Source organism: Mytilus edulis, chromosome 10, assembly GCF_963676685.1.
Source record: "Mytilus edulis chromosome 10, xbMytEdul2.2, whole genome shotgun sequence".
NCBI classification, from domain to species: domain Eukaryota; kingdom Metazoa; phylum Mollusca; class Bivalvia; order Mytilida; family Mytilidae; genus Mytilus; species Mytilus edulis.
In genome coordinates this window covers 40,470,243-40,542,331 of record NC_092353.1, presented here as the reverse complement: position 1 = coordinate 40,542,331, position 72,089 = coordinate 40,470,243, and the positions used below count along the sequence as shown (strand labels likewise).

At 33.6% G+C, this 72,089-nt stretch overlaps 5 protein-coding genes and 1 long non-coding RNA gene across 6 annotated transcripts in view; 5 read left to right on the top strand and 1 right to left on the bottom strand.

Moving 5' to 3' along the window:
• Positions 1 to 12,663: 12,663 nt before the first annotated feature.
• On the top strand, positions 12,664 to 14,224 carry LOC139492429 (uncharacterized). The gene is made up of 3 exons (XM_071280625.1): positions 12,664 to 12,685; positions 13,080 to 13,174; positions 13,829 to 14,224. Exons 1-3 carry the CDS (start codon positions 12,677 to 12,679, stop codon positions 14,148 to 14,150), a joined length of 426 nt encoding a protein of 141 aa, XP_071136726.1. The 5' UTR covers positions 12,664 to 12,676; the 3' UTR covers positions 14,151 to 14,224.
• Positions 14,225 to 28,636: 14,412 nt separating this feature from the next.
• On the top strand, positions 28,637 to 39,053 carry LOC139491166 (uncharacterized). Its single transcript, XM_071278585.1, has 4 exons — positions 28,637 to 28,734; positions 31,293 to 31,318; positions 37,887 to 37,978; positions 38,265 to 39,053. The coding sequence occupies exons 2-4, from the start codon at positions 31,310 to 31,312 to the stop codon at positions 38,602 to 38,604; spliced, it is 441 nt and encodes a 146-aa protein (XP_071134686.1). The 5' UTR covers positions 28,637 to 28,734; positions 31,293 to 31,309; the 3' UTR covers positions 38,605 to 39,053.
• Positions 39,054 to 53,200: 14,147 nt separating this feature from the next.
• On the top strand, positions 53,201 to 53,778 carry LOC139492769 (uncharacterized). Its single transcript, XM_071280919.1, has 2 exons — positions 53,201 to 53,518; positions 53,635 to 53,778. Exons 1-2 carry the CDS (start codon positions 53,201 to 53,203, stop codon positions 53,776 to 53,778), a joined length of 462 nt encoding a protein of 153 aa, XP_071137020.1.
• A 32-nt stretch (positions 53,779 to 53,810) lies between these two features.
• LOC139491165 (uncharacterized) lies at positions 53,811 to 57,677 on the top strand. Its single transcript, XM_071278584.1, has one exon. The coding sequence runs from the start codon at positions 54,081 to 54,083 to the stop codon at positions 55,803 to 55,805; it is 1,725 nt and encodes a 574-aa protein (XP_071134685.1). The 5' UTR covers positions 53,811 to 54,080; the 3' UTR covers positions 55,806 to 57,677.
• A 1,344-nt stretch (positions 57,678 to 59,021) lies between these two features.
• On the top strand, positions 59,022 to 62,204 carry LOC139491164 (uncharacterized). Its single transcript, XR_011656472.1, has 3 exons — positions 59,022 to 59,142; positions 60,535 to 60,650; positions 61,659 to 62,204. It is a non-coding gene; the product is annotated as an uncharacterized lncRNA (long non-coding RNA).
• A 9,483-nt stretch (positions 62,205 to 71,687) lies between these two features.
• Positions 71,688 to 72,089, bottom strand: part of LOC139491178 (gamma-soluble NSF attachment protein-like) — a 6,831-nt gene continuing 6,429 nt past the window's right edge. The window contains exon 2 of the mRNA XM_071278635.1: positions 71,688 to 72,089. This exon is cut by the window's right edge and continues 2,247 nt beyond it. The gene's annotated coding sequence lies outside the window, so the exon portion shown is untranslated.

Genomic DNA, 72,089 nt, shown 5'->3' with positions numbered 1-72,089 from the left:
CTACGAGTATCACAAGGCTTTCGCAAATAAGGTAGCTGCTATCAAACTGACCCACGGTAAAGTTGTAGATTGGTCCATCAGAGACGAAAAACTCTATTCATCCATCACAAGTGGACAAAGGAATGTGAAACATGCGGTAGTCTTGGGCATCTCACAGCTGTTTGTCAAACGTTACCAAGCTTTGGTCAATTGAATAATCGATCCAAACCAACTTATAATCAAACTCATTTTTAGAAATCACAAGTTGGGAGTAACGATCGTGTTGATTCCAATACAGATATACGAGGACGCCCTGTTCTTTTCTTTCGTGGTCGGGAAGTGTGTAACAATTTCTTATCAGGAAAATGTTTCAAGGGGACACAATGTTCATTCGCCCATGTCAATACTAGATCATCTACTGGTGCTACTACGAATAGTAGGCCGTCACAAGAACAAGCGCAGGCAAAAAATTGACTAGTGTCTACGCCTATTGATATCGATCAACTTGAATTTGAACTTACACATTATCCAGATAAAAATTTTGTTTTTAATTTAATTAATGGACTTCGATACGGTTTTGACACAGGCATAAACGTACTACCAAGTAAATCTTTGGAATGTAAGAATTTATTGTCTACCAAGAAATTTCCCGATGATGTAACGAAACTGGTAGATGACGAACTTCGTAAAGGATACCTTATTGGACCATTTACAAAACCTCCGTTTGATACTTATAGAATTAGTCCGATAGGTATTGTTGAAGGAAAATATTCAAAAAAGAAACGATTAATTCTAGACCTTTCGGCTCCTCACAACAATGATTAGCATCACAGCATCAATGATTTGATAAATAAGGAAGACTATTCATTAACCTATGTAAGAATTGACGACGCTATAAAAATAATTAAGTCATTAGGAATTAAAAGTCAATTATGTAAGTGTGACGTAACCGATGCATTCAAATTAATACCTGTACATAATTCTTTATGGCGATTTTATGGATTAAAATGGAATGACATGTACTATTTTTATACTCGTTTAGCATTTGGTTGCCGTTCAAGTCCCAAGATATTCGATACATTATCAGTGGCAATATGTTGGATCTTACAAAATAATTACGGTTTGCGGCACGTGTTACATTTCTTAGACGATTTTCTCCTGATTAACAATCCTTACGTAGATGCTACAAGGAATATGAACACAATGTTATATGTATTTAATAGTTTAAAGTTTCCTCTCAGCGCTCATAAAACAGTTGGTCCATCTACTTCATTAGAATATCTCGGCATCATTCTCGATTCAATGCATATGATTGCTAAATTACCTGATGAGAAGCTTGTTCGAATTAAGGATATTTTATACAGCTATCTTAATAGACGTTCATGTACTAAACGTGAAATGTTAAGTTTATTGGGTCATCTCAATTATGCATGTAAAGTAATTATACCAGGGAGATCGTTTGTGTCGTATTTATTGACATTAGCACACTCCGTTAGAGAACTTTATCATCACGTTACAATTACAAAGGGATGTAGAGATGACATGGCAATGTGGTTTAAATTCCTAAGTCAGTGGAATGGTATATCATTTTTTTTATCAGCGATAACGTTATTAATGCGTCCGATTTTCATTTATTTACGGATGCTTCATCAACAATCGGATACGGAGGTTATTTTAGGAAAAGGTGGTTTCAAGGCATTTGGCCCGACGATTTTATTCGGCCTGATGAGGAGTCTTTCTCAATGGCTTACTTAGAATTGTTTCCGATTGTTATATCTGCTATTTTATGGGGCATGAATGGTCTACTAAACGCATTCTTTTTCATTGTGATAATATGTCTAGTGTGTACATTATTAATAAGGGTCGTTCAAAGTGTAACGTAATTATGAATCGTGTTCGCCGTTTAACTTGGTGTGCGGCTAAATTTAATTTTGTTGTACATGCTGTACATGTACCAGGGAAAGAAAATAACATAGCAGATACTCTTTCTCGTTACCAGATGAAGCGGTTTCGACAATTGGCTCCGGACGCTTCGCCAAATCCATGCACCTGCCATCCTCATTCCGAAATTCTGTGGAGTTAGATCAAGCAGTCGACAGCTTATGGAATAAAAGTATCAATGTGAATACCCGCAATGTTTATTCAACAGGATATAAATGTTTTATTCAATTTTGTGGCAATCATATTACTGGATTCAACTCAAGGAGTTTCAATATGTCTAAAGTTTCGGAAGATTTATTGATCTATTTCGTGGCCCATTGTCAATCAGTGTTAAAACCGAAATATTCAACAATCAAATTATATCTCGCTGGAGTTCGTTTTCATGGAGTTAATTTTGATAATGTGAACCCACTTTGTGATAAATTTGGTCATACATACCAACTCTTGCAAAATGTGTTAAATGGAGTTAAAAAATCTGAGAGTAAGCCATTACGACAAAAGTTGCCAATAACGTTTAAATTTTACAGGAAATAGTAACTTGTTTGCAATGTGGATTTTTCAATCATGATTATATGGATTTAACATTTCAAACAGCGTGTGTTCTGGCATTTTATGGTTTCCTAAGATGCAATGAGTTTACATGTAGAACTGTGTTTGATCCAGATTCAAATTTATGCGTTTCTGACATAAATTTCATTTTAGAATCCGAAGTAACTGTTAATTTAAAAGCTACAAAGACAGATATATTCCGACAAGGTATTATTATTTCCTTGTTCAAGATAGAGGGTGTCGTTTGTCCGTATAAATTGCTATCCCAGCTGATGAGTGTAAGATTAAACCTAAACGCAAAGCAGAATGATTCGTTTTTCGTTGAAGAAACCGGAAAACCACTTTCCCGGAACTATTTTATAAGCAAGCTGAAAACAATACTCATAGCATTAGGATATAGTGACAAGGATTATAGCGGACATTCTTTTCGATCAGGTGCGGCCACAAGTGCTAGTTCTCAAGGTATTGAGGATAGCATGATACAAACACTGGGACGTTGGAAATCAGATTGTTTTAAACGTTACATTAGAACTTCTAAATTGGATATTAAATCCGCGCTGGAAAAGATTAAATAACAAGATACAATGCAGAAAACGTTTTTTACAATCGGTTATAACTTTGTAACTTGTCCTCCATCCTAGCCTTGTGTCTTTTCTTCTCACGTTGATCTCAATATTGTGGTTAAGGATTTTATATCGACATTAATTTTTCTCTAGATCAACTTTAATTTTAACAAGACACAAGGCTTCATCAGGCACAACATCTTCAATTTTTTGGGGTTACTCAATATGGAACTTGGGCAGGCAACATAACGTTACATATTTCGTTTTGGGCTATGATATTTTATTTTGGCCAAATATAATATCGTTTCCTCAAAACATTTCTGAGTAGTTAGGGTGCCTACGTGCCTTAACGAGGAATAGTCTCATCTTGATTGCTCAACAGCTCTATTTCACGTCGGTCTATGCCCACAAAGATTTACTCTTATGCGGTACCACGTGGAAAATCAAGTAAGGCTATACCGCTCGGGAACGGCTTGCTAAAGTACTCTGAGACAAGTAGACTAGTAGTCGTACACACACGTGTATGCAAATACCCCTATGGTGACGCATTTCTGTCAAAGATATGTGGCTAGCTCAGGCACAGTATTTTAGCGGCAAATTATCCTTAATTATCTGAGAACACACTATCATTTTATGTACATACTGTGTGTTTTGTGTCAACTGCAGGTAGCATGTAATTTGTTTTGTTCTTGATTTACAATATGACAAAACTGAGTGAATTACATGATACTAGAGAAAAAATATCCTCAAGCATTCACACAGTGTGCCGCGCACACTGCTCGGATAGTTAAGTATAATGTTGGCGTCAGTTAGTTTACATTCATCGCTTTTTATTCACTGACGCCAAGGAAGTTTTCTGTAACATAACGTGTTGCCCTTAAGCCCAAATATTTATATAATACAAATAATTATTTTATTATGTTTTATATTTTTTCAGTACTCGAACAAATCAGACTGGGTATCTTGAAATACTTCCTGCTGGACGTTTACAGGCTTTATATCAACAATAACTACTTTCGTAATTATGGTATATTGTCTGTGATCGTTCTTATAGACGGTCATTAAAAGCTATCAATTATCTGCGGTCAAGGTTAATTTATATTTATTTGTACATCTCTAATCATTTTTCACGCCTGTTATTCTCTTATCAAAGGTCTATTAAGGTCAACGCATTGAGGTTTTATTAGTTAATTGGCTTTGGTCTGCTGTGTCGGTATTAACTTTGGATCATACGCTTGATGTGTATTTATTATGTTTGAAACATGTTGTATAAACATATACCAAGATGACAATGCCCCGGTTCCATAGGGCCAAAATTGTGAAAGATTACATTGAACAAAATCAACTTCATGGTATGGAATGGCCAGCACAAAGTCCAGACCTTAATATTATTGAAAATATGTGGCGTAAAATTAAAACTGCAAAAACATGCACATAACACCACTACAAAGGCTCAAATGGAGTCAGCAATTCGGGACATATGGACAAATATATCCTTAGAATTCATAAGAAAACTTTATAACTCTATTCCAAGACGTTTGAGGCTAGTAATAAGGGCAAAAGCAAACATCACAAAGTATTAGGTGAGTTCAGATCATTTTATTAATATAATTACAAAGGTTGAACTGTGACAGATACTTGACAACAGTATGTGGCGGCCAAATTGGAATTATCTTCACTTTTGGCACAAGTCTGTATGAGTTTAAATGTCAATTTAGTATTATTAGTACATAAATAGTTGTGACAAAAGTAAGATACTTTTTAATGGCAGGTACAATCCCTCAAAGAAAATAAGTATTATTATTTTTTTTTACTAAATTCAATTAATCAATAGTGTGTTCATTAGTTTAATTTAAACTATTGATTATGACTTCCTAATAAAATGAAAAATTATATCGCTCATCTTTATGGGGAGTCATTTATAGTTTGAAGTTTGTCAAAAATCACAACAGTGTAGTTTTGTAGTATTTATATAATTAGGGACGACATCAAAAGTTCAATGTAGGATAAAAAAAAACTTAATTCATACAGTTTTTTCACTGACCCCCCTACCCCCCTCTAAACTTAATTTGGGGAAAAATAATAGACGAATAATATATATAAAATTGATGTCAATTATTTATTTTTATCCTTCATTGATTTTATTATGTCGTCCCTTAACGGCCACTGAATTGTCACCTTAGCCGATATATTTGTATGTCAACTGTGAAAAAAAGTATTTCCAAAAACACCTTTTAAATGCTAAAGGTTTTGTTATTATAAACACAATAATGTGTTTGTAATATGTTTATGCAAATAACCCATGTGACAAGCAATAATTTGAGTATAAAAACGCTCAACAATTGAAACTTTAGAATACTCGACAATACAGAGAAATTCGAATGTAAGTTTTTTATTTCACCACCTCAGTATGCACGCATATACTAATATTTTGTTTTTGTTTTGAGCGTTCCCGATTAAGCTAAATCAGGAAAAGTGCTTAAAACGTATATACCATAGGATTCCTTTACAAAACAATGCAATTGCATGGAACATTTATTAATTTGACGAATGGTTTGTGTCTTATATCAAGCACATCAACTATTGCATTTATTTAATTCTATATTTATTGATTTATACAGGAGTTGATTTGTTTACCAGTTCGTTATATCAGTATATCGAAGGAAATCGCAATAGTTAGCTAAACATGTTTTGTCTCTTCAAATGCTTGTTAAGATTTGGCATTTTTTTTTTTTTTTTTTTTTTTTTATTATCCCCGTAGCATTTTCAAGTTCACATTGGCATGTGATTTATTTTTCAGTTGACTTTATTTATGTTTGTGTAAGAAGAAAAAAATGTACGATACATTATGTGATAATCAGTAAAATTTAAATCTCTACCTTTGGTTTAATCATCGTGAATAAGAATTAAACGCATCGTAAATGCCTTCTAAACTATTTGTGGTTGAAAGTTTTGAACATGTAGAAAAGACATAAAGCGTGTTGAAACATTATTTATTTGTTTAAAATGTATGTCAATGTAATAACAGGAAGTACATGTAATAACGTTCTATAACCTTCTTATTCAGCCAAAAATAATAAAATATATCAACAACATTATCATAGGCTATAAATAAGCTCATAAGAGATATCAAGCTTAAAATAGTGTGTCAGACGCGCGTTATATATGTCAACAAAAAACTAATTAGCTTCCCTCGAATAAAGAAATTGAAGAATACAAAATAATTAACGAAGTTAAAGAGCATTGAGATACCAAAATTCCTTAAGGCTTTACCACTTACAGCTTAGTAAAATGAACATATCAACGATAATGTTTGTCAACAAAGAAGTGCTGACTACAGGGAAGGCGATACCCACATGATGGAAACCCCGATCCAGCGATTTTAGATAAAATCATTATATATAACAGGCGTAGAATGGCTAACACCAGATATCAGTTTAATATACAAAATACCCATCAGCGACACTCAATTCACAAAATCAAAACGGACAAATTACCGTTACAAGACGGGCGCACACAATAACATTATAATAAAAATGACAAAACCAGCTTCAGACAATTCCAACAAAGAAAGAACATGAAGAAATCCAAGCATTCAACATGTTCAATCATAAAAATAACGCACACATAATCATCAACCAGATAATTTTATAAAAAGTAGATGTCATCGTATTTATTAGTCCTCAATATAATTATTTATTCAACACAATATTTATAAGAGAGGGACGAAAGATACCAAAGGGACAGTCAAACTCATAAATCTAAAACAAACTGACAACGCCATGGCTAAAAATGAAAAAGACAAACAGAAAAACAATAGTACACACGACACAACATAGAAAACTAAAGAATAAACAACACGAACCCCATAAAGAATAAAGTATAAGATTTTTTGTTTGCATGTTCGTACACTTGATTTGTTCGGTTTATTTTTAAATTGCGTTAACTCAACACTTCTTAAAATTTTATAAACCGTACAGCTGGCTTTAATTTCTCTTTAGTTCTTGAACAATTTAAGAGTTATCCATCGATAATCAAATAAAGATATAGCAGTATTACTCATATTGATTGTTCAACCGTTTTTGACCGTTTTTGTAGACGACATTCGCGTCTAGTGTACTGAATGATAAGCTTGATATATAAAAAATTATCAAACTGCATTGCAATAATCCTCTAACACGGATAGAAAACATATTTCCTTCATTGAACAAATGGTTGATTTCGTCTGCAGTTAAGCCGAACAATGTTGGATCTGCAAATTTGCGGTAGCATATTTATCTAATTTCTCTGAAATTCAAATTCAAATTCAATTCAATCATATTTTAGATATCGAACAAAAGTGTCATTGTCCTTTTCAATACTTTATTAAATTGTATAAATAGCAATTAGTGTCATACATTTGTAAGTAAGTCGGGTTTATTAGAAATTATACCTTTTTGAAATTCATGAAATTCTTAAATATTTTTGTATAGATGGCCTCGTCAATAAAAGTAAACATAAAATAAAATATATGACATTGTTCTTGTTTGCGATTTATCAAATTGTATAATAGCAATTAGTGTCATGAGAAAGTCAAGTTTATTAGAAATTGTACATTTGGATAAAGCATGAAATCCTCAAATATTTTGAAAAGAAATATTTTGAAAAGAAGGTTTTCAATTGAAATGACTACAAAAAGAAAATTATATATAATAAACAAAGATAACAACTTTGTAACAGGAATTATCAACAATATCAAATAGTGCATAGACCGTATTTAATTCAAGTGAGTCATGCATATTTTCACGTTACGAATTTTAAAACTAATTACACCTTATGTAAGAATCCGGGGTTTTGATTGGTTAATAGCCAGTGTATTTTTCACCAATTTGCTGTTATCAAATGAATATCGTTCATTTTTAACGCCGCCGGGGTATTTGCTAAAAGGATATGCCTTTTTTACCCTCTCTGCCGTGGTATTTGCCAAAAAATACTCTATCCGACTGGACGCTTGTAACGTCACGATCATCAATGCGTTTTAGTACATTAGCATTCGGTGTAATTAAACAGATATATCATGTTATTGAGGGGTATTTGCGAAAAATACCAGTCTTGAGAATGAATTTCCCTCGCCTTACGGCTCGTGAAATTTAACATTCTCTCGACTGGTATTTTTCGCAAATACCCCTCCTTAACATGATATATCTGTTCAAAATCTTATTGGGTGTTCCTGTCAATGATGTGTGTAAATGAATTATGTGTGTAACAGAATTAGTATGTGATCGTAAAATCTTCATAACTTTTAAAACATTGTTGTGAAGTCATTCTATTGTTGAAGCCATTCTTTATTTCACTGATTGGACTAGCATTTACCTATAAGAAACCATTATGCTACCTTCAACTGACCAATATTTTTAAGAATAGCCTTCCTCTTTCTTAAAAATATTGGACAGCTTGAGTTAGAATAACTGATTCTTACAGGTAAATGATGGTCCAATCACAGAGGAAAAAAAATGTGAAAACATAAATACAACCATGCAAAGAACAAATGGATTGTTCATGTTGTTACAAACAAAATATTTCATTAAAGTCACCTTCCAATACAATAATTTTTGTCATTTATCAAGACGGTTACTTTGAGAGAAAAAAAAACACTTTCAAATTGATTTTAACACTACCAATACTTATATCACAGGCATTTTACTCGCGTTTCGGTTTGTCTCCTTTAGCACTTATTCATTTGATCAATGAAGTTCGTTGTAAGTCTTACTTTTTTGCTTTTATGTATTTCTTTATTCAAAGATGTATCCTAGACTGGTGTTGGTCTTATTCCTACTAATATCATTTTCAGCTACAATTAAATTGAAAAAAGAATAAAGTAGTGCTTCTAAGGTTTGATAGATCATGTCGTAATACAAAGACCATACACTATCTAAACCTCACCCTGTGTTCAAAGTGCAAATTTAGAACTTTGTTATGAACTAAGAGACTTCAATAGTTTTTTCAGGTTTCGGCGTTGTTGGTTTTTTTAAGTGTGATAGTATTGCTTGAATACAAGTATAATGCAACACCTCGCTTAACATGCTTAAGAACAACGATAAATATGGGAATCAGAATAAAAGAAGGCGTTACCCCAGGTTATCTGTAAAAGCAATCAATCGTGTGTCCGATTCGCACTTTGTTCAAAGTGGTCGTTTTATGTTATAAAAGAAAATAAGAGTATTTTTGCAAAAGGAAATCGAGAGACAAAATTATTCCATGTTACCATTAAAAAAGCCACAAAGGAAATCAATACACTACTAATCAAAAACATAGCGCCACGACCTTGCAAAAATAAAACAGCAAAGTAATTTAAAATGAGTGCACGTTGTTATTTTTATATTTGTTCATATTAATGATAAAGTTGAAATAAATATCGACTGCGGTGCACTCGATATGGATCTCAACGTGAACCTGTCTTTATATGTTTTTTGTTTTTTTCTCAATCACCTAGTAACAAATAAAAACCATAGAAGCACCAAAAACAAATAGAAGAGGACTACATTTTGAAATTAATATATATAAAAATTGCCATTATAAGCTGTTATAACTATATCCTATTTGTAATCCACTCCGATTACACATTTGATTTTAATCCAAATCCTGAAACAACATGATAACTAATAGCGACATCGCTTTCTTCTTTTTTTGCATTAAGACTATACTTTAATCGTCTGTATTCACTTTGAAACACAAAAAGCATGTATTCGGTTATTTATGGAAAATATTTAGAGTAGTCCTTGCGCACGCAAAAATCATGATACACATATGCTATGTCTAAATCTACATGAAGCAATACATAGATATAGGAAGATGTGGTATGAGTGCCAATGTTCTTTACCTTCAGCTGTACTTTCTTTTTGACATCAGACACGCGAAGCAATGCATGTGTTTTTAATTTGATAGATGCTTGTTTGATTTTTGCCATGTGATTAGGGACTTTCCGATTGATTTTTCTCGGAGTTCAGTAATTTTGTGATTTTACTTTTGTCTATTGTTTCAGTCGAGCTACTATTCAAAGAGTCCAACATGCAGGATAAATTTGAATGAAAATAAATTTTGTTCACAAAACAATTTTAACACCTGATGAAAATAAATCTTTATAAACGTTTGTATTTGATTGCATTTTGATCGCCTTTTTTAAAGTGTTAAACCATGTTTTAAGTACGATATAAGCCTCTAACAGTCCACTCTGTGGCCTCAGAATTGTCCAATATTTTATAGAATGGACTGTTATCGTTACCCTTCCGGAGCACCTGAGATCACCCCTACTTTTTTGTGGGGTTCGTGTTGTTTATTCTTTAGTTTTCTATGTTGTGTCATGTGTACTATTGTTTTTCTGTTTGTCTTTTTCATTTTTAGCCATGGCGTTGTCAGTTTGTTTTAGATTTATGAGTTTGACTGTCCCTTTGGTATCTTTCGTCCCTCTTTTATCGGCTTATACTAATTTTTGTTTATCTTTTCACACATGTTATCGATGGGGATATTTAACCAATGAATCAATTGACAATGTTAATATAATTACATACTTATGTACCTTCTAGAAATTAAGTATCTTGATTTGTAGAGAGGGACAACTTTATTAGGGAAATTTTCGGTAAAGCAGAATCGAAAACACTGATAGTTGAGGTATTTCCTGCATCAAGACTGAACTTGTCTTTTACATAATGTTTACATTATACAATCATTTGTAATTGACTACTTACTCCTAACGATTGAGAACCGTACGAGACAATGTAAGTGTCTACACAAAACATAACAACGAATTGTAATTCTGATTTATTCAAAAGTGTTATATTTCTTACATTAAGCAATGATAGATAGTAATACTATTTGACTTTTGAAAGTTGTATATACCTTTTGTTTCCTTAACATTTCGTTATCAATACATGACAATGCAGTTTCATGAATGTTTTTTGTTGGTTCCTTATTAATCATATCTATATAATCTCGTACCTTCCAATGTGTTTATCACTTAGGAGCGTACGATTTTCCCTAAAGTTTTATATAAGATTATCTGAAGGTATCAAGCCAACAATACACTTCACAGCAATCTAAAAAGGTTTCACTCGAATTCTGATTCGTATCTGTTTGTATAAATATCTTAACAATTTTGATAAACATTGTATTGAACCTTTCTGATAAAAGAGGTAAAAAAGTACGTAATTTCAAAATAATTCATTTGAATGGTGTAAATGAATAAAGGTTTGATATAACTGTCTTGACTGTAGCGCTATTGAAAAGGGTTTAATTTAATATCTTATTATATAATAACTTCAAATTCATCAGTTTAATAAACCATAAAGATTGAGAACATAGATACATGAACCTTGAATCACTGGTTAAAACCTATTACACTTTATCATCAATATTATCTGAAATTTGTAGCTTGCGGTTCGATGTGAACAATGACTCCGTGCAGAAGACCATACTTTGACCTTCATACCACAATCTATTATGCATATTTATATGTATTGCAGGATGCAGTCTCAATAAGTTATATATGAACGAAATAAAGTTACTAGTTAAAAACATGTCTAAATTCGTAATGGAATTGTTTTAAAAATCCTAAACGATATATAAGTTTTAAAAGTCATAGCATTTAACATGTCTACATAAATGATATATAAACCAACATTTGTTTGTTCTGATAAATTGTCTCATGTCTGATTATCTTTCATCATATATATTTCCACTACAGCTATACACAATTGATAACTGCAAGAAAGTTCAATACTGTAACAGTTAAAAAAAAATTAATGAGTTAAATACATCAATTGCCATGTATAAAGTAAAGAAAAATATTTTAACAAAGTAAACTATCTATCAAATATGATTAGCAAAAAGCTTCATTTTAGACATGACATACTGACCAGAAACAAAATGTCAGACTATGTTAATTTCAATGTCGTGCGAATGTGATAATAAAGTAATCAGGATTACAATGAATTTTGAAAATTAATTGATTAGATTAAATTACTTGTAATCAGATTTGATTTCTTTATTAGCATATCATAACTTATATTAACCACATGTTTTTGTTTCTATATATTTTCTTCAATACTATCATAGTTTGTAGTTATGTGCTACAGTGCCTGTACTAACATTATGTTTGTATCGGTGTATTTCTTGGTGTAACAAACACGAGATTTACAAAATGACATCAGGTTATGTTGGCGTTGTTCCTTAATATTAAATCGATTAATTCTAAACCTCATCTTTCCCATCTTAAATAAGGTGAACTGGTATCTTCGATTAAGAAATTGCATCAATACAGCTGACACTAAAAGAGATACCGAATGTAACCTCTGCAATTTGTATTTGAATGTTTTATAAAGCTAGATAGATTAAAGTGTGATTGTTGCGATTTTTTGAATTAAAAGGTAGTGGATTCATTTATTTTCGTTGATTAAGGAAACTTAAATGTTCGTGGATCTTTAATTTTGTGGTTTTGTCGAAGTTTATAGGAAATGTTTCATTCGTTGAACATTTAATTTGGTGTTTTGCCTATACCCACAAAATCCACGAACATGGGTATCCAATGAATAATAATGAATCCACAGTATTTGTTTAATTTAATTAAAAACATCGTCTCATTTGTTGTTTCAGTATACACAGACATCGAAATGCATTATGTAAGTATTACTTTAAGCAAACATGGAAAGGCTTACCAGAAGCCCGTACATTGATCGTGTACGTTCTGCAAATATTTTCCTTTACTACACGTATATTATTATGCAGGTTAGAGCTTTCAAATCAAAAAGTTTTAGCAATAACATAAAATTGAGAAAGGAAACGGTGAATATGTCAAAGCGACAACCACCCGACCATAGAGCAAACAACAGCCGAAGGCAACCAATGGGTCTTCAATGTAGCGAGAATTCCCGCACCCGTAGGTGTCCTTCAACTATATTACTAAAATGGACAAGTGTATACGTAATCAGTGAGTGATTTTATAAACGTTTCGTTTCTCATAGCAGTTACTTTGCGGCAGTGTATGTTGTTTGATATTTGTGTTCTTTTTCACAGATTGACTTATTACAAGCCAAGAAAAAGCTCGAAGTTGGAAAGACTGTTGCCTTTAAAATCAGCTGTGATGATAAAACCCTCAGAAAAGTGCCTGGGTAAGTTCCGGAAATTCTAAGTTATTCCAACTACATTCAATTATTACTAAATAATTTAATTTTGAATGTAAATCATTTTCCTATTGGCTGACGTTGTTTTATTTATCAGCTTAAAGACATAATTTTGTTATGTGACCGTGGCGTCATTATGGTTTTTTCATGGTTTACTCAGCGTTAAAATGTAATTTAGAATTTATAGTCATATTCATGATTGTAATACTGTGAAGTTGAAAACTCTATTGTTAAAATACAGCATCAGTGATGCAACGTTTTGAATCAACGAGATGAATGAATGTGTGGTTGCTTCACGGCCAGTAACCAATAAATGACGCTTATTTAGAACGATAACTGAATTATGAAATAAAATTATCTTTGTACTAGAATTTACACACTAAGGAAACTGTTTAAAGGTTTATTGTCCACTGGATTTTACAACAAACATGTAGCTAGGAAACTTTATTCCAAGCTTTAAACAGAGAAGTTACGAAATCAAATTTAAGGTTGTTGGTTTTACCTGCCAGGTGCTAAGAATAATAATCATCATAATAAATTAGCTTAAGGTTGCTAAAAAAACAATTTTCAAGTTGATATAGATCATTATGCTGTTTTACGTATGTGATTATATGCTGTTCTACATATTTTCTTTCGTTTTAGTGGATTTGCTGTTAATTTTCAAGCCCATTATGATGACTATGCAAATATTGCTTTGCACTTCAATCCAAGAGAAAAATCATCAAAAGTTGTAGTGAATACTCGCATTAATAAGAAATGGGAAACTGAACTACATATTGAGGACGATATGGTGGGCCATGTGTACTTCGACTCCCCCTTCGAATTGAAAATCAACGTGAATGAAAAAAATCATGTTCTTATTTATGTTAATGGTAAATTTAAAACAGGATATTTCTGTAAAATTGATATAACAACAGCCAAATATCTTTGTTTTCCAGAAGGCGTACGGATCATGGATGATTAAGAAACAATACTTTTTTTAAATTAATTTCACATATATTTGATGCCTTTTATAGTATATAATCTTGACAAAATGCACTTATCTTGCTTTCTTTTTGTTTCAATTATCTCATTTTTCAATCTTCCTTTGAGCATACTGAAACACTCTTCATATCCATTGAGAATGATACTTTATCCTCGCTTTTAAGTCAGGCGACCAAACAATAGAAAATAGTTATGCTTTCCCTTTCTCTGTACTTGCTCAATAATTCAAATACCAAAACATTGTATAAATTTAGGATTGAATTTTGTTAATCTGGTAACCTGAAAATCGTCAACAACACTTCATTTCAACATGTGTTTAGGACAACATAACTTCAGAGTCTTAACCAATAGTTTACTAATATGACCAACTTAATATTTTCAGTTTAGCATCATCATGTTATATCAGCCAATTACCAAAATGCATAGATACTCTGTCCTAACTGGTCAATGCTGTGGCAAGTGTTACTGGAATATTTTGAATATAAAAATTAGCTTAACTTAACTTACATTTGGGACGTCACAAAAATAAGATAATGTTGAATTTGCTATTTTCAATTTTGACCTGCATTTCAATATTATAAATATATTGCATTTAATATTTCATGTCTAGTTCTTTCAATTTAAATTGAAATTTGACTTTTTGAATCGTGACATTCCCGTGTTCGATGGTTTAAACAACGTGTCATTTTTTAGAAATATATGTTCAAAAGGAAATGATTATGCATAGAAAATAATGTTTGCTTCAATTACAATAATAGACATATATTTTAATTTGTTAAAATGACTTAAGAAAAAGTCATATGGTCATGTTTATAAATCATTTTTGCTTGTATAAACAACTTTAGTTTCTAAATGTATATATGTCAACGATTGTCAAGAAAAGGAATATGACAAGGATAAATTAAAAAATAACCCAACTAACATAGATCGATTGATTGATAAATACTGTAGAAATATTGAATTTTACTTGCGTGACGTCAACTCGTTAATCAAAGAGTTTACACAACTTTGTGTCTACAACAAAGGAAATATTTTACAATACACTACACAAAAAATAAAAACACAAATTGAATACCACGAAGTAAACAAAAACCAGAAATGAAATCATTCACTGTTTAATGTGCTATATGTTTCATTGGGTTGGTTATCTAGTCATACAAATACTATATATTTAACGAGAGGAACATCACGCTACGCCAAAATATTAACGAGAGAAAAAAAAACAATTTGAATCAGAAATTACTTTAATCATGGTTTTTAATCGAGTAGTGTACTTGCAGATTATTTGATAAAAATATTTATTTGATCTCACCACTGCTCATTTTGTTGCATTTCGATGACAAATTCAAGTGTTAGGAGTTGTAGTTTATGTTAGAAGCACCTCAGATAGTGTATTAATGTTTTGGTTAAATCAAATCAATCAAAACGTTCTACGTCAGCTCAACTTTTCTTTATGACTCCTTTAACTAAGCATACAAAGCATTTAACGTTTATATATCTAGTAGATGCCAGTTATTAACACTTTTCCAACTGGACATGTAAGTCTGTACATAGTCAGCTATAAAAGGCCTCGATATGACTATGTAAACCAATTCAAACGAGATAACTAACGGCCTTATTTATATAAAAAATAAACGAAAAACAAATATGCTACACATAAACAAAATCCACTGAATTATAGGCTCCTGACTTGGGACAGGCACATACATAAATAATGTGGCGGGGTGAAACAAGTTATAATTTATGAAGATGACTATGCGGGGCCTATTATAGCTGACTATGCGGGGCCTTTTATAGGTGACTATGCGGTATGGGCTTTGCTCATTGGTGAAGGCCATACAGTGCCCTAAAGTTGTTAATGTCTGTGTCATTTTGGTCTCTTGCGGACAGTTGTCTCATTGACAATCATACCACATCTTCTTTTTTATAGGTATATATTAGATGTTAAAAGTATGTGTACATCCAAAAGAAACAACTAACTCTTTGGTGATATAATTATGTCTGTGTGCGCTCAAACTGTTGTCATTATAATGGAATTATTTGCGACTCTCATACATATGAGAGGTTTAGCTAGCTATTTAATCAGGTTTAATTCACTATTTTGTACATAAGGAAATGCCTCTATCAAGTCAGAAATATGAAAGTTGTTTTCTTTTTGCCTGATGTGTTTGGGCTTTTGATTTTGACATTTTTAAATATCCGTTTTTAATTTTCCGTTGCGTTAGGTATTGTTGTTGTTTTACTTTTTACAATGGGTGTCAATAGTTGTAGAAAAGCTTCTCTTATTTTTATTATTGGTTTGTTTGGCTGTTCTATATCAGACAGACAGGTGTGTGATATATTTAAACACAAAAAAAGAAAATTAATTGATTGAGTCACAGCAGTGTTCAATGATATATACACATGGAAAAAAGTATTGCAACACGACGATTTTTTAAAACTTGAAAAATCAGTCTCTTAATTTAGATGGAATATGATAAAATATTTGTAAAATAATATTGAAACGTAGTTAATGATAACATTGGCTTTAAAACGAATAAAAATTGGATGAAAAAAAAGTTTTATCTTACCAAAATTTTAATAACAAAATGAAGTGGTTTTTTGTACAAAATAATGCATTTTACAACTTTTACTATAGTAAAACTCTACAATGTCAGACATATCAAAATTAATCTTTAGATGAATGATTACATCATGGTTGATTGTTATGCGCAAAAGAACTCCAGCCTCCACTCAAACGGATAACCGCATCTTAACGTCTTCTGATTTCTGCCATTAGTTGACTAATTTGTTGCTAAGCTAGCAGAAACTATTCTTGACGAAGGGTATTGTTTATTTCATGACCTGTTTGAACTGGGGTGTGCTTTCGTGCACTTTACACCCAATAGTGGCCCATATATGCTCGATATGGTTCAAATTCGGACTACGATTGGGCCACAAAAGAGAAACCGGATTCCATTGGAACAATGGTTTCCTCCACGACGCTAATTTCCAACGTTTGCGAGCTCTGCACTATATTGGATACGGGCATCTGTGTGTCTGTTCGTAGGCAAAGGTCCCCGAAACGGTATTATCGCACGATAACCAGTAACGATGAGCCGATCTCGAACAGTTCTTGTTTAAAGGCTCCTGTATGGTCATCATTCCCTTTTTAGGATTGTATTGTTTGCAATGGGTTTCCTTCTGACCAACCTTCATTATGCTTTATTTTCCCTAGCAGTTGTTATAGGGGTCTCTTTGACCTCGGAAGGTCTTTAACAATGTTTCTTGCCTGACTTTTATTCTCAAAACGACTTATAGTGGAATGGTGATGACCAATAATACGTGCAATTATCACAGCGACATACCTGCTTCCCTCATGCTGGATATCTGCCATCTAGCTGCAGTTATGAGTTGTGGATGACCAATTACAAGGTGTCAATAACATCAATTTATAAACTTGGTTATTTCAAGTGTTGAAAACAATGAGGATAAAAACATCTGTTTTAATGTTTACGAGTACAGTAGCTGCATGTGCAGATAAGACCTGATAGAGTCGATAGTTATTAATTAAACTCCGGTGATATTTTAAATAATGTTTAACGAGTTCTATTTCAACAAATTATTTAACAAAAAAATGAAAAGTGTTTTTTTAAATTGAATTTCAATTAAGTGTTGCAATACTTTTTTCCATGTGTATATTAAAAGAATTTCTCTTTGTCGTTTACTTTTTTGTGTATATTTATAACTAAATGAAGACAAGGTTTGACTGTTAAAACATTTCTAGATAACAATTCTGTGGCTGAAAACTTCATCGATAATATAAGTCTAAAATATATGATTCATTTTAATTGTAACAGAAAAGAAATTGCAAGTTTATTAAGAAAAACAGAAGACAAAGATCATGTATATCAGTTATTTCAGCGTCCTAGATTCATAATTGGTTTACAGTATACATAGTTATCCGTTAGACGAAACACGTCTTAGTATAAGTTAAAGGTACAAATTGAAATTGGCAAAAATAGTAAAAATTATAGTTAAAATATTTCATGACAACAATGCGACTTTAAAATTCCCGAATCGTTTATAGCTAACCTAAACAATATCACTCAGTGATAGCTGATGAGCTGATTATTCAATAAGACAATTCTCCAAATGAGACAAAATGACACAGACATTAACAGCTATAGGTCACCATAAAGCCTTCAACAATGAGCAAAGCCCATACCACATAGTTAGCTATAAGAGACCCCGAAATGACAAATGTAAAATAATTCAAACGAGAAATTTATGTAAAAATAAAATGAACGAAAAACAAATATGTAACACATCAACAAACGATAACCCCTAAATTATATGCTCCTGACTTCTGAAGGCACATACATAACGAATGTGGCAGGGTTAAATATGTAAGCGGTATCCTAACCCTCCCTGTAAACTGAGACGTTTATTTAACAGTACAACATTACAACGCACTATAAAAATCAGTTAAAAAAAGGTTTAATTCATCAGACGAGAACAAATAGAAAATATCTAACAAAAACACTGAGTGAACATGTTCGAGTCCTTGTATATCTCCCCATAAAGAGACTATAAGTACAGATCTAAGAGTACATGCATTTTCCGATAACAATTTCAACAACTTATAAAAAATCATGCATTTATGACTAAATAGAAGAAGTATGTATTTCTGTTTTTGTCACTGGGTTGAAGAATAAAAACAGAATCACAAATATTGTACCATCATTTAATGGAAATGCTCCGTTATATTATCTTTGAATCTTCTTAAAATCTTACAAACGATCTATCAATGCAACACCTACATTTTGCTTAATTCTAAAAAGTTTGCAGTGTCGATGTTTTCAATGTATAATAAATAAACTTTTCATAGATACCAGGATTAAATTTTGTATTTATGCCAGACGTGCGTTTCGTCTACAAAAGACTCATCAGTGACACTCGAATCCAAAAAAGTTAAAAAGGCCAAAAAAAGTACGAAGTTGAAGAGCATTGAGGACCAAAATTCCTAAAGGCTTTGCCAAATACAGCTACGGTAATCTATTCCTTAGTTAGAAAATCCTAAGCATTTTTAAAAATTAAAAGTTTTGTAAACAGTTAATTTATAAATATGACCGTATCAACAACTGGGATGGTGACAGCCTCGGGGAATTAAAACTCTACCAGCAGTGGCATCGACCTAGTGGTCGTAAATAAACTCATCATAGATAAATTTTGTATTTACGCCATTATATATTGATATAAGCTATAGTATCCCATCTACAGTTTTTTCCAATAATAATTCTGCAACTATTCAATAGTTGTGTCCCGCTAATAGTATTGTGTTTTACTTTTTGTTTAAATCAAGCTCTTAAAAGAATTTAGAAAATTTACAACATTTAAGAGTTAAAAAGTTTCTCATATTTTAAATTAATGCTTTTAACTTAATATAGTAGTATGACTTTCCCTCTTCATTACAAAATCTTCTCTTCTGCATTCACTATTTCAATATCAGGACAACATTGTCATATAATATCTGAAATAATTTAAAAATTTGTAATGGGTAGACTATAACACAATATGTTTCATCATTTATCAGGTTACTTGTTTTGAGAAAATGATTGACAGTGAAACTTATTTTTTTCTTAAATAGAATGTTATCTGATATCAAATGAAAATATATCTTGTCAAAAAAGAATTCGAATTATGTAGAAATATGTAAATTAGATGATGTAAAAACTCGACTGACCCACTTATAAACCAAATGCAGGCCAAACGATTTTATGTATTTGTGATGAAGAGTAGTTGTAAGGGCACTAGCTACGAGATATGTAAAAATCTAAAATACGATATTTTTTTTGGTTCAATCATAAATGAAGATGAAATAGTGAAATAATGATTTGCTTTTAGCAGCCAGAATAGTTCAATGTTGTCAAAATTAGCTAAGAAACAATGATTATGAATTATTCACTTGCAGGTGAATACTTCGATCTCATTAAATCCGTATTCATGTGAACTTCTCAAGCTTTTGAAGATGTTATCATTTGAAATTGTTTGACAATAAAACAAATATGCCTAATGATATTAATTCAATTTAATAAATAGATGTTTCATGATTAAAGAAAAAAAGTAAATAGTTCACAATTCATGGCGTTCGTGAAGCAAAATCACAGTGGTTGCAATCGTTCAGGTATATATATTTACTCTATCTTAATAGCCAAATAATGTTGCAAATTCTTTTAACAGCGTAACTTAAACCCTTGTTTCTGTGCCATTGTTACAAATTTGCTTGCACCATGCTGTTATATAATATGAAACTTTTGTCAGTCGAATGCGGTGCATGATTGTGCGGTAGCATTTGAAAATAATGCTATTCTCTGTCGGTCATAAAATATTGATTATACTAACATGCATTCATATCAACGTGTATTTATGACATTCCTATAAATGTACGACAACAATTATTATACTTTCACTAAACATTATTGTTTTGACCATTCATTAGCAGGATTTACAAAGGATCTGCGACATTGTATCACCTGTGCCAGCCTTCACTTTTCTAGTCCTTCACAACTTTGAGCAAGTTATACAATTAAATGATTAAGATTATTGTTTTCATGTATTGCGTGATGACTTCCCTCATCTAGGGTTTAAATGCAGCGCATTATCAATGATAACGTTCAGATTAAGTAACTTCCGGAGCCGGTGTTAAGGATGATTTTTTTTATACTGCAGTCAAATCAATATATCTTATTCAACTCGACGCCATATTTTTTAGATTTGACAAAGGAGAAGCTGAGGATGTCAAAGTGTTATTCAAACTCAAGAGTCGATGACATATTCATACAGCTGTCAAACTTATTGACTAAGCTGTCAAGGAGGACAGAAAGGACAACCAACGGTATACAAAACACAAAATTGACAATTGAGAATTTATCAAAATAAAACGGGGAGATGGATCTTAAGTGCTTGTGATTATATATGGCTATCATTTAATTAGTCAGTATGGAATATCATATCTGCAATTTATGTTGTGGCTACTCATTTCGGTCTTCTTGTGTCGGGGTTGATATTTTTAAATTGATTGGTATTAAAAAGTAAATACAGGTAAAATTTCTAATGGGTTGACTGTATATTTCTTATATTTCTATGTTAGATACAGTCACTTACCCGATATCACTTTTCCTCGTGAATACTGGATTCATTTATTTCGTGGATTGCTAAAAACTTGCATTTTCAGGGATGTTTGTTTTTGTGGTTTTCCAAACAAAGTCTATTGAAAATGTGTTTTTTGTTGAATATTAACGAATCCGCAATATTTAAATAGAAAATTCTAAAACTATATCTAATTATCCATACGACCTGTTCAAACTGTTCTTGTTTCCATTGTATACAACGACTCCAAACCTATTTCTTTACAATTTCTAGAAAAAAAATATTTCACTGGTAGATATGTTTTGCTTAAAACCAATAAATCATTGTGTTTTACGCTTATTTGTTGATGTTTTAGTCCATACTCAAACGAATTCGTTCACCATCGATGGTAATGTGAATTTCATTGCGTTGTATATATCTCCACCTGATATAAGGCCTTTTTAAAGGGAGATTTATTTTCCCACCTTTCGAATGAAATAAATATTATTAATACATTTATCAACAATTGGAAATCTTGTTTCTACATTGCAGTATAAAGACAATAATAGTGCAGTGACTTGACATATCAACGATGTAAGGATTCGGCCCGACACGGGGAAATAGCTCGGTGGAGCTTCGCATTTCCCCGTTTCTAAGCATCATGCTTCAAGTCAATGCACTATTATTATCTATATTTATCTATCATAAAATGTCCTGACAGAACGAAGACACGAATCAAATACTGTGTGTATAATCGAAATTATATTAATGATATAATTGTCTTAATCGTCTGGTGTATATATATATATATATGTCTGGTGTATATATATATATATATATATTTTATATATATATATATATATATAATATATATAACTCGTCTAAACATCAACCCAACAATGTTAGATCTGTAAATTTGCTTTCGCTGGGCTCTCATAAAAGAGCTTTCGCTGGCTGTGTGTTACCTTTCCTCGTCAGTTTTAATCTAGCGGCGTACTACAGTACATGATATATAAGGCATGAAGATGTTATTGTTACAGATCAGGTAAATAATCTATAGTAAAGGATCCTACAAATTAATGTAATATACAGTCACAGAAAATAATTATATTTATAAGTACGTCTGAGTCAGTGACAACTCTACAACAGATGTATCTATCGGATCGCCATCAATGATGGTGATACATGGCTGTGTACATAATGTATATACAACACGCCTAAACATCAACCCAACAATGTTAGATCTGTAAATTTGCCTACGCAAATTTTTGGTTCTTCCCTCGCCGGGATTCGAACCCATGCCACTGTGATATCGTGACACCACATCGCCTGCACTGCAGCCGTCCCGCTAGACCACACGACCACCTGGGCTCTCATAAAAGAGCTTTCGCTGGCCGTGTGTTACCTTTCCTCGTCAGTTTTAATCTAGCGGCGTACTACAGTACATGATATATAAGGCATGAAGATGTTATTGTTACTGATCAGCTAAATTATCTATAGTAAAGGATCCTACAAATTAATGTAATATACAGTCACAGAAAATAATTATATTTATAAGTACGTCTGAGTCAGTGACAACTCTACAACAGATGTATCCTTCGGATGGCCATCAATGATGGTGATACATGGCTGTGTACATAATGTATATACAACTCGTCTAAACATCAACCCAACAATGTTAGATCTGTAAATTTGCCTACGCAAATTTTTGGTTCTTCCCTCGCCGGGAATAGAACCCATGCTACTGTGATATCGTGACACCAAATCACCTGCACTGCAGCCGTCCCGCTAGACTACACGACCACCTGGGTTCTCATAAAAGAGCTTTCGCTGGCCGTGTGTTACCTTTCCTCGTCAGTTTTAATCTAGCGGCGTACAACAGTACATGATATATAAGGCATGAAGATGTTATTGTTACAGATCAGCTAAATTATCTATAATAAAGGATCCTACAAATTAATGTCATATACAGTCACAGAAAATAATTATATTTATAAGTACGTCTGAGTCAGTGACAACTCTACAACAGATGTTTCCATCGGATCGCCATCAATGATGGTGATACATGGCTGTGTACATAATGTATATACAACTCGTCTAAACATCAACCCAACAATGTTAGATCTGTAAATTTGCTTTCGCAAATGTTTGGTTCTTCCCTCGCCGGGATTTGAACCCATGCTACTGTGATATCGTGACACCAAATCGCCTGCACTGCAACCGTCCCGCTAGACCACATGACCACCTGGGCTCTCATAAAAGAGCTTTCGCTGACCGTGTGTTACCTTTCCTCGTCAGTTTTAATCTAGCGGCGTACTACAGTACATGATATATCAGGCATGAAGATGTTATTGTTACAGATCAGCTAAATTATCTATAATAAAGGATCCTACAAATTAATGTAAGATACAGTCACAGAAAATAATTATATTTATAAGTACGTCTGAGTCAGTGACAACTCTACAACAGATGTATCCATCGGATCGCCATCAATGATGGTGATACATGTCTGTGTACATAGTGTATATACAACTCGTCTAAACATCAACCCAACAATGTTAGATCTGTAAATTTGCCAACGCAAATTTTTTTTTGGTTCTTCCCTCGCCGGGATTCGAACCCATGCTACTGTGATATCGTGACACCAAATCGCCTGCACTGCAGTCGTCCCGCTAGACCACACGACCACCTGGGCTCTCATAAAAGAGCATTCGCTGGCCGTGTGTTACCTTTCCTCGTCAGTTTTAATCTAGCGGCGTACTACAGTACATGATATATAAGGCATGAAGATGTTATTGTTACAGATCAGCTAAATTATCTATAGTAAAGGATCCTACAAATTAATGTAATATACAGTCACAGAAAATAATTATATTTATAAGTACGTCTGAGTCAGTGACAACTCTACAACAGATATATCCATCGGATCGCCATCAATGATGGTGATACATGGCTATCTACATAATGTATATACAACGCGTCTATACGAGTCTAAATTGAAAACTACGTTCAAACCTATGATTGTGTTGGATAAAAACCGCAATTTTTATACTTGTGCATGTAAAACAAATTTCGTTGTAGAAGGGTCTAAAAACAGCACAAACAACATTTTCCAAATGACCAAAAAAGTGAAGAAGTATATTTAAACAAAACGCATTTGACTAACAGGTCGAACAACTGATGTTCTTTAACTCTGCTGACTGCCATTGGCGATTGCCAAATAAAATTGATCACAAGATGTAACAAAATGGATCTTAGTATAAATTTAATACTAAACAGAATTTTTTTTACTTGTGGCCACGATGTTATGCCACAAACATAAGGTGTCAATAATTTTTAGTACACCAGATCCGGATTTCGACAATAAATGTCTCTTCAGTGATGTTAGGGATCGAAACGATATATATATATATACAACTCGTCTAAACATCAACCCAACAATGTTAGATCTGTAAATTTGCTTTCGCAAATTTTGGTTCTTTCCTCGCCGGGATTCGAACCCATGCTACTGTGATATCGTGACACCAAATCGCCTGCACTGCAGCCGTCCAGCTAGACCACACGACCACCTGGGCTCTCAAAAAAGAGCTTTCGCTGGCCGTGTGTTACCTTTCCTCGTCAGTTTTAATCTAGCGGCGTACTACAGTACATGATATATAAGGCATGAAGATGTTATTGTTACAGATCAGCTAAATTATCTATAGTAAAGGATCCTACAAATTAATGTAATATACAGTCACAGAAAATAATTATATTTATAAGTACGTCTGAGTCAGTGACAACTCTACAACAGATGTATCCATCGGATCGCCATCAATGATGGTGATACATATCTGTGTACATAATGTATATACAACTCGTCTAAACATCAACCCAACAATGTTAGATCTGTAAATTTGCTTTTGCAAATTTTTGGTTCTTCCCTCGCCGGGATTCGAACCCATGCGAAAGCTCTTTTTATAGAGCCCATGTGGTCGTGTGGTCTATCGGGACGGCTGCAGTGCAGGCGATTTGGTGTCACGATATCACAGTAGCATGGGTTCGAATCCCGGCGAGGGAAGAACCAAAAATTTGCGAAAGCAAATTTACAGATCTAACATTGTTGGGTTGATGTTTAGACGAGTTGTATATACATTATGTACACAGCCTCTACATTTGCTCTCATGTAAAAGAGAACCCTTCATCATACAACGTCTTTTAGCGACATTCTGTTTATTTTTACTCTAATAAATCTTATTTATTGCCACATAATATTTAAATATTTTTAACAAGAATAAAAAGTCGCCTAGGTTTGCATAGTTCTTGTAGCTATAATTTCTTTAGACATAGTAAAACGAGCTTCAAATAATAGTGTCTTTGAATGTAAATCGTACTACTACGAGTGTCTTTTACAAGAATTATGAATACATGAGCACTCTGTTAATCCCACATACAAAATAATTATATCACTCGGAGTTTATTCAGGCAAAATCAATAAGTCATAAAAACCAGATCATTTAATTTTAGATGCATGTAAGATAAATTGATAATATTCTTCATATAAACGATCAATCTTTTCAGATAGGTTTCATAAATTTATCCTCCATAATTTCAAATTAAAAAAAAACAATAGGTCCGAATTTGTTTGTCTGATTTTCAGACTGGTACCTCGAATTTGACTTTATCTTTTATCTCAGTATCGGAATTAATGACAAAAGAGTCGATTTTAATTTTGAAAGTATCAATATACCACTTCGCCTGCATATGGGATACTGGTATACATTTCCAAACTCATTCGGTATTCAAGAGCTATTAGCCTAGAAGTCAACATTTCTGTGCTGACATGAATTATCATGGATATGGTCATAACTATGAATAAACTGTTCATAAAACGTTTAATTTTTGAACGACTAAGGAATAGATTATCTATGCTGTATTTGGCGAAACTTTTGAGAATGCTCAATGCTGTTATATTTCAACGTAACGTGCGTCTTGCGCAAATACAAAATTTCAATTCTAGTGTGTTGAGTTTATTTACAACCACTGGGTCGATGCACATGCTGTTGGAGTTTTTATTCCCCAATGGTATCACCAGCCAAGTAGTCATAATGACATGAATTATCATTGATATGGTTATAAACCTACATTAAGCATTTACTTATCTTTGATTTAAAAAAAAAAAAGGCTTTTCTACCTCCGGAATAGATTACATTAGCTGTATTTCTCGAAACTTTTTGGAACTTTTTGGTCCTCAATACTCTTCAACCTCGTACTTTATTTGTCCTTTTTAACTTTTTTTATTCTAGCGTCACTGATGAGTCTTTTGTAGACAAAGCTCGCGTCTGACACAAATACAAAATTGTACTTATATATACTTTCACTTTGTTAATATATAAACACAAAATCCGATATTCTTTTAAAAATGTTCATTATAAAGTGAAAAATAGCTATATATAACAATTGAAATGTATGACCATTTGACTCTTTTTAAATTAAATTACCATGATATCATCTTTTCTCCTTTTGTAAATGGTTATCAGTAAAGCTTTTCACTTTTGCAAAATTTGATATCACATTTTTGTCATCTCGGTAGACACATTTTTTCTTTGACATTTTCATATCATATTACTGTTAATTCGGTCAGGAAACGAAATGTGTGTATGTTGTAGTATTTTGTTTTTCTGGAGTTCATGTAAGTGTATTACACTGAAATTCAGAAACTTCGCAAATGTTCAGTTCAACTTTTGAAACGCATAATGTTAAGTTCTTCTTATAGTTTCTTTACAATAAAGGAACATAACGTGAAACAAAATAAGTACGTCAAAACTTTGAGTATCCCTTTTTAAACATGACAAAGGTAATAAATTTTGTTCATTCTCACCTTATAACAAAACATACTAAGATTTATACATGTCTCTTTTCTTTTGTACATTACGATTGTGTACTCTCCTCATGTAAGTTCGTTATTTCTTTTCATTTACATTCTACACTATCAAATTAGCGAGAGAAAACAATATTTTCTATACGGGAATAGCCGCGTAAATAAATGAGAGTGTTTATAATTTTGCTATCTAAATTTTCTTTTTTATACAAATAATGTATTGAAAACAATTCTTCTGAATAGGTTTATTTCTACCATTAACATATATAAAATAAACTAATTTTTTTACAAGTTTAAATAAAAAGTATCACTGCTTTTCCATTCCATAATTATTTTAGTATTTCAACGTTGTGAACTAAGCTACACTGGTCCGAGTACACAGTTATCGTTCTTTGATTTTCGTTGTCCACGAGTATAGTCCTTAGTGTGGACAGTGGGTTACTTACCAATTTTTGTTATACCCCTTCCAAATTTATTTCTCCATGTTTTATGCCTCTTATAGCAAGTTGGGGAGGGTGAAATGACACTGTAAAAAATTTGGGTCATAAATATTAATGTAAAGTAGTGATTATGTCCAGCTGAAAAAGGTAAAAAATTAGCACTTCGGAAGCTGTCTAAAGATTTCAAGACCCCATTAACATAAAACTGTCCATATTTTGAGTTAGAGCTGATGAAGTTTTCTATAATTTTGATATAATTTTAATATAATATAATAAAAAGTAGTACAACACACTGTAAAAATATTATTGAGAAAACGCAGGTGGGATTTTTTTAATTTTCATTTATTGTCTTAAAGAAATGCACTGCGAAATAACTGTGTACTCGGACCCACTGACGAACTTTATATTGAAATGCGTGTCTGGCGTACTTTATTATAAGCCGTGTTTTTTTATTTTTTATTTGCTATAGGGGAAAAGGCACGTCATTAAGGTAGCACAATACAAAGATTGTTTTACTTCACTGTCAACGTTATGATTGCTTACATAATTGTTGTATGATACTAGCATTGCATTAATTTGAAAAAGAGTAATCTGTTAGCTATCGATTATTTATAAAAAAAAAATCAAGCATTATAAAGAAAGTTACAGCATTTTAAAACTGGAAAATAGAAGGTATAAAATCTGTGTATTGTGCTACCTTAAATAAGAGTGTTTATAATTTTGCTATCTAGATTCTCATTTTTATACAAATAATGTATTGAAATCAGAAGAGAGAAAAACAATTCTTCTGATTCAGAATAGTTTTTTTTCTACCATAGGCATATATGATATTATAAATTAGATTTGTCATAACTTTTAAAAAGAAATGTTTTTTCCATTGCTTTTCAATTTCATAATTAATTTGGCCTTCCATCTTTTTCAACTGAGCTCGACTGATAAGCCTTATCCAAAAATGCGAGTCTGGCGTACTTAATTTTCAGCTGTGTTATGTTTTTGAGTTTTTGGGTGATTTAAATGCGGACATATGATAAACAAAATCATCGTAACACAAATACCCCATGTGACAAATAGGAATTTTTATATAAAAACGTCTTCACACTTCAAACAGGTATTATCTGGATGTCGTTTTAAACAGTTAAGAAGTGGTTTTGTTGGTAAGTTTTTGATTCATTTTGTTGTATGCATAGCTTAGATTGATGAAGTTCAAGTGGCCATCACAACATATTTTGACAGAATAAGTTAAACTTTTGAATTTACGGTAAGTTTTTATTATTATTGTCATTATTACTATTAACCAAAACATGACTGCATTAATTTTTTTTTATCTTAGGTGTATTTATACCAGATTAAGAAGGCATTAAGTCTTGCTAGTGAAAAAAATTAAAAATAACATTATGAAAAACTGCACCGATTCCAATACACCGAGGAGGATATAATGGAAATGCAGAAGTTTTGATTTGTAACATTTTTGTTGATTCTGATTTATTGATTTTACTATAGACCTGGGGTATTCTAGTGGTTGCTAATTGTGAACCCTAACTGACAGACATGGTTTGTATTCATATCAACCGGAATTAAAACTAAAACGTGTCATTGAAGACAAACAGGAACAAAGCATTCTACCAAAGTTCCTTGACGTCCGGCACATTGTTGTTATCCTTTTACTAAATAACACCAGTTTGGTGGGTGCTTGTATCTCACATACAAAACTACCACAACTAAGATGTGTTATTTATATCTTTTCCTCTATAATGAATCAGACAGACGACTTCAAACTAGAAACTATGATAAACGTGAAGATTTCAACATCCCAATTATCAACTACCCATATCCATTTATCCGCAGTAATATTTATCAAAGGTACCAGGATTATAATTTAGTACGCCAGATGCGCGTTTCATCTACATAAGACTCATCAGTGACGCTCATATCAAAATATGTATAAAGCCAAACAATAGAAGTTGTAGAGCATTGAAGATTCAAAATTCCAAAAAGCTGTGCCAAATACGGCTAAAATACTCCTTTATCCGTCGTATGTCGTATACATATATTATTTTATACGTTGCGCTTGTAATTGCTAACTTTCCTATTCTTGTTTTTAAGTAACGTATTTAGTATTTCAAAGAATAAGTTACACACGCAAATGTCTACACTTTAAAGACCTACATATAATGGTATGCTCCTAACACAAAATTTAAGCTGCCTACTTTTATGTCCTGACAACATCGGGAAAAGGTTGACCGACACGACATGTTTGTGTCTCACGCATCCGAAATCAACTTTTTCCGGTCTTTGACCGTGATTTACCCAAAAATGTGTCTGCTATGTACACAATGTAAATTTAAGGACATATTCCATGATTTCTAATCGTGAAATGTGGACTGGAAATGATTTGCATGACTATGAAGGTTCATTCGTTAATTGCAGGAAATCTTTAGTTTGTTGATATATTAAGTTGCGCTTCATTTGGAGTTAATGCGATTTCTTTTTTGAATTTTGATATCTCGATAATAGATTTAGAAGTTTTTAACATCGGTTAACTGCTTTTGAAAATGTATTTGACTTATGACGGTTGTCGGTATATTTCTGCATATTCTAACGGATAACTGTCGTATACGTTGTACATGCAGGCCATTACATCATATTTCATCTTTGAAACTGCATTAACTGATAAATAGTTGTGAAAGTATGATATATTGTATCATCAGTTTATGCATATCAAATATTCTAATGCAATTATTTTGCAACAATTGTTCTGATTGGATAACAGCAAGCGTAAAATTCTCTATCGCCTTGTCTGTAACTAAGGAAGCCGACATTTTGAATTTTGGAATCTATTGACATGTTATTTCTACATAAATAAACAAAAAACTCAATTGTTGCGCCTAAAAATCTTCTTTTTATCAAATTTTATTACATTCTGAAGCGGCACAGAAGACAGAAAACGCCCGGTGTTTATGTTTGACGCCGGAAGCATACCTATGACGTCATTTAGTGTAGGGACCAAAGAACATAACATCTTTTCGCGGAATTTTCTTAAATGAACATTTTACAACGAAATAATGATTGAAATTTAATTATAAACTTGTTTTGCATTAAAATAGAGATAACTGTATTGTATTTGAAGCTTTGCGGGCGTCCATCGGTAGTTTTACTGTCGCAAATACCCGTTTAGCTGTCTCCGCTCCGCGTCGCCAGGTAAACTAAATTTGCGACAGTAAAACTACCGATGGACGTCCTTAAAGCTTCAAATACAATACAGTTATCTCTTAATTATCCTGTTTAGCATTCTGTTTGCACTTCCGACTTTTAAAACCAGGATTGAATTAGGAACAGTATTTGTGATATTTCTTTAATGAAAATATTGCGAAACAAATAAATACACACAAAAAAAACCATACAAAACAAAACAAAACAAAATAATTACACAGACAAACAAAAACATTATAACAAAAACTCAAAACATTTACATTATAATTCAACAAGGATATACTACAATACTTCATCTTTTATATCGTATTAATTTAAATCTGTGAAAATAAGATCAGGACTATAAAACCGTACTTCTTTTGTAAAAATTGCAGACCGTTACACAGATCGAAATTAAAGTATTTAAACACTTCTTCATTATGGATAATATTTCTTCGCAACAAAAAAAGAAAGTCATGCAGCACTAAAATGATTTTATGCATTGTTCAATTATTTGTTACAGTATACGCAGTCAGTAACATGGTTTATGTAAGTATTTACAACTACTGGCATATCATATATACTGCTTTGGGTTATATTATTAAAGTAAAAAGAAAAGTAAAATGAAAATAGGTGTCAAATGTGATATGTTTTTTTGTGAGTTCGTTTTGCTAAGTCTTTTGTTTTCTTCGTTGTTTTGTGTGCTGTTTGTCTTTTCCCTTGGCGTTGTCATTTTATTTTCGGCTTATGAGTTTGAATGTCCCTTTTGTATCTTTCGCCTCTCTTTCTCTTAAATACATGTATAAATATATATACATTATCATTCTTTACGACAGACAAAATAGCTGATCAATACGAAAGGTATACAATCTACATGCACTTTACAGTGCAAGATAATGCCGACAAGGAAATGCAATACATTGCCCATCACATGCTTTAATTGTATTTCGCCTGGGTGATCGAGGGAGTCTATCGTGCTAAACACAGTGCAAGTGGTGTTGTCATGATGTAACAAAAGTAAGAGTTCGAATCCCTCTGAAGGAAAAACAAAAAATGGCAAACGCAAATTTGAAGGTCTCACATTGTTGGCCCCAAAATATAGCATTCTCAATTTCATTCAGTTTTACAAAATTGTTAAAATGTATACTTTTAGTTATTTATTGGGCAGTAGAATGCTTCTGCTAAATAAATATGGGCTGTGTTTGACAATACAATGTACATATATCGAGTACTAGCATCATTAAGTCATGCTAAATTACTGAAATCTTCACAATTTTATCATTTAAGTTATATTTTAGACGGTTTCCGTCTTAAATGAAAGTGGCCGCATTCGTGTTCATTCTTAATATTGAAATGTAAGTTGTGTTTCATGATAATACATAACATATATAAAGGTTGAAGATGAACATGAATGCGGCCACTGTCATTTTTGACAAAAACCATCTAAAATGTGACAATTTTTGGCATATTTGATAGATTTATCATATTTAAGCTAGAATCGGGGCGTTTTTAATGAGTAAATCAGATAAAATCTTTTACATATACTTATTGAATCAACTAAAATAGACACTTAAGTATTTAAAAAGTGTCGAAAAATTTTCATCAGATAAAATCTGAGGCCAAAATCGGCCCTTACCGGACCTACTTCTTTGAGACTACTTATATACTCTGGTTTATATAATCCGTTCATCCTATCCTATAAAAAAAAATTAACACCTTATATTGTGTTCTACCATCTTTGCCACAAGTCTTTTGTTTTCTACTTGGTATTTGAATTAACATAGAGATCCATTTTGTTACACCTTGTGATCAATTTATATGGAAATTGTCAATGGGAGTTAGCAGGGTTTAAGATCATCAGTTGTTCAACCTGTTAGTCAAATGCGTTTTGTTAAAATATATTTTTTCACTCTTTTGGTCTTTTGGAAAATGTTGTTTGTGCTGTATTTAGACCCTTCTTCAACGAACTTTGTTACATTCACACGTATAAAAATTGCGGTGTTGATCCAACGTAATCATAGGTTTGAACGTTGTTTTCAAATTAAAGTATAGTATTATAGTATACAACTCGTCTAAAAATCATCCCATCAATGTTAGGTCTGTAAATTTGCTTTCGCATTTTGTTTTTGTTCTTCCCTCGCCGGGATTCGAACCTATGCTACTGAGATATCGTGACACCAAATCGACTGCAGTGTAGCCGTCCTGCTAGACCACACGACCACCTGGATTTCATAAAATGAGGCTTTCGGTGGTGTTACCTTTCCACGTCAGTTTTAATCTAGCGTCATACTACAGTACATATATATACACGGCGCCGTGGAGGAAGTTACGAATCAAATCTACTCTAACATCGTTAGGTTGATTTTCTAGGCACTTTATACATATTCTAAGGCCTGGTATTTTTTAATCATAAGAAATCCGATGGACAAGGTATAATTTGCAGTTGTCACTACACACAGGAAGACATAAACATATATTTATTTACAGTGATTGTATGCTTCTAAAAATAGATTAGCATCCTGCAATTATACTGAAGAGATGAGTAGATGATCATTTCTGTACACTAAAATAAATACTTCGTGTATTGTATCAGAGATCCTTGTTTAATTCCTACAAGAAGGTAACACCTCTCGAAACGAAAGCTTATTTTTTATAAGCTAGAGTTAGAGGAGGGGATAAGGTCTCTGCGCAATGCTAGGCGGTGTTGTCGTAGAAGTTAGAAAATAAAGTACAGGTCCCAGCCCCGGCGCCGGGGAGGAAGTTACGAATCAAATCTACTCTAACATCGTTAGGTTGATTTTCTAGGCACTTTATATATATATATATATACAGCTCGTCTAAACATCAATCCAACAATGTCAGATCTGTAAATTTGCTTTCGCAAATTTTTGGTTCTTCCCTCGCCGGGATTCGAACCCATGCTACTGTGATATCGTGACACCAAATCGCCTGCACTGGAGCCGTCCCGCTAGACCACACGACCACCTTGGCTCACAAAATAAGAGCTTTCGCTGGCCGTGTGTTACCTTTCCTCGTCAGTTTTAATCTAGCGGCGTACTACAGTACATGATATATAAGGCATGAAGATGTTATTGTTACAGATCAGCTAAATTATCTATAGTAAAGGATCCTACAAATTAATTTAATATACAGTCACAGAAAATAATTATATTTATAAGTACGTCTGAGTCAGTGACAACTCTACAACAGATGTATCCATCGAATCGCCATCAATGATGGTGATACATGGCTGTGTACATAATGTATATACAACTCGTCTAAACATCAACCCAACAATGTTAGATCTGTAAATTTGCTTTCGAAAATTGTTGGTTCTTCCCTAGCCGGGATTCGAACCCATGCTACTGTGATATCGTGACACCAAATCGCCTGCAATGCAGCCGTCCCGCTAGACCACAGGACCACCTGGGCTCTCAAAAAAAGAGCTTTCGCTGGCCGTGTGTTACCTTTCCTCGTCAGTTTTGATCTAGCGGCGTACTACAGTACATGATATATAAGGCATGAAGATGTTATTGTTACAGATCAGCTAAATTATCTATAGTAAAGGATCCTACAAATTAATGTAATATACAGTCACAGAAAATAATTATATTTATAAGTACGTCTGAGTCAGTGACAACTCTACAACAGATGTATCCATCGGATCGCCATCAATGATGGTGATACATGGCTGTGTACATAATGTATATACAACTCGTCTAAACATCAACCCAACAATGTTAGATCTGTAAATTTGCTTTCGCAAATATTTGGTTCTTCCCTCGCCGGGATTCGAACCCATGCTACTGTGATATCGTGACACCAAATCGCCTGCAATGCAGCCGTCCCGCTAGACCAAACGACCACCTGGGCTCTCAAAAAAAGAGCTTTCGCTGGCCGTGTGTTACCTTTCCTCGTCAGTTTTAATCTAGCGGCGTACTACAGTACATGATATATAAGGCATGAAGATGTTATTGTTACAGATCAGCTAAATTATCTATAGTAAAGGATCCTACAAATTAATGTAATATACAGTCACAGAAAATAATTATATTTATAAGTACGTCTGAGTCAGTGACAACTCTACAACAGATGTATCCATCGGATCGCCATCAATGATGGTGACACATGGCTGTGTACATAATGTATATACAACTCGTCTAAACATCAACCCAACAATGTTAGATCTGTAAATTTGCTTTCGCAAATATTTGGTTCTTCCCTCGCCGGGATTCGAACCCATGCTACTGTGATATCGTGACACCAAATCGCCTGCACTGCAGCCGTCCCGCTAGACCACACGACCACCTGGGCTTCAAAATAAAGCTTTCGGTGGTCATGTGTTACCTTCCCTCATCAGTTTTAATCTAGCGTCGTACTACAGTACATGATATATAAGGCATGAAGATGTTATTGTTACAGATCAGCTAAATTATCTATAGTAAAGGATCCTACAAATTAATGTAATATACAGTCACAGAAAATAATTATATTTATAAGTACGTCTGAGCCAGTGACAACTCTACAACAATGTTATCCATCGGATCACCAGCAGTGATGGTGATACATGGCTGTGTACATAATGTATATACAACTCGTCTAAACAGCAACCCAACAATGTTAGATCTGTAAATTTGCCTACGCAAATTTTTTGTTCTTCCCTCGCCGGGATTCGAACCCATGCTACTGAGATATCGTGACACCAAATCGCCTGCACTGTAGCCGTCCCGCTAGACCACACGACCACCTGGGCTTCAAAATAAAGCTTTCGGTGGTCATGTGTTCCCTTTCCTCATCAGTTTTAATCTAGCGTCGTACTACAGTACATGATATATAAGGCATGGAGATTTTATTGTTACAGATCAGCTCAACTATATATAGTAATGGATCCTACAAATTAATGCAAGATACAGTCACAGACAGTCATTATATTTATTAGTACGTCTGAGTCAGTGACAACTCTACAACAGATTTATCCATCGGATCACCAGCAATGATGGTGATACATAGCTGTGTACATTTTGTATATACAACTCGTCTAAACATCAACCCAACAATGTTAGATCTGTAAAATTGCTTTTGCAAATTGTTTGTTCTTCCCTCGCCGGGATTCGAATATATATACACGATTTAATAACAACATTTTCGTATTATAACATCTTATATCAGTACCGTTGTGTAAATCTTTAGACTGGTATATATTAGACTCGTCTATATATATATATATATAGACGAGTCTAAATTGAAAGCTACGTTCAAACCTATGATTGCGTTGGATAAAATTTTTTATACGTGCATGTAAAACAAATTTCGTTGTAGAAGGGTCTAAAAACAGCACAAACAACATTTTCCAAAAGACCAAAAAAGTGAAAAAGTATATTTAAACAAAACGCATTTGACTAACAGGTCGAACAACTGATGTTCTTTAACCCTGCTGACTGCCATTGGCGATTGCCAAATGAAATTGATCACAAGATGTAACAAAATGGATCTTAATATAAATTTAATACTAAACAGAAAGGAAATTTAACTTGTGGCCACGATGTTATGCCACAAACATACGGTGTCAATATTTTTTTAGTACACCAGATCCGGATTTCGACAATAAATGTCTCTTCAGTGATGTTGGGGATCGAAACGGTATTGGGAAGGCCATATAAAAAGTACCCTCGTTTTTAGATAAGACTCTTGAATATATATATATATGTACAACTCGTCTAAACATCAACCCAACAATGTTAGATCTGTAAATTTGCTTTCACAATTTTTTTTGTTCTTCCCTCGCCGGGATTTGAACTCATGCTACTGAGATATCGTGACACCAAATCGCCTGCACTGTATCCGACGCGCTAGACCGCTCGACCACCTTGGCTTCACAATGATAAAGCTTTCGGTGGTTGGGTGCTACCTTTCCTCTTCAGTTTTTATCTAGCGTCGTAATACAGTACATGATATATAAGGTATAAAGATGGAATGGTTACAGATCAGCTGAAATATCTACTGTAAAGGATTCTACAAACTAATGCAAGATACAGTCACAGAAATAATCATATTTATAAGAACGTCTGATGCAGTGGCAACTCTACAACAGATTTATCCATCGAATCACCAGCGAAGTGATGGTGATACATGGATGGGTACATTTTGTATATACAACTCGTCTAAACGTCAACCCAACAATGTTAGTTCTGTAAATTTTCCTTTGCAAATTTTTTGTTCTCCCCTCGCCGAGATTCGAACTCAACCCAATTATAACATATACTTATTTGGAATGTTTAAATACGCAGCCTCTGTTACCGTTTTCAAATTGAAATATTAAGCCAGTTTAGCTCGATCAGTGCGGTTTATTGGGAATGTATTTCCACGCAATCGTTGTTGTAACAACTTAACTGTCATCATCTTTCAAGTTTTAGAGTCGAAGCATATCTGCAGTCTCTGTTGTAAATAGCTATATGATAATCAAATTTTAGAGTTGTAGAAGCGTTTTTATGATGTTCGAGTTAGACTGTTTTATTATATAAATTTCAAGATTGTTATAGTTTTATAATCAGAATAGATTGATATGAGTCATAGTACATCTTAATCATACTGATAAAGGATATCCGAAATATTTCACATTTGATATTTTATTAATTTTTTTAGTGATGTTATATCCTTTAAGACTTGCTATATATTATTTTGGGTAGTGTACCGTATCATAATTCTATGATCCATCACCAATTATACACGTATTCAGTTAGGCGTTGTTCAGATTATCCTTTGTTATCTTGACTGAAATCCAGCTACATTTGATAAAGCTAACATTAAATTGTTATTTTAGATGTTTGTAGTTGTATCTTTTGCATTTGTTTCAATTTTTTAATCTTTACCTATAATCATTAAAGCAAGACTATTAATCTTTTAAACGCGTAGATGCAACCTAATTGGAATATGTTAGTTTAATTCCTTCAATTAAGATTGAACTAGAATTATTTTTAGTCATCAGGTCACAGATTTATAAAGTGGATCATGTCCCATCACATCAAGATATTTTAAAATTATTGTATCTAAATTAAACTATTATTTCATTCTTTTCATTGAATGTTATTCAATTGAATTTTTGTTTTTCTATTTAAAGTTTAACCTATTGGCAAATCAGGATAATTTCAAAGTAAAACAGAAGGTTTCCTTTGAATTCGAGTGTGCAAAAGGACATAAACCAACTGAAGGGTTAGTATGAATACAAATCTTAACAAAATCTATCAGAAAGATATGCCATCAAAGAACGAGAGTTTTGAAGTATCGTAAACAAACTTATAACATGTAGATATAATAATAATATCAATATAGTTTAAAAAAAAAACAGTACACAAGAAACGAAACTACAGAAAAAAATTATATTAAAATGCATCATAGATGTAACTGTTATTTTAAAGGCGCTATATTGCAGTTTTTATTAATTTATGCATATTAATGCATATTAATAATAATTCCTATTATTTTTTCTTCATTTCAGTGGATTTGCAATAAATTTTCAAAACAGCCATGCTGACTATGAAAATATCGCTTTGCAAGTCTGTTTTAGGGCCCCATCAAACCTTGTTGCATTGAATACATGCATCAAAAAGAAGTGGGGCACTGAAGAACACATTACGTGCCAAAATGTAAAGGATTTGTACTACGACAAACCCTTTACTTTGGGAATCGATGTGCTGACAAAAAACTCTATCAATGTTTATTTGAATGGTCAACTGAAAGCAGGCTATGAGTGTCCAGTTGATTTATTAAAAGCGGAATATATGTGTATATCGGAATGTATTAGCTGGAAAAAGGCATGGGAGACCATACATTCTTAAGTACTTTGTGAGACTACTGCATTATATATGTTTGTCTTGCTTTGTCGATCGTTGTATCAAATAACAAACCGTTTTTAGAATGTAATTATGTATCGTAAAAAACAAAATGTAACAATGTATCATAAAATTGGTATATACTTTCACTTCAAGGTGCACACTTATAATTATGTCAATGGAATATATAAATAACTGTTTTATTGAGGACATTTTTTGAGTGCAAATTCTTTTTCTTATTCTAAAAGCTGTTGAGAATTAAAATTGATATCCTTTTTTACTAATGAAATGGCTAAAGCTAAAAATATGTCATGCCATGCTTATTAAATTACAAATAATACAACCACCTTGCTGATGTTTCGTCCCTTACAAAAAATGTAACTTTTGCTTTTTTCTTTTACAATCATATCTTCATATCTCATGCATATTACACAAACAATAAAAAATTATACTACTGTAAAGTGTTGACTAATGATGAGTGTTTGATATCAATGCAATTATCACCACATATTGAGTCAGTTAAAAAACACATGTGGTAGAGGCGGATTAAGGGGTGCTTATACCCTTACGAGGCTACATTAATGCATACTTTTTATCTATTATGGATGATGTCATCTTCACCATATGGAACTCTTTGTTTAATAGCTTCCTTGTGAGCAGCAACTTCTATCTAGGAAATAATGATAGAAAATACAAACCCTGGGATATCGTATCAATTTGGAGATATATATCTCCATTTAAAAAAAAGTTCATTGGAAGATACCAAAACTTTGTGGATAAATAATCCGTGTTAAAGTGTTACTTTTATATGTCGTAATCATCAAACTTCACTGTATATAGATATCGAAAGAAATTTAAGTGCCAATGAGACAACTCTTTATTCAAGTCACAATTTATAAAAGTAAATTATTATAGGTCAATGTACGGTCTTCAACACGGAACCTAGGCTCACACCGAACAGCAACCTATAAAGGGCCCCTACTAGAGTAAAACCATTCAAATAAACTCATCATAGATACCAGGATTAAACTTTGTATTTACGCCAGACGCACGTTTCGTCTACAAAAGACTCATCAGTGACGCTCGAATCTAAAGAGTTAAAAAAAACCAGTAAAGTACGAAGTTGTAGAGCATTGAGGACCAAAATTTTGCCAAATACAGCTAATTATAAATAAGGCTATCTATTCCTGATGTAGAAAATTCTTAGTATTTCAAAAATTCAAAGGTTTTGTCAACAGTTAATTATAAATATCACCATATCAATGATAATTCATGTCAGCACAGTAGTGCTGACTACTGGGCTGGTGATACCCTTGGGGAATTAAAACTCTACCAGCAGAGGCAACGACTCAGTGGTTGTAAATAAACTCATCATAGATACCAGGATTATACAAACTACGCCAGAAGCGCGTTTCGTCTACAAAACTCTTCAATGACACTCGAATCTAAAAAGTATAAAAGACCAAATAAAGTACGAAGTTGTAGAGCATTGAGGACCAAAATTCCTAAACGTTTTGCCAAATACAGCTAAAGTTATCTATTTATGAGGAAGGAAAACCTTAGTAATTCAAATATTCAAAAGTTCTGTAAACAGTTAGTTTATAAATATGACCATATCAATGATAATGCATGTCAGCACAAAACCATTCATAGTCCATTTTTGTAATATCCTTTTAGCATGGCTTGTTACTTATGCATCCGCCAATTTGTTGACAATTTAGTGACACACATGTTTCAAGCATAGTTTTACGTCTCAATCTTTTCATTTACGATGGTCAAGAAAAGAAAACAGTCGTACAACCCCTCGAATGAGAGTAACTCTTCAATGTAATGACTACACATGAAATGAGGGACCAATTTCATGTGATAAAAGCTGTTGTCTTGTTGTACAAACCACTTCTTAGTACAAAAGGGCACATCAGTATTTTTCATTTTAAAGAAACTTTCCCTGCGAACTATACTGGTATTATATAATCAAAACATATTCATTAATTGTGTTATATTCCAGGACTTATATTTTCTTTATTATTAAAAGTTTAGTGGCCCCCTCATTTAAAAAAGTTTTAAGTTAAAAAAAAATCTGTTGTTTTAAAGTAAATGTTTAGTGTTTATTCATTAAAATGTTCACTCTAAAATAAGTTTGAGAGAATAATCATAGACACTATGGGGCATAATCATCTTATTTAAGGGAGGGGGAGGGGGAAAAAAGTTTTAATCGAAAATATATAGTTTTGTTACTTGGCGGAAAAAATAATAAAGTGGCGAAAAATATATTATTTTGGCGAAAGAGGTGGCAAAAAAATAATTGACCCAGGGGAAACCCTGTTGTTCGCTAATCTTGTATGTCAGATCGTATTGTCTATATAAACAAAGTAGATGTGGTATGATTGCCAACGAAACAACTCTTAACAAGAGACTAAATGACACAGAAATTAACAACTATAGGTCACCATACGGCCTTCAACAATGAGCAAAGCCTATACTGTATAGTCAGCTATAAAGGCCCCGCAGCGACAAATGTAAAACAATTCAAACAAGAAAACTAACGACTTAATTTATGTACAAAAAATGAACGTGAAACATATATGTAACACATCAACAAACGACAATCGCTGGATTACAGGCTCCTGACAGGCATATACATATTTATGTGTCTAGTGAAACATGTCAGCGAGATTCCAACACTCCCCATAACCTGGGACAGTGGTGTAACAGTACAATATAAGAACGAACTATAGAAATCATTTGAAGCAGGCTGAACTCATTAGATGGATACAAATAAAAATACATCTGACAAAAACACAAAGTTGACATTACCGGTTACTTGTATATCCCAACAACAAAATAGACTCTAAGTACAGATCTGAGAGTACTCGCAGTTACTGACAGCTAGTTCAAAGCCACTATCAACTAATAAAACAAAATAATTGATAAGAAAAAATCATGCTTCCATTATGCTTATAAAGAGTGACAGTCTACTATATGTATCGGAAAACTTTGTCTTCTTTGTAGATCATGCCTTGATGATTATTTTTGTTATTCAATATTTAATTTATATCCGTTATTGTAACTTAATCATGCAAGACAAAACGGAAAAAATAAATTAGTAAAAATCGTCATTTAAGGGCAATAACTCCAATAAGTAGTCATTGGGCGTTTTCTTCCATTTGTCTTAATTGTAGATGTTGTCTTGCTGATTATGTTTGCTGATTTAAGTTTCTAGCTATCTACAATAATTTGTAAGATATCAGTCAAAATCGCCAACTAATTTTAAAAATCGTCGTCAAAGGACAATAGCTCTTATTAGGAGTCGACTGACGATTTTGACCATTATATTTATTTGTAATACTCTCTTTCTAATATAGTTTTCAAGATAAAAGGCAAAAATGAGAAAAGCTCAATTGGTCTTTCGTTCAAATGAACTAAAAAAGTAAAAGACCAAAAGATAAATAACAGTATACAAAACACAACATAAATAAATAAAGACTGAGTAACAATGATCCCACCAAAAATCGAGGGGATGTCTCTTGTGCTCTGGAAGAGTAAACAGATCCTATTCAACCTGTAGAAACCTTCTTGTAGCTTATGTAGGGTCACACATTCTCGGCATTGGAACGCACTGTGTGCATTTCCTTGTCGACCTCTTTTTATTTTCATATGACTTAGAGTTCTTTCAGACACTTGTTAAAAACGGGAAGATCAAGGAAACCAGGTCATTTAATTTTACATTCAGATATATTGATGATGTCTTTCCATTAATAATAAAATTTAATGATCTAATAATTAAATTGATTTATTGCATTAAAAATACACTAAGTTGTTTATTGTGTTTCAAACGTGCGTCAGTCCATTATTTACGTTTTGCCATTTACATAATTACAACCATATATTTAAACATACGAAAGAATATGCTTTGAAGCGCCTCGTGGACTTTGGTCATATATAAGCACGTGCTCCCGCTAAATTTTCATTCCACGAGTATTTTTCAAGATTGCACAACCCACCCTCCCTCCCTTTAACAAACAAAATTGCTGCTGTTTTTAGTTTATTTTTCAGATTACATGGTGAACAGATCCAAATGTATTGAATGAATTAGATTGTCATGGATCATCAAAAGTGTCAGACGTTTTAATATTCATCGGCAGATCAATGAAACCTGAATATTCAAGGAATTTGCAGGAATAATAAAAAAAGAGTGTCTATATCGTCATGGCATTCCGTTCAATATGGAAAGTGCGTTGGATGTCATCATCAACATGATTCAACTGGCAGTGATTTATTCACATATCGTTCATTAAGCTGTTATGGATCTGCCCAGCAGCTAGAAATTTTTATGCATTTACTGTTGGTTTTCCTTCAGTGACCAATTGTCATCAACTTTTAACTTGTTGGCCAGTTTGTTGATGTTGGTTGTTTGTTGGTTTATATTGTTGAATATTGTTGAATAAATGCCATGACAAATAATCAGCCAAAATTTCAAATTTAATTGTTTGTTTGTTGTTTGTATTGTTCTTGCGAAAGAATTGAACATAACACATCTGCAGTTGTATATTCATTGTGCACATTAAATATGCAATAATCAAAATTTGTCCATTATTGGGATCAATTGATATATCTCCCAGAACTAGAAATTAAAAGAACAACAGACACGGCTCTCTCCGCCTCATTCTTAGACTTACACCTCCAATTCCACACACACTGTCATCTTAGTACTAGAATCTGTGACAAACGAGACGTTTAAGTTTTGACAAAAATCATGTTTTCCCACCATAACGTTAACAGAAACATACCTGCATATGGGATATATACATTTCCCCACGTATACGGTATTCAAGAGCTTTTAGCTGCTACTCAGACTGTGGATAACGTCACCAGTATTAGCAAAGAAATTATGAACTAGGATGTAAGTCAAAGAACGTTATTTTCCTAAAAAGAAGTTCATTGGAAGGTACCAAGATCTTATTGATAAATATCACATAATAACTTCACAAATAATACACGATGGTCTTGAAGTATAGATGTTGGGTACTGACGTTGTTAACGTGTTATAGTAATTTGTCATTTTGAATATATGTTTTACTGTTTTTGTTGGTGATATCCATTTCATGTGGCTCGGTTCTTAAACATACCGTCAAGGTGTTATTGTGCTATGGTAATTTTTTGTATTCTTGTCTTTTTGCTTATTTGTTTTGTCTATATGCTTTTTTGTGTTTCTTTGACTTGTTACATATTTCTATGTTTTTATAGTGCTTAAGATTATAACACAATGTTTAATGTTGTACCCCTATTTTGACATTTTTACATATCATTATATCTGTTTGTTTGTTCACACATCGTTGTCAATGTAATTGGTGTTTTTTTGCGACTGTCATATAAGTGAGAGGTTTAGCTAGATATGAAAACATCTTTAATTCATCGTTTTCTATATATTACGAAAATTCCTGTACCGAGTTAAGAATATTACAGTTGTTATCTATTTGTTTAATGTGTTTGAGCTTTTGATTTTGCAATTTGATTTGGGCCTCTCCGTTTTTGGATTACTTTTTCCGTTTATAATATCAGAATTAGTGGTGAATATAAAACCGATTTGTTTTCTTGGTCTTATAAATGTGCATTATATACCTCCTATATGGAGTAATTTTCATTCAGAACGATAGGAATCAACCAGGACGTTACCATGTTTCAATGAAATATGCTCCATGGCATAAAATAATGACCTGTGTGAGTAAATTATTTTCCTTGATAAAATGCAAACTATAATTTACTTCAAAATTATATGCGTCTGACAGTTTTTTGTTGCCGATTTAGGAATTTATTTTTTAATTTCAATCTGTGATAGGTGTCCGCATTTATATTTTTGAAATAAATAATGTGTGAAGTTGTTAATTTGTCGCTTCAATACAGAGACATTATCATATATGTGAGATGACTTTTAATATAAAACTTTGATAACACTTTAGAAAAAAAGCCAGATTTATCATATTTGTGTGTAAGATTTTGAAAATCTTATTAATTCACACTGAAAAGGTAATCAAACTGTGACCTACATGTATTAATATTCGTTTTCGTGTTATATGCACATTGATCACGGTTTCGTGCTCCCTTCGTGTCAGTTCTTAACTTTTTGTTACATTTATATGTATACCTTTTACTCTGTCAAACTGATCAAATAATAAAATATTCGTATAGTCTATTGAATAGCATTAACGTACTTCACAATGAGGTCGGTGGAAGGGGAGTATAGAATTATATCCTCACTATCTGTAAAAAATATGTATTGCTATTCATAAAAAAATCATTCTGAATATCTTATTCGATTCAATTATAATCACTTTTCCTCGATCGAACTTTCATTAAGAATAGAAAAAAAAACAATTGCATATCATGGGCCAAAATTCCTATAAAAGATCAATTGATAATTCTTCTGACGTGAATAATTTGTAGATAGCATTTTTCTGAACATATTTATCGCAGACTATTACACATGTAACAGTTTCCAAAATAGCTAAATATTCAATATTGTTATATAAAGTAGTTTGAGATATTAGGCAGATATCAAAGCAGGAGTGCACACGCTTGAATGTCTCGCCTATTTCATTCATACTTCAGTTCATGTTGGAAGTCTGTATATGAAGGTTTTACTATAAGTATCAAATTAAAATTGAATATGATATTGTTGATTATAAATTTAATGGCAGTGTTTTATAAAAAGTAAAATCACAAAAATACTGAACTTAAAGGAAAATCAATTCGGAAAGTCCATAATCACATGGCAAAATCAAATAACAAAACGTATCAAAAACGAATGGACAAGAACTGTCATATTCCTGACTTGGTACAGGCATTTTCAAATGTAGAAAATGGTGGATTAAACCTGGTTTTATAGCGCTAACCCTCTCACTTTAGTGACAGTCTCATCAAATTCCGTTATATTTACATTGATGCGTTAAATAAACAGACACAATTAATAAAAATAGTCGAAATATGGGTACATCAGTCATAATCGTATAACAATTTTAAAAGGAACAATTTAACAGAACACAAAAACATCTATACTATCTACGAACATGAGTGTATGACGTCAGAAAATTTTATAGGTCACATAAATTTGTCGTTCAATGCGCATGCAAACGATTTTGAAATTTACAAAGGCTATGTTAGCATACAGGGTTAAAAAATCAAAAGTATGTAAGAATAAATTTCAGAAATAGACCGAGATTTAAACTAGTCCAAAAGTTATATATAGATTTTATAAGAATCCACAAATAGTCAATTCCACTACGCGATTGAATGATTTTGACGTTTGTGGTTCAACGTATATAGTAATTCATAATAGAAATATATCATAATGACATATAATAGAACAATATCATACTGTTTGGATCTTTTGATATGTCAGTTACTCACCGTTTCTTTCTCTAGTACTGATGTTCTAGTTTTGTTCTCTTTTGCCTTGGCGATCGAACCTCTTTTCTTTCATATCTTTTTAGAGGGAACGATCTAACCTTTTGATTGGTCAATCTTTGGGTCATAGGCCTTATTATAGGTTTTCTTTGTTTCTGATAGATTGGACAACAGACATATTTGAATGCAGTATTGAAATTACCTGCTTGATAAACTTATTTGTTATATTCATAAAATGCTTCATATTCTTGGATTTTTAATATTTTTTCATGTCAGTTGATTTACCTTATTCTAATTAACAAATCATAAGAATGCCATTTTAATATTTTGCGAAAGGATTGAATGTATGTATTGAATGAAGGAATATTTGTGTTGACTTGTACCGTGTTGTAATGTCTGTGCTGTCTAGTTTTATTTAAGTAGTAGTCTGTTTATGTGAAGTGTAGGTCATATGAGTTATATTTATGTTCAACTTGGTCATAATTTGTATACTTAACAGAGGCGGATTTAGGGGGTAAGGCCAGAGTGTCCGCCCCCCCCCCCCCCCTCATCAAATGTTTGTGGAAAAAAAAATGGTTGATTATATAGGGAATCACGGAGGCATGATTGGAGAGGGTTCTCTCTTTTGCAGTCAGTGGGGCCCAACTTATGATACAAATCAGAATTAGGAAACTGAATGGATCTATCAATGCCCAAGCTCTGTAAATTTTTAAAGACCCAAATGTTGCAAAACACTTATCCTACTTCCATGACAAATATGTTGTCCCCGCAGATAAAGCCCCAAACAATATCGTTTTTGTGTTTAAATCTCCTTACATTAACTGCTTGATAAACGAATTAGGTATTGACGATTCACTTGGAAACTCAACATATACCCTCATGATACTGTAAGGCATTGGAAGTACTTGTTATGATATTATAAATTCAGAAAAAGGAAATATTATTCTTTTAAACATAACGGTTGTGTTCTTACGCATAGTAACTTGGCTCGCACGAGCAAGTAAAACATTTTTTTTAATCAAAGATATGGCATTAATTTACTATTTTTATGTATGGATTTCACAGGCCAAAGTTTCATTTTGTTGTTTACCAAATATAAAAGGGGGAAGCATTTCATTAGCTAAAACATAGTTTTACAAGTTAGGTGTGTACATATGTTGGTACTAGGGTGATAATTATCAAGTTTATCAAATTTTTAATGTGTAAAACACTGGAAGTGAAATGAATTTTTCATTTGTTTACATTTTTGTTGTACAAGTGTTACGGCAGGGAATGTATGTAATTACTCATGGCTTACCTTCTACATGCTATATATCATGTAATTCCCGTATTAAGGATCATTTCTTGTAACCAAATATTCATATTTAAACGTCTAATATGCCTGATATACATAGGAAAATACTTCAATCGAATTGTTTATTTACGGAGACTTTGTCGTCTGCCATTTTGTGGGGACCGAAACATGTGTTTTGATATCTTTAAATACCAATTCGTCCCCTGGACATTTGATCTAATATTGTATTTTTAATACCACAGATAAGATTTTTAATAAGTATACCCTGCCGGACACAAATATATTGTAAATATTTAGATGGTTGAAATGAACTATGTTGTATGTTATTTACGTATTATGTAATTACGCAGATCGTCTGCTAAATCAATGCGCGCGCAGTGGTGTCCGATTGTTTATTTCAAGCTTCTTTGTCGATATTTCAGATGCTATAGCTTTGTTTTGATATTTTATGTATAAGGACAATGTTCGGACAACTTAAGATGATATGTATATTATGTTTTTCATTATCTGAAATTTTTATAGTTCCGGCTTCCCGGAAAGGACAAGTTTCCATTGGATTAGTATGTCACGTGACAATTACAATTTAGTATATAAACGCGCGAGCACTCAGCAATGGCAGATAGCCCAAAGTTTTGCTGGCGGCAAGTTCAAACCTTGAAAAACAAATAAAGCAACAATAACCTTTAGGTGAGAATAAGGATAACATAATGAAGTTTAATGATATTTAATTAGCCGTCTTTTGTACAGTAAGCTATCTCCCACCACGTCGGACACCACAAATATGTATTTAAGGATTTATGATTCAGTACACTTGAACGCAACTGTTTATTTATATAGTTTTACGATGTTATAATGTTACATACTTTTAACAGTGAACAAATAAAAACTGTTAACATTGGAAAGATAACTTTATTTTATTGAACTTGGACACATACAAAAAGCACAAGAATTTACACTGATGAAAACAATAGATGTTGGAGGACGCTCGTTCAAACATAAAAACTATGGAAAGCCGTTAGGAACAAAATTAGCTCAGTAACACTCGAATACAAGGGATTGCTCAATACATACATATTAAACATTCCGAAGACCATACCTGACAAGTAATTTGGGAAGTTTAATACAAATGTAGAGTTGCTACATGAGTCGCACACTGTATTTAAGTGTTATTAAAGTAAACTACCGAGTATAGGACAGGATGCTCTCGGGTGGCTTACAATTTGGTGTCAGAAGTGGGATGCTAAAATTCTAATTAGCATCCAGGATACGAACCTTGGAATAACCTGTCAACTTAAAAACGTGGTTTAAGCCCGACGTGGTGGATTTACTGTACAAAAATTTATTATAACTATAAAATATGAAACAACAAATAAAATAAAAAGTCTTTATTTAGAATATGGCTGATGCTGGTAGGAACTCCCCAGACCCTGAAATAAATTTCCGTATGGAAAGGGATTTAAATTTAGATGACTTAGGACAAGGGGATCAAATACACACTGATGACAATGACGACTTTGATAGGGAATCAATTTTACAAGGTCATGGTGATGAAGTAGATCAGAGACATAAAGGACGGGATGAATATCAGAGACATGATTTTGACGATAGGAATGGTAGGGGTAATCATAATATGCAACCAATTGGCCCACCAAAGGTAACACTTAAACCTGAGCCCTTCTCTGGTAAGGATTGTTGGGAGGAATACTTGTCGCATTTTGAGGACTGCGCTGAATTGGGACAATGGGGAAACCGTACAAAACTGTTGTTTTTGGCAGCTAGCTTAAGGGGCCAAGCAAGGACATACTACATGAGCTTGTCTGCTGGCGACAGGCGCACATATCAAATGCTAACACAAAAGTTAGATCAGAGGTTTGGGAGTTCAAAACACAAAAAATCGTTGGCTCTCAAAGTTAGAGATGCGCAGGCGCATGGCAGGGGAAAGCATAGCTGAGGTGGGGGATGATATAAGGCAACTAGCGCAAAAGGCGTACTATGACCTGGACCTAGCAGCGCAGGAGTCTCTTGCATTAAACCAGTTATTCAAGGTAATAACTGTGGAGATGAAATGTCGTTGTATTGACAAGGAATGCCACACAATAGCAGACGCTGTTGATGTAATAGAGAGGTATGAATCAATATTGGGGGATCAAGACAAAAAGAAGTCAACAATGATCAGAGCTGTGGAATCCAAGGACACCGAAGGACACATGAGTGAAAAGGATTACCATAGCAATTTGCAGGAATTACAAGATAGGATAGCAAAGCTGGAACAAGGACATGGAAGTCGGGAATCAAAGAGGGCAAATACTGGCAGATGCTACGGATGTAACTCCCCAGACCATTTTATGAGGAACTGTCCACACAAAAACAACCAAAGAGCTAGAGGGAATTTCCAGGGCAACCAAAGACAAAATACCTCTTTTAATCACAACCAGGGAAACGACAGAACGCTGGCTCAATAGGTCGTGAGCTAGTGACAGAAGATAAAAGGCCTGATATGAAGGGAGAAAAACATGTCCGGACAGGACATATAGGGGAAACAGATGATAATTGGGATAACGGGTTTTATACAAATGGATTAATTTTTGGGTTTCCTGTCAACTTTTTAATTGACAGTGGCTCAACAGCGTCAATATTATTTATTGATGTTTACGAAAAATTGCCTTCAAATGTTTGGTTTTCTTTAGTACCCAACAAGTCCGAAATATTTGACGTTAATGGCAATAAGGTTTTTGCCATTGGATCGATCATTTTAGAACTAATGCTTGGTCAAGAAATTTTCAGTCAAAATTTTATGATATGCAATATCAATCAGGATGGAATACTTGGACAGGATTTCTTACTAAAGGAAGTTAGTAAAGTAAATTATCAGCGCATGGTCTTGCACACGATCCACAACCAGGAAATACAATGTTGGATTGGAGGGAAGGCAAATATGATTTGCAGAGTAGAAATTAAGGACAACATGACAATTCCTCCAATGACGAGTACTATGATGCCTGTAGAAATACCGGGAGTCAATCATTTAACAGAATACGGATTAATAGAGGGCACGACAGGAACAGCCAAGTCTACATTAACCATACCTGGGATTATAAATACACAAGACCAAGTACACTTTGTTAATGTTGTCAACTATGGTGACGACGAAGTTAAACTGTATAAAAAGGAAACAATAGGAACATGTGAATCATATACTGAGCATGATTTGAAACCAGAGCAGATTAGAACACTACAGAAAGATTGCTTTACAGCTAGTGAAGAAATACCAGAACATCTTACTGACTTATTAAAAAGGAGTTCAACTTATATAAATGAGGACCAAAGACAACAACTCTCCAGACTCCTTTCACAGTACCAAAATGTATTTTCAAGGACAGATGATGACATAGGGAGGACAGACCTTGTAACACATAGAATAAATACAGGAAATGCAGTACCCTTTAGGCAGAGATCTAGACGTATGCCACTTGGAAAGCAAGAGATGGAAAAATCAGAAGTCAATCGGATGTTGGACAAAGGAATCATCGAACCATCTTCTAGTCCTTGGGCATCAAATATAGTCCTTGTAATGAAGAAAAATGGCAGCCCTAGGTGCTGTGTTGATTACAGAATTTTGAATGACGTCACGATTCCGAGAGTAGACGAGTGCCTCGACTCGCTCGCTGGGGGGAAATTCTTCGGATCAATGGACTTAAATTCAGGATTTTGGCAAATCGGCATGGCTCCTGAAGACAAGGAAAAGACCGCATTTCTGACAAGTTTAGGGTTATACCAGTTCACTGTCATGCCCTTTGGACTTGCAAATTCACCATCTACTTTTGAGCGTCTGATGGAAAATGTTCTCAGAGGGCTACAGTGGAAAGAACTATTACTCTACATGGACGACATCATATCAATAAGTTCGACATTTGAAGAGGGTCTTGGGAGGCTGGAAAGAATCTTTATACGTCTACAAAATGCACATCTTAAATTGAAACCTGCCAAATGCATTTTCTTTCAAAAACAAGTTAGGTTCCTTGGGCATATCGTGTCCGAGGAGGGAATTTCCACTGATCTAGAGAAAACAAAAGCAATAGATGACTGGCCTGTCCCTAAATCTGCAAAACAGGTGCGCAGCTTTTTAGGACTTTGCTCTTACTATAGGCGATTTGTTAAGGGATTTGCAGCAATTGCAAGACCAATGCACAAAATTTGTGAAAAGAATAGCCGTTTTGCTTGGAATGATGAGTGTCAAAAGGCATTTCAACAGTTGAAAAGCGCTTTAACAAGTACACCTGTACTTGCCTACCCACTGCCAAATTTGCCATTCATACTTGACACAGATGCAAGTGATAAGGCTGTCGGAGCAGTGTTGTCACAAATTCAAGATGGTCTTGAACGAGTTATAGCATACATGAGCAAATCTATGAACATACATGAACAGGCATACTGTGTAACCCGAAAAGAGCTACTTGCTGTAATTATAGCACTAAAGACATTTCATCATTATCTATATGGCCAGGAAGTTTTGCTGCGCACAGATAACGCAGCTGTATCAAGGATGAAAAATCTAAAGAAACCCACTGGTCAAACAGCCAGATGGCTCGAAGAACTGGGAACTTACAATTTGACAGTAACACACAGAGCTGGAAGGAAACACTCAAATGCCGATGCTCTGTCCAGAAGACCTTGTAAATCATGCGAGAGACAAGAATCTGGAAACCACGCAAGCGACGATGAAACAGACGAAATCCAACTTGAAGAAACTGATTTTGTTAACCAGGAGTTACACGAAAATGAAGAACCAACACCAAGAATAGAAATAGTACGAGTATGTACAAGAAGTCAGACAGGAAATCAGTATAGTGCTACACCAAGTGGTTACTGCATTGATGGATAGGACCCAGATAGTATCAGACAATGCCAATTGGAAGACCTAGACATGTCACTCATTGTGACATATCTTCAAGAAAAGAAAAATAAACCTGACTGGGACCAAGTATCAAAAGGAACATCATTCCAGAAAACAATATGGCGACAATGGGATAGGCTAACAATAAACAATAGCATGCTTTATAGAAAATTTTATTGTTCTGATAAAGACGATGTAGACAACTTCAAATTGCAGCTCCTGGTACCAAAATCACACCAAAAGAAAGTCTTCAAGTATTTTCATGACGTTCCATCTGCAGGTCATTTAGGACCAGATAAAATGCTAAGTAGGATCCAGCAACTCTTTTACTGGCCAGCTATGAAAAGCTCCATCACAAGGTACTGCAAGGAATGTGACCAGTGTGCTGCTAGGAAATCACTGAAGCGGAACAAGGCTCCGTTAGGTCAATACTTGGTTGGCGAGCCTATGGAACGTGTTGCGATTGATATTCTTGGTCCACTTCCATTAACAAAACGTCAAAACCGCTATGTTCTGGTCCTTTGCGACTGCTTTTCTAAATGGACTGAAGCATATGCTATTCCGGACCAGGAATCCCTGACCATTGCCCGTACCATCGTGAATGAATTTATTTGTAGGTTTGGTTCACCATTACAGCTCCACTCTGATCAAGGAAGGTCTTTCGAAGCAAAGCTGTTTCAAGATCTGTGTGATCTACTTAAAATTGACAAAACTAGAAGTACAAGTCAACACCCCCAGTCCAACGGAAGCGTAGAAAGATTTAACAGAACACTCCTAAGCATGCTAACATTTTATTGTCAAAATGATCAGAGAAACTGGGATGAGATTTTGCCACAGGTTATGATGGCATACAGATCATCAGTTCACGCCAGTACAGGACAGACCCCTAACATGATGATGTTTGGCAGAAACATATTTCTTCCTATGGAAGCTGTTATTCCACGTCCTGATGGACCAAACGAATCCACATCCCTGAAACAGATAAATATGTAAATGAATTACAGGACGCAATGTCAAAGTCACATGTACTTGCTAGGAAACATCTGAAGCAGAATTCTGAGTATCAAAAACGTCACTATGACTTGAAAGCAGTAAAGCGCGAATTACAAGTAGGTCAAGCTGTATGGCTTTATGATGCATCGAAGAAAAAGGGAATTTGTCATAAGTTGACATCAAAATGGAAAGGACCATATGTTGTTACAAGGAAAATTGACGACATCACTTACCTTGTGAGAAGGTCAAAGAAACAGCCAGGGAAGGTCTACCACATTGATAGACTACTGCCCTATCAAGGACGGAATCCGCCCACTTGGTTCTCCAGTAGGAAGGTTTGAGATGCCTTTCAACGTTGTTTGAATAGCCGAAATTAGTTGTACAAGTTGTTACGTTTTTAATTGTTTTGATGAGTTACTATGTTTAAGAGTAACTGTTTGACTTTTCTCAGACTGGAGAAAGTCATGATGGAATTCCTAGAGTTGGATCCACTCTGGAAGAATATGTAAGGGAGACAAATGGCCATTGTTTCTCAGGACATATTATTGGCTGTAAGGGAAGGATGAATCTTCCTGCCAGGGGAGTGGCAGATTAAACTACTGCCAAGCGTTTTTTTTTTGTATGCGCAAGCTGCGCGGCGGAAAGCAATTAACGACAACTTACTGTCTTGAGGAGGCTTGAGATTTTTGAAATAGGGAGACCAAGGGGGTGGATATCATATTTTTAGACTGAAACTTAGCTTGATCCATTTACTACCAGCATATGCCATATGGGGGGGGGAGGATTTTAAACACACAAACAAATATAGTCACACTACAGGACACTACATGATATTATGTATTGTATTAATATATGTTGTATGGTGGAGGGATTTATAATTGGTGATTCAATTTCAGAATGAGACCATCATCCCAAATTGAGGCAAAGTGTTGGCTGTGTCCCATGACGTTTAGGACAAGGAGACAACTGAAAAATCATCTGGCAGCTGCCCCACACAAAAGGCTTTCGGTCATTTGTGTTTGGTGTCCTGAAGAGAAGTCCTACAGGAGGATGGTTGACCTTAAGGAGCATGTCATGGCTCACCACCGCAGTAAAATAGAACTGATGCCTTATAGCTTCCTGAGCGAAAACAATGGGTTTTGGATGGCAAACTACCCAGAGACATATGCTAAGGTAATCCTACCATCAAATGAGAATTCACAGGAAGCAATGAAAGCCAGGATTGAGGTTCTGGAATTTTTAAACAGGGTGGACAACACCAACAGAAAGAAAGAGGAATGGACTCTAGGGTGGAAGTGTCCGAAGGAGATGGTAAAAGGTACACAAGAAGAAGAGGTTGAGTCGGAGAAACCCAATGGATCTTACTCACCAACACGCCCCACTATTTATGAAGGGCTGGCCCTCCAGCAACTAACTTTGGGACTTGGAGACTCTACAGCCATTTTTAAATTGGACCTTGGAGTTTCTATAAGATTTTATATGATCCATTTGAATGACTCCGTTCTTAGAGACCAAAAAATGCTTGACGCTCTGATTAGAAGGATGACAGCACTAGTTAACACAAAGTACGCAGGCTCACATACCTTCTCTGTCTCGATAGACGGTAAACTAAAATCTATAGTGACTCCTGTAGTGGCTAGGAAATTATCAATAAAGGAGGAGTATATAACGGATATAAAAACATCAGGCGAATTAATCCCGGGAAAACAGACAAAAGCCGCCACAAATCAACTATCACCACTGAAAACACCATCAACATCTGATATCATTTTGGAAGACGACAGCGACAATGAAGAACCAGAGATTTTAGAGGAACCAACAAGCCAGAAGAAGGGTAGAAAGACGACCGAGAAAGAAGAAGAGAGATATGTAGAGAAAAGAAAGAAAAAGACTAACCACCAGGAACAGAAGGCAAAGAAAATAAAGAAAGGAAAGGATTACAAGAAACAGGATGAGGAAATGACATTAACAGAGGAAGGACAAAAGAGAACGGAAAATCAGGAACAGGAGGAGATCAAACGGAAAGAGGAAGAACATAAGAAGCGGGAAACACAGAAACAGGAGGAGGAAGTCAGACTAAAGGAAGCAGAACAAAAGAGAAAGGAAAAACAGGAACAGGAGGAGATCAAACGGAAGGAGGAAGAACATAAGAAGCAGGAAACACGGAAACAGGAGGAGGAAGTCAGATTAAAGGAAGCAGAACAAAAGAGAAAGGAAAAACAGGAACAGGAGATCAAACGGAAGGAGGAAGAACATAAGAAGCAGGAAACACGGAAACAGGAGGAGGAAGTCAGACTAAAGGAAGCAGAACAAAAGAGAAAGGAAAAACAGGAACAGGAGGAGATCAGACAGAAGGAGGAAGAACGTAAGAAGCAGGAAAAACAGAAACAGGAGGAGGAAGTCAGACTAAAGGAGGCAGAACAAAAGAGAAGGGAAAAACACAAACAGGATGAGGAAATTAGAATGAAAGAGGAAGAACTAAGGAGACAGGAGGAGACAGAAACCAAGAGATTAGCAGAAGAAACCAGGTCAAATGAAGCAGAACTAATGAGACTACAGGAAGGAGATAACCTGCAAAGTGAACAGTTTTACACTGCCAGTGAAAGAGCAGACAAACTTTAAAGGAGAGGTGGGATGCCACTTTTCCCAGCTGGGAGGAGGGAATGGGAAAAAGAAGAAATCGTAACTTTGATTACCATACCAGCTGAAGTGAAATGGCCCCCGAAGAACTGGAAAAACATGACCCCTGAACAAAGATATTTCAATTGGGAGTATGCTAGCATTGCATTGGAGTTAAACACCGGGAAACAGCTTCAATTTTCAAAGGAGGAGCTTCTATTAAAGTATCACTTTTTGGCACTTCCAGGCACGAAAACCCCACAATCAACAGAGGGCAATACAATGACAGTTAAGTCTAGATACTATCTGTACCAAGCAATTGCCAATATCATTAAGAGTAAAACAGACGATCCCACCACCTTACAATTGCTTGATATGATTGAAGCATCATCATCAAAAAGAGACACATCAACAGACATTATCTTGAACAAAATTGATGCAGTGGGTGTACAACTTAGACTTGGTGAAGACCAATAAAGAGAAAGACAATTTATGAACAATTCTTTTAAATAACATAGTTATACTGGTTTTTTTAATTCAGGAGAATTAATATATATTGAAGTTGGGGGAAGTGTAAGGCATTGGAAGTACTTGTTATGATATTATAAATTCAGAAAAAGGAAATATTATTCTTTTAAACATAACGGTTGTGTTCTTACGCATAGTAACTTGGCTCGCACGAGCAAGTAAAACATTTATTTTAATCAAAGATATGGCATTAATTTACTATTTTTATGTATGGATTTCACAGGCCAAAGTTTCATTTTGTTGTTTACCAAATATAAAAGGGGGAAGCATTTCATTAGCTAAAACATAGTTTTACAAGTTAGGTGTGTACATATGTTGGTACTAGGGTGATAATTATCAAGTTTATCAAATTTTTAATGTGTAAAACACTGGAAGTGAAATGAATTTTTCATTTGTTTACATTTTTGTTGTACAAGTGTTACGGCAGGGAATGTATGTAATTACTCATGGCTTACCTTCTACATGCTATATATCATGTAATTCCCGTATTAAGGATCATTTCTTGTAACCAAATATTCATATTTAAACGTCTAATATGCCTGATATACATAGGAAAATACTTCAATCGAATTGTTTATTTACGGAGACTTTGTCGTCTGCCATTTTGTGGGGACCGAAACATGTGTTTTGATATCTTTAAATACCAATTCGTCCCCTGGACATTTGATCTAATATTGTATTTTTAATACCACAGATAAGATTTTTAATAAGTATACCCTGCCGGACACAAATATATTGTAAATATTTAGATGGTTGAAATGAACTATGTTGTATGTTATTTACGTATTATGTAATTACGCAGATCGTCTGCTAAATCAATGCGCGCGCAGTGGTGTCCGATTGTTTATTTCAAGCTTCTTTGTCGATATTTCAGATGCTATAGCTTTGTTTTGATATTTTATGTATAAGGACAATGTTCGGACAACTTAAGATGATATGTATATTATGTTTTTCATTATCTGAAATTTTTATAGTTCCGGCTTCCCGGAAAGGACAAGTTTCCATTGGATTAGTATGTCACGTGACAATTACAATTTAGTATATAAACGCGCGAGCACTCAGCAATGGCAGATAGCCCAAAGTTTTGCTGGCGGCAAGTTCAAACCTTGAAAAACAAATAAAGCAACAATAACCTTTAGGTGAGAATAAGGTTAACATAATGAAGTTTAATGATATTTAATTAGCCGTCTTTTGTACAGTAAGCTATCTCCCACCACGTCGGACACCACAAATATGTATTTAAGGATTTATGATTCAGTACACTTGAACGCAACTGTTTATTTATATAGTTTTACGATGTTATAATGTTACATACTTTTAACAGTGAACAAATAAAAACTGTTAACATTGGAAATATATTTAACTTCATTTTATTGAACTTGGACACATACAAAAAGCACAAGAATTTACACTGATGAAAACAATAGATGTTGGAGGACGCTCGTTCAAACATAAAAACTATGGAAAGCCGTTAGGAACAAAATTAGCTCAGTAACACTCGAATACAAGGGATTGCTCAATACATACATATTAAACATTCCGAAGACCATACCTGCCAAGTAATTTGGGAAGTTTAATACAAATGTAGAGTTGCGACATGAGTCGCACACTGTATTTAAGTGTTATTAAAGTAAACTACCGAGTATAGGACAGGATGCTCTCGGGTGGCTTACAATACTTATCAAAGAGGAAATCCTGAATAATCATAGGTCTGTTATATGTTCCTTTAGAATTTCAACCAAAGATGAAGAACTGGATCTTCAATCACTGTATTGGATACCTAAACTACATAAGTGTCCTTACAAACAACGGTATATTGCTGGGTCTTCCAAGTGCTCCACGAAACCTCTTTAGAGTACATACAATCTAACTCGCCTTCATCTTGTAATAGTATTAAAACATTTTACACTTTACACAAGTATTCCACATTCCAAAAGACAAATTGAAAGAGTTGGTATTGCTTTGTTTCATAAAAAAAGAATGGCAAACGTAGATACAAGTATCTTGTCTTAGGCAGGGATAAATCATACTTTGTTAGGATCACTCTGATTCAAACAAAAAATTCTCCGAAACTGATATTATCAAGACGCTAGCCCAGTAAACACACGACGTACTCCCGACGTCGGTTAATGGTCGTCTGAACGTCATGTCGTTAGTTTACGTCGTACCAACGTTGTGGGAACGTAAAAATCCAACGTTGGATGCAGACGTACAGACGACGTTATGAAATTACGTCGGATTCACGTAAATTTAGTACCTTGTCAGGACGTTACATTTTATTACGTTGTGACAACGTGCTTATAACTGTCATAATCCGACGTAACATTTTGTTACGTCGTATCGACATTATAAGAACATAGTGAATACATTGTAAAAATCTAGTTTTATGGGACGAATTTTTGGGGTATGTCATAATGAGTATTCCTGGATATATCAATCATTCACCTCCACTAGAATATATTTACGATTTTTTCGATTTAAAAAAAAAAATCCCCCTTTTTTCCCGCAGACATAATTTGCATCCAAGATGTCAAAGAAAATATTACAAATCCAATTTTAATGTTCTAATATATGTATTTTATATGAATATTTATTGTTTATTATATCATTAAAATTTTGTCATCATTTATCACTTGGATTTCATAATCGTTTTTCACGATTTGATTAGTGTAACGTTCAGCAGTACTCGGGTTTTACCGCTGCATCCTATGAAAAGTCTGAGCATGCGCACTGTTGCCGCTTGATTTTTGAAAACAGTGAGGAATTGGCAGTGGAAATTTAGCTTGATCCAGATTCCAGAACAAAGAAAAAGGTAAAATAATGATTGCACATTACACCAAATAGGTTCTCCATGATAAAAACAAGTTTGATTGATGAAAATAACATTAAGGTACAGTATTCGACAATCGATTGATTCGACAAGAGTTGATTTAACAGCTGTTACCGTGTTGGGCGCCTCTTTCAAGTCGGTTATACGTGATCGTGTTGAAATATGATACTTTTTCTTATACTGTCAATATATTGCACTGATACAAGATATTTTAGCCATGATGTGTGTTATTTGAATCCATTTATCAAATTTCGTGATTAACTTGTGTTGTTTCTGAAGATATATGCAATTAAAAATAAGTAAAAACTGTAGAAAGTAAAAAAAAAAGGGGGAGGGGTGCACAGCCACAAGTACTTGTTTTCTATCTGTGACAAGAGCTACTATCCCTATATATTAAGGCTACAAGTGTCTGCTCTGTTATTTTTTGATAATCATTGAAGCATAAAAGTCTTATCCATGTTATCAATATCAGAAAATGTGAAGCTAAACATCTCAGCACTTTAGATATTTGGGTCCATTACAAACTCCGCACATTTCAAACTTGGCATATTACCAACCCGGCCTATTAATGATAATGCTGCATATATCACTGGGGGTCGTCGCTAACATGCATGAAATATTTGCCACTGGATGTTGAGCAACAAACGATCAATCATTGTATCACTGGGTCTGACATGGAAATAGACAATTGTGCCAATAAAGATGTTGTAAAATATAGGCGTCACAGAAAAAAATTAAGATAGCCATCACGGTTGTCGCAATAGGATTAGGTCGTTGTAGGAAGGCGTCCCAGAAAAAAATAAAAAAACAGCCTTCCAAGTCTTGAAAGTGTCATAATGATTTAGACTAGGATCTAGCCTTGAAAGTTGGGTAAAATTTTCTTGTTTTCAGGGTAAAACCCAGTTTACAGGTGTTAAAACAGTACATAGGGACATCTTTTTTGCTGTACAATTTATAATATGAAATCTACATGTTTATCAATGACGAGCTACATGTACAATCACTAAATATGTGATCAGAAACCATGTTGTAATAAATCATAAAACATATGAATTTTGGAATGCATTTAAATTTGTCACTTTGTTCTCCTAAAGATTTGTTGGACTAACATTTTTTTTTATATAAATAAGGCGGTGAATTTTCTCGTTTGAATTGTTTCACATTGTCATTTCGGGCCTTTCGTAGCTGGCTATGCGGTATGGGCTTTGCTCATTGTTGAAGGCAGTACGGTTACCTATAAATGTTAATTTCTGTGTCATTTTGGTCTCTTGTAAAGAATTATCTCATTGGCAATCATACCACATCTTCTTTTTTATATGAAACAGACAGAAGAATATAAAAGATAATTGAACGTATTTTTATTTATTTTTCCAGAGTCTTGTATATAAATCCACAGATCCAATGTGTCTGAGGTTGAGGAAATCATTGCAGTAACCATGTAACAGTTAAGCATGCACCAGCTCAAGAATTTGGACCAAGATTTTAAAAAGGTAAACATCAGTTGATCAGCTCTTTTTCTGTCCTCTTTAACTGAGTGATATAGTTTAACTCTTGTACTGTACGTACATACATGTACATTGAACTCAACATTGGATTTTGTTATCTAACGTTTGCCTAAACCACATGTTATGCAACCAATACACAACGCTTATTATCATAAAACGCAGAGTTTGAATTTGGAGAGCATCTGCTTTACTGTTCTCTAGATATGTCCTTTAAATTAAGTTTGATAAGATCATTTGTGGCTCATGGACACATTCTTCTTATATTAATTTCATTTATCAAATTATAATTTGTTGATTTTATAGATTGCGTTCATTGGCATATGCTATGAGGTCTTGTTGTATCGATGTACATGCTAAATTTATTAAGGTAGAATCCTTTGCATATATCTTAAATTAATTGAAAAATGACAATATTGTGAAACCAAACTTCCTTTATTAATTATTTGTAGAATAACCACTGGTTGCTCCAGAAAATATTATGTCCCCTCTCCCCCAGGGAAAGCTCTTTTCTTAAATTTTATTTGGGGGTGGTTGTGTATGAAATACCAAAATGCAAAGGAAGTGTTGTTCTTATTAATTTTTAATTCTGTCGGTGCTGGAACTTTTTTTTTTTAAAAGGGCTTAGGGCTGTCCCTTAGGGGCGGACATAGTATTTTCTGGAACAGACATAATTTCATTAACACATGTTCAATTTAACAACAAATTTATTTTTTAAATAAGAACGAAGGTTAATCATAAGTTATGAATAATTATATACTGTTGAAATTGTGTTAAATTTCTAACATACATCATCAAAATGTGTATAATTGGCAAAGATACAAACATCTCAGTAACAACATAAAATAATTATGAATCTGCAGTTTATTATAGGACCAGCAATAGAAAAAATATTGATTATGTGTAAACACAGGATAATTTTTAAGAACTGCTGTAATTCATAAGTTGGGATCAATTTATTTTTTTGTATTTTATAATTTATGATTTTTTTTTCAGAGATCTGAAACCAACACAAGACCAGCTGGGTCAATATTCCTAATGCACCTCCAAATGAGGAACTAATGCGCCATCAAATGAGGAACACAAAAGTTGTGTGTAAACAAAAATTGTCTCTGTAGTGATATTGAACATGTTTCATTTTTAACAAGTGACTGAGCTTTACCATTTGTGTTGATCTGGAAAGTAGAGGATCATAGTATAAATATGTAAAAACTATGGAGTTTTTTAATGTATTCAAAGTTTTAAATTTTCAAAGAAATTGTTGTGTGAAAAAAAAATCGCACTTCGTATTCCGAAAATTTAACCACATATATGTGAAAATGTCTTAGCTTCGAAACAAGCCATCCTACATATCCAGTGTACTATATTGACTGAGCTAGAGTAGAAAACATTACCAATACCAACTACGTGTATGCAGAAACAATTGTGCAAATTGCCCGGCTGATTAGAGGGCAGAAAACCAACATTTGGAATGACATGTACAATGTATACAACCAACACAAGACTAAAATTTGGAATAAAAATTAAAAATTCAGAAACAAACTATTATTTTTTTTATTGGTTCATGTAGCTACATGTACATTGTAAGAAAAAAGAAGTCTAAACTGTTGGATAGGTTTTGGTCTCTTGTGGACAGTTGTCTCATTGGCAATCATACCACATCTTCTTTTTTATACTCTCTCTAGTTGGTCAAAGGAAAAAAGCAATAGTTAGTTGAATTGAATTTCAGGTATTTTCTTCATTTGGGATATTTTTAGAAGTGTGTATGAATTGTGTAGAATATATATATTTATAAATTAGACAGTCAGATTTTGGGCCGATTTTCCTAGCTTGTAATCGTGTAGTGAATCCAGCTGAATGCATTTTCAGTAAATATTAAGGTAAATATGGTAGTTTGTTGTATTTCTGAATAATTCATTAAAAATGGTTTTCCGTCGTCAAAGTGAAACCTTCATTCTAGAATTTCTGCCATCATAGTGAAATCTGAGTTCTAGGCCACTGAAACACTAAACATTCACAATTTGAAGCACTTACCAAGATGTCATGTTGAAGGCTGTACATGTACCTATAATTGCTAACATCATCAATATTTGATTTTAGGATAGAGGGTTGTCTTATTGGCCATCATACAAAATTTCTTTTTTTGAACAGTATTATGTGTTAAAAGAAAGAAAATTTGCAAATTTGTTAAATGGAAATGTGTAATTCTTGTACTTCAGTATTGCAAAAGTTAAAAACTTAAGACTTTATAAACCTTAAACAACTATTTTTGGGAAAACTAGACATTTATACATTTCACACTGAAACCTGCCAAAGATTAATAAAAACCAACTTTTTGACAATTTCATATACAGCTGGCAGTTTGGAAATAGAGTACATATAAACAATTGTCCATCTTTCCCACATAGAAAAATTTACAACTTAAAACGGGTCAAAAGAAAAAATAAAGACCCTGTTTACATACTTCTTAAATGGAATTGCATTGATTTTATCAATTAAATGAGGACAAGGGACATTTATAGTTGTGCTGTGACGTTGTTACAACGTTTTATGATGGTAATAAATTACGTCACAAATTACGTTGTGCCAACGTTGTGTGGATGGTTGTCAGCACGTGCCTTGGAGTTCACAAAATTACGTTGTACCAACGTAATTTTACTACGTTGTCACAACGATAGTATTATGTTGTCACAACGTAATGTCGACGTTGGATTGTTTACTGGGAGATTTCTTGATAGACGTTCGGAGGACGTGTTTTATTTCAACCGACTGTCGGCATTCCAATGGGAACCAATTGTGCCCCTCTTCTGTTGACTTGTTTCTTTATTATTATGAGGCTGACTTCATACAGGAACTTCTTAGGAAGAAAGATAAGAAGTTAGCGATATCCTTTAACTCTACTTTCCATTATCATGATTATGCAGATGATGTTCTTTCACTAAATAGTTCTTTCACTAAATAATTCACAATTTGGTGACTATGTGGTACTCACCTATCCTATCGAACTAGAGATAAAGGTTACAACAGATACAGTTAAGTCTGCCTCATATCTTGACTTACATCTAGAAATAGACAATGAGGGTCGGTTGAAAACAAAACTTTACGACAAAAGAGATGATTTCATCTTTCCAATTGTGAACTTTCCATTTCTAAGTAGCAACATTCCAGCAGCACCTGCATACAGGGTATATATCTCCCAATACGATATTCCCGTGCTTGCATTTCCTATCATGATTTTCTTGATAGAGGGTTGCTGCTCACAAGGAAGCTATTAAACCAAGAAATCCAAACGGTGAAGTTGAAATCATCCCTTCGTAAATTGTACAGACGCCATCACGAGTTGGTTGACCGTTATGGAATAACCGTTTCACAAATTATATCGGATATGTTCCTTACGTCGTAACTACAATCCCCTTCCCTTTCATGAATGTGACCTACTGAATTAAACTATTTACCGGATTTGTTATTACATAAGCAACACAACGGGTGCCACATGTGCAGCAGGATCTGCTTACAGTTCCGGAGCACCTGAGATCACCCCCAAGTTTTTGGTGGGGTTCGTGTTGCTTATTCTTTAGTTTTCTATGTTGTGTCATGTGTACTATTGTTTGTCTGTTTGTCTTTTTCATTTTTAGCCATGGCGTTGTCAGTTTATTTTCGATTTATTAGTTTGATCGTCCCTCTGGTAACTTTCGTCCCTCTTTTGTGACCATCATCCCCCAAATCAATCCCAACTTTACTTTTGTGGTATTGAACCTTCTTATAAAATTTCAAAGAGATCCATTCACACAAACTAAAGTTATTGTCCGGCAACCAAATGTGTCTTCGGACGATGCGTCATACCATTATCATGATTAAACGATCCCAAAATTTTGTTTGCAGTCGTATACAAATTACAAGATTGCACACTTTAATGCCTTGCCTGCTATTAACTGTCCGTTGATTTATGTTAAAAGTCTCAAAGATAGAGGTTTTACTGCAAGTATCACATAGACAACATTTTTAAATATCCATTTAATGGGGTCAAGGTCAGATAAATCCACCCAGACAGACATGTTTACCAAACAATTATTCAATACACCTAATATAATTGACATATTGCTTATGGTAACTCAAAAACAGACCAAAGCACGAAAACTTTACTTTGAACATTTAACTATGAAAATGAGGTGAAGCTATGAATTTAAATGAACATGTATAGTATCCTACTACATTAATCTAGTAGAAATATATAACTGTATTGATGCCAAAGCTTATGGGTTGACAATTCAAATGGTGATCTATAAATGTAGGTATTTATAAACTATATTTTGGAGTATCTATTTTAGTTTGTATGTAAATAATCTCCATGTTCAATTTGGGATTTGGTTACCTATGGCTACATTACATAGATATTGACTTTGGTTAACTCTGGTCACCCTCTTACCTTAATTCTTTCCTTTTTGTTTAGAGGTTCAAAATCAACAGAAGACTCTATAATAATATTAGATACACAAGAACTAACAGTTCAAAATTATTTGACAAATTGAGACTTGTGATTATAACCTGAATATATAGAAAGAGGAGGATGCCTGAATTAAAAAAATTAAGACAGAAAATGTAATTTAAGTAAAGAAAAAGTAGAAGAATAAAGGCATGTTTACCAGTTGGTTGATGTGTAGAAAGTCATTTATCAGTGATCTGAAAAATAAATGTACTGGTTTCAGTTAGCTTTCTCCAGACTGATTGATAGGTTGCTGCTTGTTTAATATCCACTAGTAATTATTTCATTCATATTTAGGACAAGACCAAATTTATATAATAGAGAGGTTCTGCAAGGTATATGTATGCCAACTAGCATGCATGCAGGATTGCAAAAAAGGTCATTGACATTTTAACAATCCCATTCAGACTTGATGTGGCTGTATTCAGTGTATTGTATACATCTCATACACACCCGGTATAATATGGCAAGCCGTTCTCGTCAAAACTATGTTTAAACCATTTTTCTAAAAATTTACACACTGAGAATTACAACAGAGCACACTGAGATTTAAAAACTTCAAAACGTACACTGAGAATTGAAAATTACACACTGAGAATTGAAAATTACACACTGAGAATTAAAAATTACACACTGAGATTTCATAAAGACGCACTGAGATTACAAAAATGAAAAACGCACACTGAGAATTGAAAATTACACACTGAGAATTGAAAATTACACACTGAGATTTCAAAAAGACACACTGAGAAGAAATAAACTGAAAACACACACTGAGAATTTGAAATTACACACTGAGAATTTAAAATTACACACTGAGAATTTAAAATTACACACTGAGATTTGTGCGCACTTTTTATGCGCACATATCTAATTAGCATACTTAATTTGAATCTATTACAAGCTTAATACAACAAGGGGACAGAACTCGTTAGTTCTTCGATTTGGTTCCAAATTATTAATAAAAAAAACTTTAGAAATACAAGAACAAGAAAAATACCCACTTACTCTTATTACAAAATAACAATCTGCAAAAGAATGCAGTGAAATGTTTACTCAAGTGTCTATCATAGCATATAAACGTAACAAAAATATAAAAGATTAACTAGCGAAATCAGGGAAACAGTTGGAAGACTTTTGAAAAGGGACCCACGGTTTTAAGTTAAAAACAAATCCCGATACACTGGTAGTTATGATCTGAATTATAATAGGCAACAAACTTATGAATATGAGCGATGTTTAGTCTTGAAATTTATTACGAATGTTGGTTGAAGGAATTGCATTTCATTATAATGACAAGAGTTCTTGAGATCAAGATATTAATCTGTTGAATTATTCATCTCATGAATATTCATTAGTAATTTGCATATTAATCTCAGTGTGTATTTTTGAAATCTCAGTGTGTAATTAACAATTCTCAGTGTGTGTTTTTCAATTTATTTTATCTCAGTGTGTCTTTTTAAAATCTCAGTGTGTAATTTTGAATTCTCAGTGTGTGTTTTTTATTTTTTTAAATCTCAGTGTGTAATTTTGATTTCTCAGTGTGTTATTTTAGGTTTTTAAATCTCAGTGTGTATTTTTTTCGAAAAAAGGGTTTAAACATAGTTTTGACGAGGACGGCTTGCCATAGTATAACCCCGATACAGATGAAACCGGACGTTGACGCGTTCGAATCGAACACATCGATCGTGTAACACTGAGTTCAGACAGTAAGAAATGAATACTTTTAAAGAAAATCCAATATCTATTCTTCGGATATAATTCAAGGCCGTAACTAGGCATCTTATTTTAGTGAGGCAAAATAGTTGAGCCGAGCGAAGCGAGGCGAAATTTTTTTTGGCGGGTATGAAATGAATGGTGCAAAATCCTGCATTCTAGGCATTTTTAGAGAGTTTGATAATGTTTTAAATTTGGACACTTTTTATATAAATTTTTCATATTTTTAGACTTTTATTAACACCAAATTTTTTTACAACTTTATTTAAATTTATATGTAAGATTATCATCTAAATATCACTGATTTGAGTCTGCTGCTAGAAAATAGAACAAACATCGATTCAGTAGACTTTGCCAAATTTTTCTATGGCCGGTTCAGTCAAATCGCTTCAGAATCATAATTTGGTCTGCTGATATCCTTATCGCGATGAACATGGAGCATGGCAAGACCGCACACTCTCTCGCCACTTCTGCATGTCCTTTTCCAAGTTTTCAGTCGTTTCAGGACAGTCTATGTTTCTAAAGGTAGAACATTATCATCAACACGATGATCAATGTCTCCTTCCAATTCCTTCTCCATCAGCAATTCGGTATCAGCATCGGTAGTAACAGTTTTGTTTGCAAAAGGGAATTAAGCTTTCCTGTAAGCACCATCATACAGTCGCCCATCATACAGTCGCAGTTACAAAATATTAAACTTGCTTTTATGCTGACAAAGAGTAGACAAACTAGGGATATAATGAGATAAGATACATGTATATGATTATATCTATAGAGTAAGTATATATGATATGGGTACAGGGGAATTAGAATGGAGTTTTTGACGTTTACATGTAGCATAGGCGGATCCAGGCCCTCCTTTTTCATGGGAAAAATTTGGTTTATTATATAGGGAATCATTGAAGCATGACTGGAGCGGGGCCCCCCTTAGGTCAGTCAGCGCCCCCCCCCCCCCTCCTTGGGAAAAGTTCTGGATCCGCCACTGTGACAGTAGGTCCGTAATGTCAAATTATTTCTGGAAATAGTTGGTGGTATTTTAGTTCCAGAATCTATAAATATAGGGGTTGGGGGTGTCCGATTCCGAAACCCCGAATATAAAGAAACAAAATTCCGTAGTCCCGAATAAGTAAAGACAATCCTGTGTTAAAGGTTCTACCATTCCTCAATAATATCAAATTGTAATATGGGATATTCTTTCAATTTTTAAGGTTAAAGAAACATGGATAAAAACTAATCCATGCATGTTTCATATTATTTATGTTTTATTTATCTGTAAAGAGAAAGATTAAAGTTAGTGAAATGAATACGCAGACAGGACTGCCCCCTTGCGATGCCCATTACTTGATTTGTCAAAAGTTGGTGAAACGGAGAAATGAATACGCAGACAGGACTGCACCCTTCCGAAGACCAGTACTTGATTTGTCTGTCTACTTATCGTTTTTGGATTGTTCTAATGAAGTTATATGCAATACTCAGACTCTGTTCACAAAAAAAACCTAGAATTATTCCTTCTTTACCGTCAGTGACTTTTCCTTTTAATGCAAGAGCCTGTTTTTATTACTACAGATCCATGATGATTATCGTCACTAAGTTAATGTTATCGAGAAACATCACCAGTTGAGATGCTGAGTTATATCCAGGAAAAATAGTTTAAAAGAAATGATGACAAGTTATAGAAATTAAGGTTGAGACAGAACAACAAATGACTTTTATATTTATATATATGTATAAAAAAATAAATGATCAGTGTCGAAATTTTAGTGAGGCAATTGCCTCACTTGCCTCAAGGGTAGTTACGGCCTTGATATTTTGCTCCAATATATTGCCATAATACTCATTAGTTACTAAAAGGTTTTTCAAATATGTGGAATTTTTATATTCAAACATCAAATAACGCACGACGATATCAATGATAAAACGTGCTTGGTATTTTTAAATATTCAAAACTTAATGTTTCTTGTACCTCAAAGTTTTTATAACATACAATTTTGAAAATTTTATAGTTAAAATTAACAAACTTATAAAGGTCGTATGTTTGTGTTGTGTCTAGAAACAAAAAAATACACGTTTTAAAGTGTCTTTATTTTCATGTTGTGTACGCTTCGTTGTCATTACACCTTTTTATACTGTACGCTTCGTTGACACAATATTGCGTTTGTCAATGAATTTTGCGTGTATGAAATAATGCTTTGATATGATTATAACCAATATGCATGTTTAAAAAATAAATAATTTACCACCATACATGCAGACAGCAACCCATAATATCCGTTGTATTGTCGAAACACTCTTGGAGGTATTTTGTACATGTAAAAAAAAATCCTTATGTATACGAAAGTTGAATTGGTAGAAATACATTAACTCGACAGATGCAAATATGACTAAGCATACAGATACACACGTCCGAATATCTAATTTGATAGCATTTTAGAAAATGTTTACCACACGACAGTCAATGTACGGTTAGGGGTGGGTTAGGTGCCCGCTAACATATTTAATCCCGCCATATTCTGTATGTGCCTGTTTGGAGCCAGGAGCATGTAATCAGTGGTTATATATATTTTTGTGTTCACTATTTTTTGAAAAAATTAAGCTGTTAGTTTTCTCTTATGAAATGTTTTACATTTTTGTCATTTCTGTGTGATTTTTTAGCTGACTATGCGGTATGGGCTTTGTTCATTATTGAAGGCCGTACGGGGACCTATAGTTGTTCATTTTTGTGTCGTCTGGTCTCTTGCAAAGAGTTGTTTCAATACAACATCTTCTTTTTGATGTAGACGGCAATCAAAAACAATTAATGGATTATAGGCTTTTGGCCTGAATCTCAGAGGCGGGTCCAAGGGTTCATAGATTACAATAGAGTTACATTAAGGCTAGAGAATATGCGTATACAATGAACATGTATCTTAGTGCCGTCAGTAGTATTACAGTCTCTTTAATGTAAAGACATAAAGATGAAGAGATACTTCTTAATATTAACTGAATTGCTTTCTTCGATTATGTTTTTTTTTTGTTTGTTTAATTTTAAAGGTTTATAGATTATGCTTAGTTTCCTAGAACATTACTGTCTTTCTACTGTGATGCCAAAATCGACATGATTGGTAATTCTGGTACTTTAAGCACCTTGAAGTCTATACCAACCCATGTGCATTTCATTGAAATTTTGACTTATTTCGGAAAAGACCAAAAGGACCATATTTATATTCCCCAGTTACCTTTGGCGTCATCGGTAAATTATGCAATTGAGGAAAGCATCAATCATCAACCATCAACCTAACCTTAGACATTTGCTTTGTTTCTTTTATCATGTCTTTTAGTTATCAATAAAAAATTGAAACGTTTCACAGTTGATACTTAACAATTTCTGGACCCCTTTATTTGTTAATGACACGCGTACGTAATAGCTGATTGTTGGCTGCTTAACGTTCAAGATAAGCACAAAGTAGCAACACATACTATATGTAGGTCCTGGAAGGAGGCCCTCCGGAATTACGTCATGGAAGTTTGGACTGGCACTGGATAAAATGAGGTATATTGAATTAGGACACAAATGTTGCCTTTCAACAGGCCATTTATGGACCTCTCAAAATGTTTTTCATGGATGATGGTTAGTATTAAATAGCACGATTAGCTCGGTGGGTTTTTTCTAATCATGTTTTAATTTTACCTAAATTGCCTGATTCTTACAAAGACTTGCACTTTAAAAGGAGAGGGTTGGGGCTCACATGTTTAATCCCGCCGCATTTTTTTCGTGTCGGTCCTACGTCATGGCTTGTATAACATAGGTTATATAGATCTGTCATATATTTTTTCTTTGATAAATAATCCATAACTTATAAATAAATAACCGTTAGCTTTCTCGTTTTTATTTTTTCACATTTTTTTTATATTGGTGAAAAGGAAGTCATACTTTTTGAAACTTTATTTCCTATGGAATATATTTATTAACTGTTCATTTCATCTGGAATAACGTTGAAAGTCCCAATTTTCAATAGAAACATTCCTATCAGATGTACACTGGTTAAACACTGCAATTTTGGCTTTGGGTGACTGCTGATTTAAGTTCAACTATTTTGACTAATTTAACGGATAAACATTTACAATAAAATACAGAAAAAAGGGTCGCAGAGACGCAGACATCATCTCGAATACCTTGACAAGAAAGTGATTTGTGACGGTTTTTTTGTCAACGAACTGTACAGTGATTTTTTAAAAATGCACAACAAACGCGACACATTTAGTGGAACGAACAATACAGTAAGAGAAAACTTATTTACTATGATATTGCGATTATTCTTAGTTCTAGGGAACATTTGAAGGCATGTAGTAATTCAAAGCATAGTTATTTGTTATTGCTTAAGGTATTAATACGCAAAGGTGTATGCACGAAAAGATATTCAGCATTGTTTATCTCATAAAACGTATGAAATTGCACCATGTCTGTGCGTTTTGCATCTATCAGTTTTATCAAACGTTCTATGCAATATCTAAAACTAACAACAATTGTGTAATTGAATAAATAAACTAGCATGCACATTGACATATTTATAAATACTCAAATAAGTTCTAGAGAGGCATTCCAAATTGTTGTCATCCTAAATATTGTCCTGATTATCGCTTGGAACGCGTCAAAGTCCGGTTTCATTTGTATAGGGGTTATACGGGGTGATACAGCCTACACATACCCAACTTTAACCAGGGTTTTACTGTTGAATTGGGAGAAGTCCAGGGATCATATATTTCTGTACTCCAGTCTTGAGTTGCTTAAATTTGATTCATAAGATAACTTTTTTTGGTAATGATCATGAGTAATGAAGACAATTGTATATGAAATAAATCTAATGTAACTACTATATATGATATCAATATTAACAAGAAATAGTGATTCTTTACCGACTCAAACCCAAATATGAAAATATTTGAAATTTGGAATGATAGAGTTGTGTCCCTTTGTTCATGATTGTACTTATTTTCCTTGAAGTTCAGTATTTTTGTTATTTTACTTTTTGTCCAAGTTGTCCTAATCTAGCTTGAATACAACTTTTTTATACGAAAGAGTTAAAAAGTTATCATACTTGTAAGCCATTTTAATGAACCATTATAAAATTATTGTCTTTATATGATCAGTTCATTGTTTATTTTGTTTGTTTTATGAATATATATATATAATTGTATTGTACAAACATGGTTTCAATAACTGATAAGTCTATCCTCCATTGAGATCCTTA

Coding starts and splice junctions, on each gene's coding strand:
- LOC139492429 (XM_071280625.1), top strand. Junction 13,175..13,828: donor ACCCTCAGAAAAGTGCCTGG/GTAAGTTCCGGA, acceptor CTTTCGTTTTAG/TGGATTTGCTGTTAATTTTC.
- LOC139491166 (XM_071278585.1), top strand. Junction 37,979..38,264: donor GGACATAAACCAACTGAAGG/GTTAGTATGAAT, acceptor TCTTCATTTCAG/TGGATTTGCAATAAATTTTC.
- LOC139492769 (XM_071280919.1), top strand. CDS start 53,201: ATGTCAAAGTCACATGTACTTGCTAGGAAACATCTGAAGCAGAATTCT. Junction 53,519..53,634: donor CTTGGTTCTCCAGTAGGAAG/GTTTGAGATGCC, acceptor GACTTTTCTCAG/ACTGGAGAAAGTCATGATGG.
- LOC139491165 (XM_071278584.1), top strand. CDS start 54,081: ATGAGACCATCATCCCAAATTGAGGCAAAGTGTTGGCTGTGTCCCATG.